The following is a 51,305-nucleotide window of genomic DNA, read 5'->3' as shown; positions in this document are numbered from 1 at the left end:
CATCAGTCATTTCTATTCCATAGTATAAAAGAATTCTATCCATTCCCAAAATATATATATATATATATATATTTATATTTAAATGCACAAAGTCAAAACGACAGAGATACGGCCAGAGCTTATCAATATTTTGCTAAAAATAAGAAAAAAAATACCCAGAGGGGGCGCGTAACAATTTTAACCTTTTCATGACAAAAGGATTATTCTCAATCTTTTTCTTTTTCTTGGGCGTTTATCGTCTCAAATACTAATTGAGATATTGGATTTTTTACAAAGTATGAGAAAATAAATTGTAAATATTAAAATTTAAAAATTAAATTTATTGAATATTTTCTTTTAAATATAATTATATGAAATTAAGTCTCAAATTCTAAAACATTGGATTTTTTATAAATAATAGTCACTTTCTAAAGAACCAAAAAAAAAAAAATTTTTTTTTTAGTTTACATTTAATGAATTGATTACATCAAATTTAAAGGAAGATAAGAAGATAACGCATGAATTACCAATTTCATTTTAGATATCATCTTAATCAGTGTTATTGGATATTGATCAACATTTTCTTTAAATTAATATTAGTATCATATTTTAATTATTATATATATAAATCAATAACATTCTTTAGAAAAAAAGAAAAAAAGAAAGAGGTTAAAAAGCTAATTTTTGATAGGAAAAAGGACAAAAATATGTTTTTTTTTGGAAGTAATGGACAAAAAAAATGGATAAGTTGCATAGTTATTAGATCCCGCAGATAAATAACTAGGGCTAATCACACCAACATTAATGAGCGCACCCCAGAATCTAATTATAAGAGCATGACAAATTTTTTTGTTATATTTGGCTATTATTAAATGTGTAAATAATATATTAATATTTATAAATTATTTTGATTTAATTTTGATAAAATTTAAATTTAAATCAATCATTATTGAATTAAATTTGAATTACTTAATTTTTAAAACGAGTCAAGTTTAAGTATTTTAACATTCAATTCAAGTAATTCATAAATTTATTTAGGTTTTTATATTATAATATATATTTTTATTATTTTTATTAAAAATTATTATTTTATTTATATATATTAATTTAAACTCAAATTTGAATTTAAATATAAATAATTAAATTTAAAATCGAGAATGTAAATCGAGCTTACTTTTTATTCAGTAAACGAATAAGTTTGAGTTAATCAATTTTTATTTTGAGTCGATCTTAAGTTTAAAAATTAAAATTCGATCAAGCTAAAACTAAATTTCAAACAATAAATTTTTAATCGAATTTGAACTTTTTATTGTATCAACTTAATTCGTTGGTACTTCAAATTATAGATATAATTTTTTAAAAAAAAAATTTTAATTTTATGATAAAAAAAGAAGAAGACTAAACTATGAGATGAGAAAGGACACAATTCTTTTAATGTGTAGCATACACTTTCGCACCTTAAAAACAAGAACATTATATAAGAAATACTCATTTTATATACAGTAACATTTAAGATTTCGATTGATAAATATTTTTATATTTTTAATTTTTAAATATTATTATTTTTATTATTATTATTTTTTAAGATATTTATGAAGAGGAATGATACAAAAATTCATATAAAAATCAAAGGTATCATATCTTAACAATCGAAGTGATTACATTTTATCCTCTCCTTTTTCTATCTAGTGGCTAAAAAGATTTTTTAAAAAAATATATGAATTTCTAATTTCGAATCGAGGCCTCTTATTTTGACAAGAAAAGGAAAAGTGATTACATCTTATTCTCAATATCCCATAATTATCCATTGTAGTCATTTTCCTTTCCAATTAAAACAAATATTCATGTTCATTTCGAAAAAAGAAAAAGAACTTGGGAAAACAAGGATAATGGTAAACATTTAATAATGATGGATTTATATGATAAAACGAGTTCAAAGATTTTTAAAAGGAAGCATTCCCCAATCCCAAGTCATATTCATGATTATGATAATTTAAAGTTAATATTTTTGAAGCATGCTCATTGTTATTCGTTAATATCATCACTCCATAATAGAAAAGGGTTCCGTTAACTGTGCTTGTATGTCAAGAAAAATGATTTGGTGGACAATAGTTAGATGTAGTTAGTAAATGAATATGACATGTTGGTTTATTCTTTAAGGTCGTTTGAAAAGTTTGATAGATAAATTTAAGGGAATAAAAAAATATGTTTATAAAATATTTTTTTCGTTTTGATATTACAAATAAAATTAAATATGAATGAATTTAATATATTCATAATTTATTTATTTAATTAACAAATTTTAAAATATTATTTTTGATTATTTATTAAATTTAATAAATAAATATAAATTAAATCTATTCATAAATTATTTATTAAATATTCTATTAATTTACTCTCCTAATTGCACATAAATTAATTTATTTTAAAATATTTTTTAAAAAATGGGGTGTGGTATACGTTTATGAGAGAGAGTATACATTCTTTTAGTACACTTTAGTCGATGTCATCAAGTATTAACCTCTTTCTTCATAAAAATTTTTTAAAAAAAAAATCCAAAATCGGTGCGTAAAAGATAAGTTTGGATCATTCTTTGCTGATAAGATGGGGCCCATAGATCTAGTTCTGGATAAGGACGAAATGGGCCCGCATTTTATATCTTCGGCCAATCCGTAGAATGCGGCGAACAGATAATATGGGCCCCGCAAGTGGTTCGAAATTTATAGCATTCTCCTCAGTCCTCAGTCCTCCTCCCGCAGGTCCCTATCCTTTCCATTTTCCTTTACTCTCACATGCTAACCACGTGAGAAGGCTACAATAATCACGATTTCCAACCTTGACAGGACGTGGACAGATAAGATAGTCCCACAGAATTTGGGTTCGAGGCGGGTCCCACTTTGTGTGTACGTCATTGTGAGGAAACGAGGGGGCGTTACACGTGTTTTCAAGTCCGTACGGACGGTTGGTGGTGGGAGCTGGCACGATGAAAATGGAGAAGAATTGATTTTTTTTCTCTTTTCCTTCCAAAGGAAAAAAAAAAAAAAAAACTGCTAATAAATTGTAATCTTCTTTCAATGGAAACAAGGCTCTATGCTTGATGGAATTACGGTTATACCACTGCTTGCTGCAGATGCTGTGCTTCGTTTCAAGTCTCTACACTGCATGTTTGGTTGAGAATAAAGTCTCCAAAATTGAAGCAAAAATATTGGTTGTTGCCTTTCGTGTTGAGTTCAGAAGAGTTGTTAACCTTTTTATTCTTTCCATTTTTTTTAAGGGAAAATCTTTTTTATATTAAATAAATTTTTTATTTAAAATTATAAAATATTAAATTTTAATAATTTAAATTCAAAATTCAACCTTCAATCAACAAATGACAAAAAATTGAACGCTTCAATCTCAAGAATTTTGATCCTCATATTTACGGTGGGGAAAAATAATTTTTATATTAAATAAATTTTTTATTTAAAATTATCAAATATTAAATTTTAATCATTTAAATTAAAAATTCAACGTTTAATCATCAAATGACATAAAATTAAATGCTTCAATCTCAAGAATTTTAATCCTCATATTTATGGTGGACATGGATTTTGGTCCTTCCATCAATAATCATCATTAAGTTGGTGATATAGAATGCTAAATGTGACTAATTTTATTGATACGGCAAGTTAATTAGATGACTTTTTTACTACTTCCCTTCATTTTTTTTTATCGATTTTATATATTATTCATTTTATGTTTTGCCAAAAATAATAAGTAGCTTGTCACATAAAAAAAAAGTTACATTGTCAATTTAACAATGATTATTAATGAAGATATCAAAATCCATATTTAATAAAAGTATTTGGACCAAAATCTTCTTAATAAAATAAAAGGATAAAAATTCATAATTTTGACAAATACAAAGATTAAATTTCTAGTTTAACCAAACATAATATCCTACTATAAAAATAAGAGTCATGCATTTTCCTTATCAAAATTTGTCCAAATATTAGTATTTTTTAACATGACATATAGTTATTGTAATAAATTCAAAAACGAACTATATCGATTTATGAATAAATCAATTAATTTAAAAAATAAAATATTATTAAAAAATTATTTTCACATCTGAAACAAAAGTTTACGAATAATATTTTTTATACTAAACTATATAATTAAAATGTTTTAGTTTCCATAAATTTATATTACTCGATTGTTAAAATATATCGTAGTTATTATGTAATTATATTGCCGAAATTTCAATGTAATTATATTTATAAGACTATAAGCTAACCCGTGGCTATTGTTATTTATACCACCTAATTTATATTTAAGGCTCTGTTTATTTTGTAAAGAATAAGTTTTAAAAAATGATTTTATAATTTAAGTGTTTATTTAGTAAAAAATTGATTAGTCAATGAAAAATAATTTATTAATTAATGAAAAATAAAATTATTTTTTTGAAAATTATTTTATGAATTTGAAAAGATAAAGATATTTTTAAAAAATTGATTATGAGTAAAATTATTTATGAATATTTTTTAGCATAATTTTACTTATAATTAATATTATATTAATAAAATAATATTAGATTAATAATATTATTATGTTAATAAATAAATAATATTATACTAATAAATAATATATTAATAACTATTATTATTTTAATTAATAAATATTATAATAATATATTAATAAATAATATAAAGAATAAAAAATGGTTTTATTTTAAGTATTTTTATATTAATATAATATTTTAATATTAAATAATATTATTAAAATATAATTATTTTTTAATATTAATAATTTTAATGCTAAATAATTTTAATATACTTTAATAATAAATAATTTTTAATATTTTAATAGTTATATTAATATTATTTTAAAAAAATTAAAAAATAACTAAATAACGAAAAATATTTTTCATTAGTTAATCCAAATAACAAAAATCTTTTTCAATTTAAAAAATATAAATATTTTTCAAATGTTATTTTTTAAAAATTATTTTTCTTAAAACAAACGGAGTCTAACATCCCCTAAGGCTTAAATTTCCATGAAATGAAAAGTTTTAAATTATAAACTCATGTGTGTATTATATTGAAACGAAACGAAATGAAATGAAGATATTATTTTTTATATATATATTTGATGCTGCAATAATATAAATTCTGATAATTAAAATTTAAAATTATATTAACAAATCACATTATTATTAACGAAAATAATTATTCATTTTTATGGATAAGGTTTTTTTATCTAAGTCTCAATTATTTAATAGTTATGAATATTTATTTATAATCTATGTCTATATTATAATTCATTTAAAGTACTTTTGAGTTGAAAAAAATTATTATTATTGTTCATTATATTTTTAATAATTTATAAATAAAATGTAATTTTATTAAAATATTTTAGTTAAATAAATTTATTTTATAAAAAAAAAAAAACAACTACTTTTGTGTTAATGAAAATTTCGGTTAATAAATATTTTATTAATTTTATTTATTTGTAAAATATACGATTACAAAAAAACAATGAGTATTTAGGTGAGATGCACGTCGTAAAAGAATATTAATTTTTATAAATAATCAAATAATCATATATGAATTATTAATTTAATAATCAGTATATTTCCTTTGTATTTTTTTATATCTTTTTTTTTTAATGTTCAAAAATTATATTTTCTTTTCTTTTACAAACACTTAAAACTCATTTTATATTTAAGAATTATCATTCAAGATTTTTTTCACATTTTGACATTAAAAATCGTGATACATTGATTTTATATAAAAATAAATTTTAATATTTATCAAATTCAAACTTTTTAAAAATTTCATTAAAAAAAACTAATAATTTGAGACAAGAATATATTTTTAAATAGAGTTCAAAATTTTCCATTTTCAAATAAAAAAGAAAGAGAAATTTTAACTAGTACCATATTTAAAGAAAAAAATTTTACAATTAAGGCATTATTTTTTAATGAATTTCGATGAAAATAATGCATTAAAAATAAAAAAATTTCTTAATAATATTTAACTAGTACTTATAAAGATCCATTAATAAGATAACAAAGTAATTAGAAATTTGAAAGTTGAACTCTTCAAAAAATATATATTATTTTAGAAATTTTATTCAGCTAAATAGATAAGAGGACAAAAGGAATGGGGTCAACAATAAGTTAAAAGCATTTTTAGAATATGAAAATAATTTGATCAAGTTTAATAAAAAGAAATTATATTAAGTTATTAAATAACTTAAAGTATAATTCCAAGATTAATAATATTATTCTAGATTTAAAGAGAATAAAATAAAAAAGATTGATCATATAGGTAGTCAATTGTCTTATACATAGAAGTCGATTGCCTTAAGACTTCCAAGAAAATCAGTCGACTGCCATTGACATGGAGTCAATTGCTTTTATAAATATAAGGTAAACATAGATTCTGTATAAAATAGCAGTCATTTAAACCTAGAACAATCAATTGCTATAGTTGAATATGAGTTGACTCAATTCCAAAGCCTAATGGAATCAACTGCTATTAATTGATAGTCTTTTGAAAAATAGTCTAAGATTATAGCAATCAACTACCTCATAGGAGATTGGAGTTGGAACCATACTGAAAATTGAAATGAGTTTACTCATAAGCCAAATGCAATTTGACTTTTTGAAAGGAGGAGTCGATTATCTTGTTTTAGACAACATTTTGAAAATTGAAAATACAAAAGGATAGTGACTACTTTTTGGTAGAGTAGATTACTTTGTGTGAAAAATTACAATTTTTTGAAATGTGAAAAATAATTTCTCTTGAAATGAAAAGTTTAATAAATTTAATGAACTAATTCGTCCTTAATAATTTGGAAAGACATCTTTTTTAATAAAAAGAAGTGATCTTTAATTGAAACAATAGAATTAAAGAATTATAACTTTATAATTATTGTGAGTTCATTTGAAAATAAATTCAAAAGTTATTTCTTTTTTATCTTTTTTCTCATTTCTATCAATATAAAGTTTTTTTTTTTTTTTTACATTGTTTGTTTCAAAAAACCTTGTTAAAGACAAGGTATTTCCATTTTCTCATTAAAGGATGTTTAGTGGTTTGGTTTTTTTTTTTTTTTTTTAATGTAAAATAAACTAAATAGAAGTTTCATTGTATCTTGGAGATTATTCAATAGAACCTTTTTTTCATACCGTTATTAGTAAAGGCAAAATAAGTCTTAAGGATAATGACATGAGCAGTATGCCTTGAAGTTATTTTCATTCGTATGACTAAAGTTTCATTTGCTCTATGTATTTTGCAAAAAAGAAGCTACAAGAAAATTACAAATTTTACAATAAAATGCACTTTTTTTTTTTTTTTTGTATTCTTAAGCCTTGTGTTTACTAACACAATATTTGGTAAATAACTACAAAACACAAGAGCCAAGATTTTTAAATTTGAAGTTGGGTAAGTTAATATCCTAATGCTTATCTAAAACCCAAATTAATGGCTATGAAACTGAATTGGTTGTTTTCTGGGGTCATGTTATGCTAAGTTAAAACTCTTTTTATTATTTTTATTTTTTTGACATTTTTAAGAAAATTAAATAACAAATTATAAATTTACTCATGCAGATAAAAAATTATTTAAAAACATAAATTAATTTTAATTAAAAAATATTATTGACTTTATTATAATAACTTATCATTTTTTTCATTTAAGAAAAAAAAAACCTTGTCATGTTTATTTAGTGGTTGATTTTTTAAAATTAACCTATGAAAGATAAAATGCATAAATATTGTGAAAATTCATATTTAACTTACGATGTATTGTCTATTTTAAGTCAAAAGTTTTATGATTTTGTTCATAAAAGGCTTCTCACAAGTATGAGTTTAACTCATTATTTGAATAGGTAAAATTAAGAAAAGAAAAAGAAAGAAAATGAATCCTAATAATTATTGTTTAGATAAATAGTAAAAAATAAAAAAAATGATTCATTATAATATATCTTTTCAACTGTAAACTTTTTTTTTTGTTTTATAAAATAACATACAATATAAAAGTATATTTCAAGTGCTTATATCTTTTATCCATTTTTCTTGGCACTCGTTTATGTTCTTGATTACATATTTGGTTAGTCGTAGGTTCAAAAATGTGATGACCAATCTAGAAGGGTAGCATGACAAATGTCACATTTCTTACATTGAATTATATTAGTTAAAGGTTAGCTGTAAACCAAGAGTGAGACCAACTTTTTTTAATGCTTTTGAGCTTTTCTATCCAATTGCATTTTATTTGCTGTTGTGTTGTCCTCTCGTTTCCACTATAACAAGCTATTTTATGTTTTTGAAAATTTAAAACTACTACTGATACTAGTAATAAGATAAATTAATAAGTTAAACTAGTAGTTTGTAAAAAAAAAAAAAAACCCATAAAACAACAAATAAATGGAGTTACAAAATTTGATCAACAAATGAATGAAAGAAGTAAAAGTAAAATGGCCATTGTCATTAATCTGCATTTTGTGCCATGTTGATTCACTCCTAAAACAAGGAAATAGAATGGTATAGGTTTTTAATGTTAATAAAAATATGGATATAATAGTCTTTTCATAAAAAAAAAAAATTCAACTTCCCTTTCCATAGTTTTTTTCTCCAAATTAAGGTATTAAAAAAGTTGGGTTTAAAAAGGAAATCAAAGGTTATTGGGTTTTCACCTATTTTCATTTCTTTAAATTAAAAATTTATCCAAACAAAGGGATGATTTTTTTTTGTTTCCTTTACTTTTTTTATTTTTTTTATTTTTCTTTTCCTCTCCTCAATCCAAACATACTGTAAGTCTCTACTTATATATTACAATAGATCCTCAGTATATCTTGCTATGGAATTGGGGTATCACAAACTCCTCCACTAAAGTTTGACATCCCCCATCAAACCCAACTCAAAGTACACAAGGAACCATGATCGGATGTTAGGATTCAAGAGGTGCCTCTCAAGGGGTATCATTTAGCTATCTTTCAATTAGTGACTGCTCTAATATCATTTGTGGAAACCTGCACTCAACTTACAATGTATTATCCATTTTGACCTTGAAGTCTCTAATTTTATTTCATAAAAGACATATCGTAAGTTTGAGTTTAGATCTCTATAATATATACCATAACGAGTTTTCATAAATAGTATAAGAGCAGTCACTAATTTGACAAGAGCTAAGTGTTACATCATAAAAATCACCTTTAAGATCTCAATATCTTATGTGATTTTGATTTTGAGCATTCTATAGTTCTGTATGTTTTGTGTTAGGCTTGATAAGAAGAGACTGTAAGGATATACTCTAGTATATAGTTAGAGATCCAAACTCATACTTGTGATATATTTTTATGGGATAAAACCATGAGATCTTCGTGTTAAAACTGATAATACTTTACAGATTGGGTGTATGTCTTCACAAATATTAAAGAAAAGAAGTAAATTTAATACAGATAAAATAGAATAAGAAGTAGTTCATTTCTTGATAGATTAAAAAATAATGATTAATATTATGAATGATCTTTATATTATAGTGAATGTTTAGTGTGATACTTAAATTCTAAAAATCTTTAGTATAATATATGAATTATGAATCTGTTAATTAATGTGAAACTTAAAAAATTATTTATCTGTCACGTATCATCATTTGAAATTAGCTATCTTAAGGATAAGTACCACATTATTTAATTGATTTATATTTCAAATACCATATTAGAGATTTTTAAAATTTAAATGTTACATTAAATATTCTATTATAAATTTGGAATCATTTATAACATTAACCTAATAAAACATTAGGTTTTGCTTTTATGAGTAAAGATTCATATGAATGACGTTGCTTTCTTTGGACATTGATTCTTGTAGCCTATAAGTTTAAGTAAAGATAAATGTTATTAATAGTTTTTAAATTATAGTGAAATATTTAATATAATATTTAAAGTTTGTAAATTTTTAATATAATACTTAAATTATAAATCTATTAACTAATATGATATTTAAAAAATTATTTATCTATCATATATTACTATTTAAAATTAATTATGTTAAAAATAATTATCATATTAATTAATAGATTTATAATTTAAATATTATATTAAAATTTTTTAAAATTTATCACATTAAATATTTTATAAGGATTATTCGTAACCCTTGAAATAGTATACAGATAATGAATATATATATATATATACACATATATATATACACTTAACGATAAGATCTTGGAAGCAAATCTTAGAAAAATCCTAATTAACAATGCACAAAGGATAATATATTTTACAATATTATAAAAAATTAATACTAAGGTGCCTTGCCTTGATCTTTCAACATTTGACCTAAGATTTTTCGATTAATTTAACATAAGAAATTAAGAATATCTGACAAAAGTAAAATGAATATTGGAATGGAGGATAATATTCTTTATTCAATACCTAAATTTATAGCTTTTTGTTAATCAACCTACCCCTAATTATCTCCGAGAATAAAAAACCAAAAATAGCCTTAATCAAAACGAGGATTATGTTCACTTCCTCAAATTATGGCTTAGCCTTAGTAGCCATTTTTTTAAAACCAAACCTCCATTTCTTTCATGCACAACACCGATTTATAACCGACAAAGAAAAAAAAAAGATATCTTATATTTATATAGTCATAAAATCACTCAAATAATTTCATAAATTAATTTTAAATTTTAAAATAATTTAAATGTTGACTCAAATGATAAGAAAATTTATTCATTTTTTGATTGTCTTAAGTTCGAATTAATTAAAAATTTATGAAAAAAATGATTTACATAAATTCATGAAGTTTAATATAAATAAATTTGAATTAATTCAAAAAAATAAATGTACTATTTAAGAGTAATTGTGAAATAACTATTTTTTTAAATTTAATAAAAAATTTTGTTATTCTAAATAAAAATATTTATAATTTTAACTAAATTTACCCCAATTTTTATTTTTATTTTATATTTTAACAATTTAGAATTATGTAAATTAAAATTAAAATAGAAGAGAAATAGCGGCACATAGAAAGGGTATTTATGTAAAAAGAAGAGCTTAATCCAAAAATAAGAACCATGGTTAACAAAGTAACCCAAGTAAAGAAGGGAAACTTTGATATTATCCTATTCGCAAGTGGCAATATAAAAAATATAATATGAACATACGATATATAGAATTTTTATGCAATTTCTCACTTTCTCATTCATTCTTGATTTTCTCTCTATTGAAAATCCAACCCACCCTCCATTTTCTTCCTTAGTCTTTCCTCTTGCCGTTCCTTCTCTTTCTACTTTATCGTCTTCAAGTTTAACGAACTTTTCGAATTCCGTTCAAACCAAAACCGTCTCTCATCGGCCGTAGATTTTTCAACCGCCGTGGTAAGCAGCTCCTTCCACAATTTTGACCGTTGCACCATCGTTTTGTTAACTCCATCTTTCTTCTGGATCTACTGTTGACTCGGCTTCGGTTTCTTCTAGTTTTCCTATCTCTTGTTTGGTCGCTTAGAAAATGTGAAAAAAAAAACCAAATCGATGTTTTTCTTTTTTTTTTTTAACACCGTTTATTTTAGTTATGTTAAACCGAGGAATCGGATAGTGTTGATGTGTTTTATGTTTATCATTTTCATAATAAGATAAAAAGAAATGCGATTAGTTACTAGAATGTTTATGTTCTGAGATTCTTGGCGTGTAACTTCCTCCATGAACAGTATTATTACTTTTTATTTTTGTAGTTGTTTTTTTAATTTATTAATTCGTTGAATTTTGTTGTACTTCGTTGTGACCTTAGATTTCGAATTTTTTGTTTTGAGTTCGTTTGTTTGGTTATGGAATTGGTACTATCGTTTAAAAAAAAATCAACATTTTTTATAGTAAAATACTGTGATCAAAGAAAGGCTTCGGATCTTGTTTGCTAAGAATAAGATTAACACTATGTTTGGTAGGACGGAAAATGAAAGGAGGCGGAAAAAGTGAGGAAAGAAAAAAAAGAAGGAAAGGAAAGATGATTATTTTTTCTTCTTAAAGAAAGATATTAAGGATAAAGTTGTAAATAAAATTGTTAATTTAAGTTGAATGAGTGTTTTTCTCTGTAGGTATTGAATTTGGAGAGAAAGTATCATTTTTTCTGATCTCGTCTTATTTTTCTCCCACCAGATGAAGGAAAAGGTTTCCTTCTTTCCTCTTTCATTCCTACCAAAAAGTGTAAGAGAACTACAATTTAATTATTCTTACGGTTTCTTTTGTACTAACTTTTGTCATTTCTTTTTGTTTTAGTCATGGTATTAACTGAACATTTTATATGAAAATGCAAAGGAATGATCTGTAAGAGAATGCTGATAAATATGCTGAAAAGTCAAAACTATGGAAGAAAAAAAATCTAGAAAGAATGATCTGTAAGAACGATCCTGGCCTGATATCTGTTTAAAGTCCAAGCAATTGGAAGAAATCAAGGTGTTTAATGCTCTGTAATGCTTGCTTGAGTTATTTGGTTTGATTAATGTGAATGTGCTTAATCGATTTCAATATTCCTTTTTCTGTGTGTAGGTCTGTAGACTTTTTAATCAAAACGGTTTCTTGTAGTGAGGGTTTTGTTTGTATGCCTTAGTAAGATAAAATCTTTCATGGCATCAAGATCATGTGCAAATTTTTTACATTTAGCCTATGGGGACCTACTTGATATTCCTCAGACACCAAGAGCTCTCCCTCGGGTAATGACTGTTCCTGGAATCATCTCTGACACAGATTGCAGTAGCAGTAATGATGGGGATTCAGATGTTACTTCATCTGGTTGTAGAGAACGCAAAATTATAGTGGCAAATATGTTACCTTTGCATGCTAAAAGAGATGCAGAAACTTCTAAATGGCTCTTCAGCTTGGATGAGGATTCACTTTTACTACAAATAAAGGATAGTTTTTCTCCTGAAACAGAGGTTATATTTGTGGGATCTCTCAAGGTCGACATGGATGCCAGTGAACAGGAAGAAGTTGCCCAAAAACTGTTAGAGGATTTTAATTGTGTTCCTACGTTTCTACCTCATGATTTGCAGAAGAAGTTTTATCTTGGCTTCTGTAAACAGCAGTTATGGCCTCTTTTTCACTACATGCTGCCCGTTTGTCCAGGCCATGGTGATAGGTTTGATCGTTTTCTGTGGCAGGCATATGTTTCTGCTAATAAAATATTTGCTGACAAGGTTATGGAAGTAATCAATCCAGATGATGATTATGTTTGGGTTCATGATTATCACCTGATGGTTCTTCCGACATTTTTGAGGAAACACTTTCATAGAATCAAGCTTGGGTTCTTCCTCCACAGCCCATTTCCTTCATCAGAAATATATCGAACATTGCCTGTTCGGGATGAAATTCTGAGGGGATTGCTGAATTGTGATCTAATTGGTTTTCATACATTTGATTATGCGCGACATTTCTTGTCTTGTTGCAGTAGAATGCTGGGTCTTGATTATGAATCCAAAAGAGGACACATTGGTCTTGATTACTTTGGCCGCACAGTGTTTATAAAAATTCTGCCTGTTGGAGTTCATATGGGTAGACTTGAATCAGTGTTGAATCTTCCTTCTACTGCTAACAAGGTTAAAGAGATTCAGAAACAGTTTGAAGGGAAAAAATTGATTCTTGGCATAGATGACATGGATATTTTTAAAGGCATCAGTCTAAAACTACTGGCTGTGGAACAACTCTTACATCAGCATCCAGGCTTGCTGGGTAAAATAGTCCTGGTTCAGATTGTGAATCCTGCTAGGGGCTCTGGGAAGGATGTCCAGGAAGCAAAGAAGGAGACTTATCTGACTGCTAAAAGGATCAATGAGGTTTATGGTTCACCCAATTATCAACCTGTTCTTTTGATTGACCGACCTGTTCCCCGTTATGAGAAATCTGCCTATTATGCACTAGCAGAATATTGCATAGTAAATGCTGTGAGGGATGGGATGAACTTGGTTCCTTACAAGTATATTGTTTGTAGGCAGGGGACTCCTTGCATGGATGTGGCACTGGGTATAAAGTCCGATTCTCCACGAACAAGCATGCTTGTTGTGTCTGAGTTCATTGGATGCTCACCATCTTTAAGTGGAGCGATTAGGGTAAATCCGTGGGATATTGATGCCGTGGCTGAGGCCTTAAATATAGCTATTACCATGCCTGAGTCTGAGAAGCAATTGCGACATGAGAAACACTATCGGTATGTCAGTACTCATGATGTGGCTTATTGGGCTCACAGCTTTGCACAGGACCTGAATAGATCATGCCAAGATCATTATAGTAAACGCTGCTGGGGCATTGGTTTGGGCCTTGGTTTCAGAGTTGTGTCTCTTTCTCCTAGTTTTAGGAGGCTGTCTATTGATCACATTGTTTCAGCATATAAACGAACAAATAGAAGAGCATTATTTCTGGACTATGATGGCACTGTTGTTCCTGAAGCTTCTATTATTAAAATTCCGAGCCCCGAAGTTGTCTCTATCCTTAAGACCCTTTGTGATGATCCTAAGAACACTGTGTTTATTGTTAGTGGGAGAGGGAGAACTTCACTCAGTGATTGGCTTGCTCCATGTGAGACGCTGGGAATAGCTGCTGAACATGGGTACTTCATAAGGTACGCTTATTAAAATGTCTTGAGTATTTAGCTAGTAATGAATCTAAATGCCCTAAAATAAACTGAGGTCATTGTCCTTTCTCCTCCTGCAGATGGAGTAAAGACTCTGAATGGGAAACCAGCCGTGTGGGTGCTGACCTTGAATGGAAAAAGATTGTGGAACCTGTTATGAGCCTGTATACAGAGGCAACAGATGGCTCCAGCATAGAGATCAAGGAAAGTGCTTTGGTGTGGCACCATCTAGATGCAGACCCTGACTTTGGATCATGCCAAGCCAAGGAATTGTTGGATCATCTGGAAAATGTTCTTGCAAATGAACCTGCAGTTGTTAAGAGAGGGCAGCATATTGTTGAAGTTAAGCCACAGGTATGAAAAAAGTGATTTTTCCCTCCTAAATGCTGGCACCCGTCCTTTTTCCCGTCACACATTTATGTTTGTTACGTTCAATCAAGCTTTCTCATCAATGGTCTTTATCATTCAGGGAGTAAGCAAAGGGCAGGTGGCAGAAAAGGTTCTATCGAGAATGCTCATTGGTGGGAAGCCACCTGATTTCGTGATGTGTGTTGGTGATGATAAATCAGATGAAGATATGTTTCAGAGCATATTAACATCAGTTTGCAATCCAGCCTTGCCTGTGGCCCCAGAAATCTTTGCATGCACTGTTGGGCGAAAGCCTAGCAAAGCTAAGTATTACCTCGATGATACAGCTGACGTTTTGAAATTGCTTCAAGGCCTTGCAAATGCTACTATTTCAAAGCCTAGGTGCCTTCCTCAGATCCAGGTTTCTTTTGAGAGTACCACTTGACGTAAACATGGTAGCTGGCACAAATTTACCAGTTGCACACATTGCTTCAAGGGAATCCCCTTGAGAAAACTCGATCATAACTTATCTAAAGCATTATTGGTGCTTGCCAGATACGGTTGTAATGTGATACCAGCTCTTGAAATGGTTCTTAGGGCTGGGAGCTGAATGGCAGATCCAGGGGGCCTGACAATACTTATTCTTGTATATGGTGATGTCAGTCATGCATTTGGAGGTGCCAGCAAAATTCTATGGGATAGGTTATCATCTGTTTATAGAGGTTTTAGTGATTTGAGGCACCGTTAACTTGTATAGATACATTGCTTCCCAATATAAAATGCCAATTTGATTTGAGTATCACCATCACTTGCTCCGCATTCACATGTCATGAGACAAAATGCTGTGTACGGGGTTGGCCATTTTCTTTTTTCATTGCTGAAAGTGAAAGCGGAAACGTAAAGAAGGAATGGGATGTTATGGCATGCACTTAATCCTCTTTTTTGGGCTTGTAATGAGCCTAGGCCCTGGAGGAGGCTAGAGCTTCAAATAGAGTACTTAAAAATGAAGGAGAAAGCGCCTTGGGCCTCTTTCTAAATGGTAAAGGTTCTTTTTATGTTGTATGAATGGAAAACAATGCCCGGTCATTTTGGGAATCATCGGGGAAGCAAAGAGAATCTTATAAAGGAGGAAAAAAAAAAAAGAGGGAAGGCTTGATCTTTATCTGTACCAATTGTTTTCTCTTTTCAATGTCAAGACAAACTAGAAGCAAAATGGAAGCTGTTACATCATCCATGGTTTGTTCCGTCTTTTAGTCTCTAGGCATGTTGGGTACAACCTTCATCCTACACCAAAAGACAGAAGCATGGGCCATGCCAATGTCAATGGCAAAAATTGTAGTACAAAATATACTTGCGGAACAAGAAGATGCTAACATGTCATTTGCAACTGGTATATATGAATGTACGACATGTGAGGATCATATGAATTTTGGTTTACAGTCTGCATTCAAAACACTTGAAAGATAAGCAATTAGTCCAATTTCAACTTGGTAGCTATCCTTATTTCACGTTGCATTATTAGAATCGACAATTTGCAGTGGGGGCAGAGTAGCAATTAGTAAGGTCCAGCATCCGCCTCCTCCCACCAACCTAACTTTCAACCCGTCATAACCCAGGCTGTCCTGGGCTCAACAGACAATGGGTTTGCTAGCTTGCTCATCCCCATTTTTGCTAGTTATTTCTCACTTTTTAGGTCAAAACTTTTAAAGTATACTTTTAAGGTTAGATTACCATGCTAGTTGAAAAAATTTTAGATTTAAAAATTTGCATTTAGAAAGTGTAGTTAAAAATTTTAAGAGTTTAGTATTATTAAAATGTCTAAAAAGAAATATGTATAAAATAATAAAATATTAAAAATATAAGGTAATAAAGTGATTTTTATTTAAAAGTGCTTTTTTTTTTTTTTTTTATCGCAAGAAGCATTCCTTAGTATTTTGTTTGTTTGAATTACAAAATTAGGCTTTTAAATTTAAAAAATTGATATATTTTTTTATTTTTTGGTATTGATTATTGACGTTGGATCAAAATCAGCTTTTCAATGCAAAAACTATTTTTAACAGCAACATTAAACTAATTCTTAATAGTATTTACTCTCATCTTATGTGTTATTTTATAAGATATAAAAAATAATTTTATAAATAACATCTAAAATATAAATTTATTTATTAATATAATGTTCACACCTAACATAATTAATTTCAAATAATAATACATGATAAATAAATAAATTTTAAAATATCATATTAATTAATAAATTTATAATTAAAATATCACATTAAATATTTTTAAAATTTAAATATAACATTAAATATTTTATTATAATTAAAAAACAAAAACATTATCCCAAATATAAATCAGTCAGGTGATTTGAGTGGAGCAATAGAAAGGATGCTGGTGGTGCTGCATCACAGGACCACCGACTAAAATTCTGCCCTGAAAATCATTAGGGCAAAGTATGTTTCTCTACTCTGAACCTCTCTACTCTGAACCACCCAATCGAAACCTGGCACATGCAGGGATAAGACCACATTTGACTAGCTAGCAGTTAAGTCTAGTATTCTTTTCCATTTGCTGCTGCATTATTGAAGGCTGAACTTACTGCTCAATGTAGCAAATGGTGATATGATGGACGCAAAAATAGTTCGGCTAGTTTAGAAATTAGGCAATGCTTCCATAAATAAACTTAATCAAAAATAGATAAACCAAACGCATATTGTTTCTCAAAACACGAAAAATAGCAATTGTAAAGGACATTTCTTTACTCAATTCCCTTAAAAAAAAGGTTGAGATAATAGGGAGAAGGTGGATGAAGGAAAATATTAGTGGAGGTAGATCATTTAGTTACTTTAAATATATTGTGATTATATGGTACAAAAAATATAAGAATGATATAATTTAAAATATATTTTATATTTAATATATTAATATAACTTATAATACAATACTTTTATATTTTATATATTTTAATATGAAATAAATAATATATATATATATATAAATTGCAATCGACGGTATGAAATAAGAAATTGCAAAAAAAAAAAAAAAAAAAGACAACAGGGAATTTACGTGGGGAATAAATGTAACGTTGTTGCCAAACCATGGCATTCAATGAAAAGAAGACTGTAGCATTTAAGCCTTTAAGATATAAGCACATCATATTAACTGTCTCTCTCTCTCTCTCTCACTGTCACAATGAGTCCCCGTTTAGCTCATTTGTTTTATTATTTTTTCTCATTGCATTTTCCTCCTTTTCTTGTCTCTTTCATTTTTCGCTTCCCCTTCACACCATCTATTCAAATAGACTCTCACCCTCTCAAAAAAACCAAGAAAAGAACCATCTTTTTTATTGTTTTTAAAAACTAGAAAAAAAATCATTGAAAAACACACTGTTTTACTCATAGTGTTCATTCACTTTCCTGCAGAAGACCCTCATTCCAATTACGGTTTTGGGTTTCTTCTCAATGTGTAAAGCTTGAATCTCTTTTCATATATAAGAGCTCTTTGTTGGACTTTTTTTATTTTTTTTATTTTTTTGAGTGAAGGTGGCAATGGGCAAAAATGTGTTGGTTTTGGGAATTGCTCTTTTGCTTCTTCTTCTTGGAGGTGTCTCTTCAGCTCCTACTACTTCTTCACCTGCAAGTAAGCTTCAAAACAAATAAAAAAAAGCTTGCATTTATTTTGATCTGCTTTTAAATTTAAGCTTAAAATCCTTGCTTTGATGACAAATGCATTTAATTTAATTTTTTTTCTTTTTGGTTTTTGCAGAGATCGTTAGTGCGTTTTTCTCTAATGCTTTGTTTGCTTTCATTAAATGGTTATGGTCCCTCAAAGCTACCACTAAAACAGGTTTAGATCTCTGACTATTAGAATTTAGAATTAGAACCCGCATTTCCTTCTTTCTCTTTTTTGGCTTTGGGATATCTGATGTGGTGGTCTCCATGGGATTTATGTGTCTATAGCAATTACTGGCCGTCCAATGATGAAGTTTGAGGGTGGATACACTCTGGAGACCGTGTTTGATGGAAGTAAGCTTGGGATTGAGCCTCACACTGTTGAGGTTTTGCCGAGTGGGGAGCTGCTGATATTGGACTCTGCTGGTAGCAACCTTTATCGGATTTCCGGTTCTTTATCTCTATGTAAGTGGGTTTCTTCTTTCTTGTAATATTATTCAAATGGTTGGCTTTGTTAATTTTGTTGCATTTGCCTTTAGTAATTCAAACTGTTTGCTTTGTTTGTCTAATACTTTGCTTTTGTAGTATGACCTTTGCTTACTGAATGTTCTAAGTCTTTTAATTAATTAAAAAAGGATTGAGGTATTTGCATCTGTTCGCAGTCGAGTCCTGTCACTCAACTTACCTAAAGCAGGACAGTCTACGTTTTTGCTGAGTTGGCATATCTTAGTCATTCCCTTCCATGTGTTGAGTGCAAGTTTTTATTTTCATGGCCTTTTTAGAGCTAGTTGTTTCATGTGTCAAGCATTTTAATGCAATTCAAATGCATTTCCACTTGATATATTTGAAAATTTTGCAAGCTAGATCCTGATAATATTCCGGTAGTAAAAATATTGATTAGTTAGAACCTAGGATTTTGCTGCAACTGAGATGGCAACAAATAGATCTATCACTAAGAGCATTTCCGTCATTTGGAGGATTATAACATTTTCTATCTGAACTTGGTAACTTGGTGATGCTGTAAACCAAGAATATCTTTTATCATAGACATTTGGTGAGCTAAATGGAACCTTAACTTTTGTACTCCTGCAGATTTTTATTCTTATTAGGTTTTTTTTATGCATTAACCATTCAATGCAAAATTTTAAAGCAAATTTTGCTGTACATTTTGTGACATCTCGACCATGTTACTCTTTTTTCACTCTTCTGCATGCTTATAACTATGTTAAGATTGATTACATGTAAAGCCATAGGTATTCGCTCATGTAATTCTACAGTCATGCTGTTGTCTTGATTTGTCCATGGGCAAATCTTTTCTTGTAATTATTTCATTTAAATTATGGGAGAACTGCAGATAGTAGACCAAGGCTGGTTGCTGGATCCCCTGAAGGATATCCTGGACATGTAGATGGCAAGCTGAGAGAGGCAAGGATGAACCATCCAAAAGGGCTAGCAGTAGATGACAGAGGGAACATTTATATTGCAGACACAATGAACATGGCGATCAGGAAGATAAGTGATGCAGGTAAGCAATGTAATTACTAAGTTTTTGGAAAGAGAAATTCTAGTTCACTTGTTATTTTGACTTAACTATTTTAGTTTTATGTCCTTTATGCTTCTTGCATCTTACCTCCATGTCCTTACTATTCTGTGTACTAAACATTTGTCATCATTTTTTCTTTTCTCAAAATTACTAATAGGATTACTCTTTGGCAAGCTTAGTGTTTGTCATCATTTTAAATTTTTGGATTGTCTTATCTTATAATGTTCAAAGGATGCTATCAATATTTACATTCAAAACAGCGATGGTTGTCAACTGTTGCTGATACAAGTGAAATCTTACTTCAGGTATTACAACAATTGCTGGTGGGAAATGGAGTCGGGGAGGGGGACATGTAGATGGACCAAGTGAAGATGCAAAGTTTTCTAATGATTTTGATGTAGTCTATGTTGGAAGCAGTTGCTCCCTTCTCGTGATAGATAGAGGAAACGGAGCTATCAGAGAGATTCAATTACATTTTGATGATTGTGCCTATCAGTATGGAAGTGGTTTTCCTCTTGGTAAACTAATCCACCAGAATTTGATCTTTATTATTTGTTGGTATTGGAGGTTTATGTATTATAATTGCTGTCATTGCAGGAATTGCTGTCCTTGTCACCGCTGGCTTCTTTGGTTACATGCTAGCTTTGCTACAACATAGAGTGGGCACCATTGTATCGTCCAAGAATGTGAGTATTCAGTGTTATTATTTATATGCAAATTCTTTACATATGATTCTTCTCTGGGATATTTTAACTTGACTTTTGCTTTGTCTGAGTCTTGTATGTAAAAATATTATCTCAGAAAGTGTTCCTCTATCCTAAGCTTTGTTCAATAACAGAAGAGAATAGATGCGTGAGATCAAAACTTGAACCAAGACGAGGACAGCAAACATCCTTTTTTTTCACTGGAAATTGCTTCATGATGGCTGTCTTGCTTTTGTAAAAACAGAAATTCTCAAATTCACCCTTATTTCATATTGCATAATTCACCACTGAAATGGCAATATTAGCTTTCACCTAGGCTTAAGGTTCCAAAATTTTCTATTTTTTAAAAAATGGGTTCCAAAATCTTCTAAAACAGTGAATTTTTTATGTTTGTTCTTATGCTCATGAAGGATCAGGATTCAGTTAAAGTGAATGGTGCTGTATCGAGTCCTTATCAGAAACCCCTGAAATCAGTCAGGCCACCTTTAATTCCAACCGAATATGAACAAGAGAAGCAAGAAGAAGGCTTCTTTGGATCCCTGGGGAAGCTTTTCTTCAATGGTGGTGTTTCTGCTTTGGAAATTTTGGGAGGAGTATTTCCTGGTTTTAGAAAGAAGCCACTAAGCTATGAATATCAGAGCCAGCACCGGCAACAACTGAAGCACTCAATGTCTTGGCCTGCACAAGAGAGCTTTGTGATAACAGATGAAGATGAGCCCCCATCACTTGACACCCGAACCCCCACTCCACGGAAAACGTACCCTTTCATGTCCAAAGATGCTGAAAAGATCCATCAGTTGCGTCAAAGCCGGGCCTTCTACAGTGGGTGGGCTGCTGATATGCAACAGCAGCAGCAGCATCTTTATCAATCATCCACCCCACATACTTACTACGAGCAAAGCCATGAGAAAATCAATGAGATCATTTTTGGGGCAGCTCAAGATCAAGATGGGAAGCATGAAGCTGTGATCATAAACCCCGTTGATTACGGAGACAACATGAATGATCATCACAGTATTCGCTTCCGGTCAAATTTGGTTTACAATCGTGGCTATTAAATACACAACAGAGATCTTGGAGTAATTACCTCATTCCAGCTTGATATTGGTCCTTAAAAATTTAGGATACAGTAGTTAAGATTCGTTGGCGGAGAAATGAGTCTGTGGTGTGGGGAGCATCGTTAGTGCTACTTGGGGTTCACTCTCAGCTGGCCTAAATTATGTAAGGCTACTGGTGTAAAATATCATGAAACCGTCTTTTCTCTGATTCATTCTAATATCACAGCATATCATTCTTCAGCTTCTTTTAAAAGTTCTCCAATTTTCTCTGAAATTTTTGTAGCGTAATTGAGTTCAGTCCATCAGAAAATCACAGCGTATCATGTTTGAAAATTTTTATTTTCTTTCAAGTTTGCAGTAAGAGTATCATCTAAACAAGGTTAGTAGACGATGCTCTTTCGCGACTGGCTGACTCACCACAACTTTTTGGCATATGACATGAGAAAATACCAAAATCTGCTAGAAGACCTCAATGCAATGATAGCAATATAAACCTTTTTCGAACTCAAATAATCCAAAAAACATATCAACCGAAACGAAATAAGAACATAGAACTTAGTCATTATTACAAATTCATATTATACCAAAAACATATCAACTGAAATAAAACCCATCTTCCACCCAAACTTGACAACAACATCCTCATCTAAAACAAAAGTAAATAAAAACAAAAACCCACCTCAATGCTGGCAGAACAAAAACATTTAGCAGCTAAAGAGCACAAACAAATTAATGGTCATCGAAGACAACAATGTTAATTAAAGGCACATAATAAAAAGGACCACATGGAAATATTACTAGGAACTTTTAGGATGCCCAAATCACTTTCCATACGATGCCGAAATATTGACAGGCGCAATTGGGACTGCCGGATTTGGGTATATCATATCATCATCATCTGTCTGCTCCTCTTGATGGACTTAGCCAGCGAGCCAGCCCACTTGGCCAAACATAGTCGATAATTTTCATCTTTGATTGCTTGAAAACAGTTTATATCCATTGCCAAAATCCGACGGACTGGGGTAGGGAGAGCTTAGATTGGGCCTAGTTGCCTTCGGGCTCCGCTCAAAAATTTAATACCAAATAGGTACTGAAGAAAAATGTTTTGATACTACTACCTGCGGGGGCATGGATTAACGCCCTCAGCACTGCCAAATGAAAATATGACTGCTCACGTTTTTTCGTTTCCCACTGCCTCCTGTTTCTTTCTTTTTTTTTTTTTTTTTTAACAAAGACATAGGAACCTGACTCAGCATTTTCATCGTCACTGTGAAAAAAAAGGAAAAAAAAGGAGAGCAGAGACTTAGTTTTCTCTCTCCCTCAGATCCAAATCTCTGTTTGGTTGTCCCTTTTAGATCTCCGAATTCCAACATTTGGATCTTGAATTGCAGATTCTTAGATTTGTGGAAGAAAATCGATTTAATTCCGAATAGCGCTAATTCTGTGATTGATTTAGTCGCAGCATTTGGTTTAGTTTTTCATTTCATTGGATCCGATTTGAGTTCTCTACAAAAGCTTCAACCCTGGACCCAATCATGAATCCTTTCTCGTCCGGTACTCGTCTACGGTGAGCCCCAATTCTTGCTGTCCACTTCTTCTTTTTCTTCTCCCCTTTCCCTTTAGTTTGGAAATCAGATCAAGCAAACTTGATTTTTTTTTATTTGAATGGATTGGTTTTATGATTAAATGAGCTAGGGTTTTGTTCAACTGGGGTTGTTTTGATTGCCGTGATTGAAATTTTGGGAATTCGGTTGTAGTTTGTGCAACTTAAAAGATGGTTGCCTCTAAATTTAGAGCTAAGTGGAGTTTGTTAGCATTTTTTTTTTTTTTGGTCTCATAATTTGGTTCTTCTAGTTTGCTTTTCATTTTCATTTTTATTCGCTTTAAATTAGTTGCAACTATGATGAAAATGTAGAAATGTATGAAGTTATAACCTACTCATTTAGTAAAATGGTTTGAGAGTAGCTTGATCTATTTTTTACATGAATATGGATAATATGAAATGATGCGCCAAATAGCATTGGTGCCGAAGGTTTTGGAGAGGAACCGAAACGCAGGTTTGGTACTGAAAGCCTTGCTTTCTCTACTATTTGCATTGTAGAAATGAAAGTTTTGCAGTATATTTTGGAACATTGATATTAATACATGAGTAACAAGTAGCAACAGTTTGAGAGAGTGATAATTTAAATATAGCATACAGTCCAAGGTAGTCATGTACGCAATTATCCTGTCCAATATGGTTACTGGAAGTACAATCAGAATAACCTGGCTATATGGCTGTACATGTAATTCTGGTGGTTATGCGATCAAACTGATTTGTAGACTTATGACACTTCTAGGAAAAAATTGTAAAGTTAAATTCCTTTTCTTTTTATTTTTCCTAGGGGAGACTGCTCGGTGTTTGTAGAAGGTGCCTATGTCTGTTGCAAGGGAACTGAATTGTTGTATTTGTCTCTCTATACATTTAACACGATTAAAAGAATTTGAGATATCAAAAGCAGCCAATTGTGAAGGACAACCTCCGTACCTTTTCATGGGAATAATGTGTTTGTTCTTTCGATTAGATAACTGGATTTCACCCATACTTTGTGGGTTTGAAGATTTGGATCTCCTTGTCTTTAGTTATTAGATAAGTTTATGTCTTGAGTTGCTTCTATGAAGTGATCAGTAGTAAGTGTTGCTTTTAAGGAACAAACTAGCAAGTAGAAAGGGATGGTCTCCTATCTCTTATGCATCTGTGAATATTTCATGTTCAGGAAATTGTTGATAAGAACTGTTTATATACATTGGAAAAAGGGTTCTCTAAGCTATATGTACTTTTTTAGGGAAAAAGAAAAAGGAACCATGGATCCCACATCCTATAGTATTAAAAGTTTCTTCTTAGTCAGGACCTAAGGCTGGTTACTAAGAATACTTTTTGTCCTTTCTTATCCTTTCTTAAATGATTTTCTATTAATGGTTATGAGTTCATTTTTGCTTAAACCTGCCTGAATCAATTTAACGAGTCACAGATCTCTTCTGCATTTTCTGTCCCAAGTAATATTGATGAATCTAACTGATTGACTTGACCTTAGTTTATATGCATATTAATTGAAAATGGTCAAACTTCTCCAATGCAGGGACATGATACGGGCTATACGTGCATGCAAAACTGCGGCAGAAGAACGTGCTGTTGTAAGGAAAGAGTGTGCTGCTATTCGTGCTGCAATTAATGAAAATGATCAAGATTATAGGCACCGTAACCTGGCAAAGCTCATGTTTATTCACATGCTTGGATATCCCACTCATTTTGGCCAAATGGAGTGCCTGAAGTTGATTGCATCTGCTGGATTTCCTGAGAAGAGGATTGGGTATCTTGGTCTTATGTTGCTTCTTGATGAAAGACAAGAAGTTCTGATGTTGGTCACAAATTCATTAAAGCAGTATCCTATGCGTAGACTTTTCTCAAGCTTAATTTTTCCCATTTTCTTTTCCCGTTTATCATTTCTTTCCTGGATGAATAATTTTGTCCCTGATAGGGTGGTATTGCAGGGGTAAAAATAAGAAAATGAAGAGATTTGCTTCTTTGCCGGAACCTTAACTTATATGCAGAGATCTCAATCATTCAAACCAGTATATTGTAGGACTTGCTCTTTGTGCTCTGGGAAATATTTGTTCTGCAGAAATGGCCCGTGATCTTGCTCCAGAAGTGGAGAGATTGCTGCAGTTTCGAGATCCCAATATCCGGAAAAAAGTAAGTTATCCTACTCTTTATTCAAGGGCCTGCTGGCCGCAGATTCTGATTTTGGTGAGATGTAAATGTAAAGGAGGAAAAGGGAGGCTGTTGGACTCCATAAATTTGAATTTCTTATGCATAAACGTTGCTGGGTGTACCACTTAAAAGATATCAACTTCTCCTTCCACCTTTCTTGTACAGGAGTTGGAAAGTTTTGGTTGTTTTGTTGAGCGCTTATAGTATTATGGTTTGTGTTGTTTATTTGTTTCCAATATTGCCTTTGTAATTTGGCAATACAATGGTTAATAACATCCATGTAAATCCACGATTAAGTATCAGATGCCATATGACTGAGACCTCAACTATATAGTATAATTATGTTCCTAATTCATGGATAGTGTGTTCAATGATATTCCACAACCTTCATACCACAGCGACTTTTATGAAATCTGAATAATTCTCTGCCCATTTATCTTAATCAGAAGAGCTTGCAGCATACAATCATTCAAGGGAAAAATGCCAACATATGGTAACCCTTGCGTCTGATGTCTTAGTGACTCCAAGAAATTCAATTTCAGTTGGCTTGTTTGATAGTTTGAGGGAAAGACATCTATTGACTATTGCCAGCCACTCTGTGAAGGCATTTTTATATGTGCTAAATTGGTTCATCTACAATTACTCTTTTTTCTATTGGACGATGGATTTGATTAAACAGGCTCCCTGCTTTTCTTTTTTCCCCCCTTTGTCAAGTGGTGTCTGGTTTTGAATTCTCATCATGCACATTATTTCATAATTTGAAGGTTTTCTATCATTTCTTCAGCGATCTGATTGCAATCTTTAGCTCCTCTTGACTCTATCTGTTGTTTGTAGGCAGCATTGTGCTCCATACGGATCATAAAGAAAGTTCCGGACCTGGCTGAAAACTTTATAAATCCTGCTGCTTCCTTACTTAAAGAAAAGCATCATGGAGTCCTAATAACAGGAGTTCAACTTTGTACGGATTTATGTAAAGTCAGTTCAGAAGCCCTTGAATATTTTAGAAAGGTAAATTGGTTATGGCTTTATAAGCATATAGCTATAGTATCAGGAAGAAAATCACTCTATTGAGCGTGTGAATTATTTGCTATACTCATTTGCCCCTGTGGAAAAAAAGCTATCATGAATAAAGTTTCTTGTAAATATTTAGTTCCTGCTTTGGTGTTTTTGGAGCTTCAAATTTGGGCTGAGCATTCTACTTTACCAGCAATCCTTTTGATCTGTTTCTGGCCAAAGAGTACTCACCATCAAAAGGATTGAAAAAAAGAATCAGGTTTACTGGTGTTTCATCCTAAACTGTTGGCTATATTTTGCATTAATTGGATGCTTGCAGTTAATTTGCGCCATTTGGTTTCTGTAGGACTTATGAACTTGTTTAGGCCTTTAGGATCATGTGAAAGCAGTGCCCTTTTCTGTATCATTTGAATATTGGGCTGAATCTTATTTGTAACTTTTAATGGGAAGAAACTTGTTAAAAATGGATGATGGGGCCAGCTTTCTAATTGTAATAATAGCTTGTTTTATAATCACTGCAGAAGTGTACTGAAGGATTGGTCAAAACTCTGAGGGATATTGCTAACAGTCCCTATGCTCCTGAGTATGACATTGCTGGCATTACAGATCCCTTCCTTCATATAAGATTGCTTAAGCTTCTGCGGATATTGGGCCAGGGAGATGCTGATGCTAGTGACTGTATGAATGACATACTTGCCCAGGTCAGTTATGAACTTGTGAAGTTTTTTTCTGTACCTATATCTTTCTTTTGTAATTCTTTCAAAGTCCTGAAAGAAGTACTGTGTATTCTATATATTTTTTATCTCATCAATTAGTAACTAAAGTAAGGTTTTAGTTTTGAATCTCTTTCTTTTGCTGTAAATTTCATTAGCATGCCCATCGCCAGTAGTTCTGAGGAAACTTTTGCAAAAGCAAAAAAAAATTTGCTTCATTGAGGAATGAGATTTATTCTTCCATTTTATGTTTTAAGATAGCATAGCATGATGAAAGAATACAAGTTCTGTCATAGAAAATAAACTGGATATTCCACCTAAATGTTGCTCCTGCTCATGAGAAAAACCTTAATAAAATTTCTTGGAACATGTTAATTGAAAAGATGGTATACTATATGGGTATATGGGATACTGAAAAGATGGTAGAAGCTAAAATTGTTGCAGAGAACTCCTTTCACAGTAGACAACATTTAATCTCTCAATGAGGTTAAGGTTTTATTTTTGTCTTGTTTTTCTTCATGCTCACACTTTTCCTTAGGTGGCAACGAAAACCGAGTCGAACAAAAATGCAGGAAATGCTATTCTTTATGAATGTGTTGAAACAATCATGAGCATTGAAGATAATGGTGGTTTACGTGTGCTTGCTATCAATATATTGGGAAGATTCTTGTCAAATCGTGACAACAATATCAGGTATTTTCATTCAAATCTTTTCTTGATTTCATGTCCCTTTCTACACTATTTCTATATTGCTCTACTGTATTATGAAAATGAACCTTGCATGTTTTGCAGATTCGTTGCATTAAACATGCTTATGAAGGCTATTACGGTGGATGCACAAGCAGTGCAGAGGCATAGGGCAACAATTTTGGAATGTGTAAAGGTACTGCCTGAGGACATTTAGTTTCATTTTTAATGATTTCAAAAGGTTTCTGTTTTAGTTCTTGCTCAAGAAGCACTCAAGGAGTTTTCTTTTGCTTTCCTTCTGTCCCCCCTGATTCTCTGGTTCTATTAGTTATTTTTTACTTTTAGTGAACCCATATGTGAGGGAATAAGATTCTTATTACTAGCTAAAGCAGTGAGGGTTAATTTTCTCTTTAGATATCACTTGATCTTTTATTTTTGTCCTTAAGGTTAAAGTCCCTTTTTCTTCATTTTTAGGGAATCCTCTAGTTGTCTAACCTGTGACTGTTATGATCTCTTTTTGGTTGGTTACTTTTCTTGCGTATTGATTGATATTTGAACTGATATTTAGGGATTCAATTTTTGGCTATATAGCAATTTCCAGCATTGCCCCTTGGGCTTGGATCAGGGTTAGGGTGGAGTAGGAATTGGGTAGAGATATTAAGTTTGAGCCTTGGTACTCTAGTCAATAGAAAAAGAGTTTCCAGCATTTTCTTAGTTGCTTTTGAAGTGGATTCTGATCTGGTTCTGAAGTGCCATTGTTGCCATCTTTTTCCAGGATTCAGATGCTTCAATTCGGAAAAGGGCACTTGAACTTGTCTACTTGCTAGTGAATGAAAACAATGTGAAGCCTTTGATGAAAGAGCTAATTGAATATTTAGAAGTAAGCGATCAAGAATTTAAGGGAGATCTTACTGCCAAGATTTGTTCCCTTGTTGAAAAGTAAGTTGGGCTATTTGTTAGTTACATGAGAAGTGCTACTTCTGCTTTCCTTGTGTATGCTGTATTATTTGTAATTGCCTTCTTAGCTCAGTATTTTCATATATCATGTGCTGTGCTTGGATATGTACATGCATACATGGATGTATGCGATGTATAATCCTTCCTCCAACCCCATTTTTAGGTAATTTTAAAAGGATTGGTTATATTCCTGGAGAAGGCAGTTATTTCAAGCAATTTATTTGATATAGTCAATTTTAATGGATTTATACGTTTATTAAATTTATAGAAGTTCATTTTATTGTTCTCTCTCTCTCTTTTTTTTTTTTGAATATTTTCTTCTGGTTTATTGGACAATTTTTTTCTTTGCAGCATTGTTTAGTCAATTAACAATCATTTTTATTGCCTCAGGTTTTCCCCAGATAAGATTTGGTACATTGATCAGATGCTCAAGGTTCTTTCTGAGGTATATGTTGTCATTCATAGCATTGTTGTAGGATTGGAGTAAAGATGCTTTATTTGTCGTAGTCCACTGAATTCATCCCTGTCCTTGTTTCTCTTTTGCTACTATATTCACTCTTGTTCAAATTGCATCCTTCAGCAGTGTTTGTTCCTGGTAGGTGTTGCAGAACATTACATTTTCTTAAAGCTTGTTTATCATATTATTTTTTTCACTGATGTGCTTATCATTTCAATCCTTGATTTCATCTAATGTTTTCCATGTGAGTCCATTAAGTAATGGTGTATAACATGTCAGTATCTTTACTCTTTTGATTAAAAAGCTTCTCTGTTGAACATTATGACCTTGTTGTGTATAAATCCTTGCAATAGAAAGAGAAATACATTCTTGCACTGTTTAAATGATAATTTATAAAAATAATTGGCAATATTTATACTTTTTTTTTTGGTGTAATGTTGGCCAAGTTATTCAAAGTTAGCTGTCAATCTGCATAAGTCCACCCACTTGAATTTTCAAGTTAAATCTAGTGGTTGAACATGTCTCTGCTATGACTTTTGCTGCTTGTGGCCTTTGAGTGGATGAACTATCAAAGGCTGAAAATGGGATATTCCTCCCACATTAGATAGTAGTAAATATAATTGATGAAACCATGTAAGACCTCAAGTTACTCACTTGTAGAACTTGAGTTTAAGCTTTTGACTGTTGAGAATTGGTGGTTTAGGCCTGAAAAATTGCTGGGTCATTGCAATCTTTATTAGCTCGTCTTGTAAGTCGGTGTCGGTGCTGGTATGATCTTGGTCCTTTTGGTTTTGCTTATGATTATTGAAGTGTGACCCAATGAGGATATCAGTGATTTCAGTGGGAGGATTGTGATGCCCTTTCTAAGCCAATTAGGATTTAGGAATATGATTGATGAAATCCATGTAAGATTTCAAGCCACCACTACTAGTAACTTGTTAAGGATTAGTGGTTTGGATCAGGAAAAGTAACTTGTTAAGGATTAGTGGTTTTTGGACCTGGAGTACAGTAGAAAAGCAAACACTTTGGAACCCTAAGAAAATTTAGTAGTTTAGTCAGTGATTTATGCATGTAGAAGCCATATGGAGTTGTTTTTTTTTTTTAAAAAACTAAATTATCGATGAAGATGGATGCTTGAAGAAGGCAAAAATGAATCGGTTTAAGGCAACAATTGGGAAGAGTAGGCATTATAATTTGCCGGAAACTGTGGGAACTCAGATGTATAGCCTGTAATGGTTCTTCTTACCCAGTACTATATTTTCATTTTATTATGTCAATCTTTTTACATTTTATTGATAAAACTGAAGTGTCAATGAAAAGTAACTGATTGAATGCTTGTTCTTTAAACCTTGCCTGGGGTGAGAATCTCCACAATCTGCTGGATCTACTCTCATATCTACTTGACAAAATTGTAGTTGGGAGAAAGGGAGCGAGGATGAACATTTTCCATTTTCGGGAACTGCCACATTTGTTATTTATCTTCTTGGTTCTTTCAATGTTTCTATTAATTATTTTGTTCCGAGAGTACTGATATTTATCCTTTGCTTAGTAGGCTGGAAATTTTGTAAAAGATGAAGTCTGGCATGCTCTTATCGTGGTCATAAGTAATGCTTCTGACCTCCATGGATATACAGTCAGGGCATTGTACAGAGCATTCCAAACATCAATAGAACAGGTATTCTTTGGTTTGTTTTGGATTTTATGTCTAAATTTGATACTCTTATCTTCTTAATTATTCAAATGCAAATTGATGTTTCATTAGGAAACCCTTGTTCGAGTGGCAGTTTGGTGTTTTGGTGAATATGGTGACATGTTGGTGAATAATGTCGGGATGCTTGATATTGAAGACTCAATAACTGTAAGTGCATCCTTATACATTGAATAGTTTGCATACACATACTGTAGTCAACTAGTCAGGTTGCACTTTACCATCAGAAAAAGAGGAAAACAGCAGAGTAATGGGCTGTGTTATATGAATGGCGAGTATGTATAGGGGAAGCTTCTAATTGAAGAAAGTTGATTAGATCCCTTTTCTGTGAAAATTTTCATAAATTTATGACTTCAGGACATATGGCATGTTTACTGTTAAATTGAATTTAAATAATTGACATGTAAACATGACCAGTAATTGTGTTGTTTGTGTAACTGGTAGTAAAGAACATGAAACTATTTTTTTTTTGGCTTCATCAAATAGTGAATTCTTACTTCCTGGTTGAAGTTTGTTTTATAACAATCAAATTCATTTTGATTAAGTAGGGATAAATCTATTTATAACATTCAAAACTATGACCTAACATGATTCTCCTTTTTAGTTTGTTGTTGTTGTTGTAGGGATAAGTCTATTTTTAACATAAAATTAATGAAAATAATCTAGACCATGTATGGCGTTTTTGGGCTTATGGATGATGTGATATTGCAGATGTAGAAATAGGCAAGGAACCATTCAATTCCCCTTTTGACAAGGCATTGCAATGTACCTTCTGATTTTATTCAAAACATCTTGTTTAAGTATTTTATGTTATTTCTGGTTGAAATATTTTGAGTTTTCTTGCAATCAGATGTAATAATGAGTGTCATCCAGTGGAGTTCTTTATTACTCCAGGTCTTTTTCCATGGAATTACCTAAATCCAATATGATTTTTAAACTAATGAGATTCTTAAACTGCTATATGCTAAGCTGAAAGTCCCCAATTGACCATTTCAGGATCCTGTTCTTTTGTCCAGTAGCAGCATTACCTAAATTGAATGCTTAGACCTATCACTTTGCATCTTACCATACTGTTTGGAAAGTTTTCAGTCAATTTTTATTTCCTAATCAGGTAACGGAATCTAATGCTGTGGATGCCATAGAGGTTGCTATTAAGCGTCATACGTCAGATCTCACTACTAAAGCGATGGCCTTGATTTCTCTGTTAAAGCTCTCTTCTCGTTTTCCTTCTTCTTCAGAGTATGTTAATGTTAATGTTACACGTTTCTACTGGCCTCTTAGCTTGGTCTAGGGGTTAAAAAGAATCTTTTATAAGCATAACACTTGATACAGTTACAAACTCTATCTAAACATGACCTAAATTGAATTTATTTCTTGACAAATTGATCCAAATATCCTAATTTTTTGTGAAATTCCTGTGTGAAGTAATCGAAGAATTTCTTCTTATTTGTTTATATGACATGAGAAAGATCAATTTTCATTAATTGGTATCTCCAGGAGGATCAAGGATATAATTGTCCAAAATAAAGGAAGCCTTGTGCTTGAGTTGCAGCAGCGATCTATTGAATTTAATTGTATTCTTCAGAAACATCAGAACATTAGGTATATGATTAAAAAGTTTTCTTTGTTTGACCTCATTACCTTTTAGAATGTTTCCAGCATCGCATCATAATTGTGAACTACAAAGCTGATGAATGAATTTGTACAGATCTGCACTGGTTGAAAGGATGCCAGTTTTGGATGAGGCAACTTTCAGCGGAAGGAGGGCTGGCTCCTTGCCTACAGCTGTTTCAACTTCTGCCGGGAGACCACATAATCTTCCAAATGGAATTGCTAAACCAGCTGCAGCTCCTATCGCAGATTTGCTTGACCTAAGTTCAGATGATGCCCCTGTACCTAGCTCTTCTGGTGGTGATTTTCTTCAGGATCTTCTTGGAGTTGATTTATCCCCAGCTTCTGCTCCTTCAGGTAAGTTGGGTTCATAATGGTATGCATCTTTAAGAAACATTTGAGGAGTGGTTCGTTTTTTCAAGCATGTGCTTATGTATTTCAGAGTTATCGCTGAAGTTAGCATTTTCTGTGTAATAAGTTTGTTCAAGACCCCAAATTTTAGTCTTTTATCCCTTTTATTTATCTTTTACTTGTAGAGAATTAATCATCTATATCTCATAATCATAGGGGACAATGGTTCAGGCAAACACCTGTTGATTAAAATTAGTGGTTTCTAAACTTGTGATGCAAACTAACTTTTTTTTTTTATAATTTTTCTGTAAAAGAACATAAAATAAATCTCTCTTAAATTTGATATCCTATACTTATAATCATGAAGTCCGAATTGGTTTTGAATGTATAATGGGTGTGATGCTGGTTCAATTGCATAATTACTTAATTTGACATTTTTGAGAGTGTAGCAATGTTAAAAGAGAACAAGTTTTTCCTATTCATTAGTTTTATGGTTATCCTTCTCCATAAGAGAACTTTGTATTGCATAGACATAAAAATCTTAGATGTTTCTTCACAGTTAAAAGTGAATCTGTTTCAGTTTCTGATCACTTGTTTCCTTTTGATTAAAAAAGCTTGATTTTATTCTCTGACTGTTAAGGCACAAGTGATCCCCCAAAAGCTGGTACAGATGTTCTGCTGGATCTTCTGTCAATTGGAACATCTCCTCCCGCAAAAAGCAGCTCATCTGCATCTGAGATATTATTCTCCAGTCAAGACAAGAAAGCACCACTTGCCAATTTAAATGGCCTCGCATCACTTTCCTCACTTTCTGCAAACACCACTTCTCCAGCAAGTGCTGCTCCAATGATGGATTTATTGGATGTGTTTGGCCCCGATCCTCAAAAGCATGGTAAGTTTTTACAGTTTCTTCTGCAGATGTTGTAGCATTGTAGTTGCCAAAGTAGTTATAGTTTTCTTTTCTGTGGGCAGAGGAAAATGGTCCAGCTTATCCATCGTTAGTTGCATATGAGAGCAGCTCCTTAAGGATGACATTCAACTTCTCAAAGCAACCAGGAAACCCACAAACAACATTGATCGAGGCTACTTTTATAAATCTGTCACCTAATGTTTATAATGAGTTTCTTTTCCAGGCGGCAGTTCCGAAGGTAACTCAAGATGGTTGTTTACTGAACATGCTCTTGCTGTACTTATAGTATAGAAATTTATAATTGGGTTATCAGTAACATCTGTTAGAGGTGGATTTTGCATTATCTATTTTTTCCTCTGTTGCTTTATTTATCATGGGTTTAGGTGAAAATAAAAAACTTTGCAGTTGCAACTTAAAGTGTGTCCTCACTTGTAGTTCTCTATTTGCCCGAAGAGCACTTTTCCCTTTATTTAGCCTTGTTTGTTGAATTCCTAAAATCTAGGCTTGATTAATTTCACAAAATTTATAATATTGTTATGTTCCTTAAAAATAGCCTTTAAACTTTGTAAATATTATGTAGAATTTCGAGTACTTCTTTGTTTAATATGTGTGATGCTGATATAATTTGCTGCTTTTAAAATTTGCAGTTTCTTCAGTTGCACTTGGATCCAGCTAGCAGCAATACTTTGCCTGCTAGCGGTAATGGGTCCATCACACAAAGTTTGAAAGTCACTAATAGCCAACATGGGAAGGTATGTGTACTGAGTTTTATTAGTCTTTATGTTACTCATTCTGAATCTCAGGGCTTAGCAAGAGAAAGCTTTAGCATATTATCTCATATCTAGTTGTTTTAATTGGTTAAAGTTGCTTTACAGAACTGATAATGGTACTCTCTGTCTTAATTGGCATATTGTGGCAGCGTCCTCCACTTACAGCTTTTTGTGATACTATTTTGTCGGTTTTTCATTTAAAATCATATTTTAACTTTTGATCATAGGGGCTTCAGCACTTACTAGACTCTACAGTTAACTTTTTTTTTTTTTTTTTTTGGTACAAAGGAGGCCAAGGCCTAAGGGGAATAGGGAAGGAGAATTTGCAAGTGCTGAGGATTGAACCTCAGCCTTGCAGGAATCCACCTCCTAAGAGAGGTGGTGAACCATTTAGGCTAAGCCCTGGGTTTGACTCTAGTGTTACTTGACTAAGTATGTTTTTGCACTACTTTTTAACAATGCTTTGGACTTCTTTATTTCATTCTTTGTTAGTATTTAGGTCAAATTATGAGATTTGCCCCTGTACTCACCTGAAAATGAGAATTTAGTCGTTGTATAATAATTTGAACAAATTTAGTCCCTATACTTTTCGTATTGTAAAATTTCAATCCAAAGTCTAACAAAGTTATAAAATTACTGTTAAGCTAACGTGGTAAGTTTTTAACCAATTGGATAGATGATGTGGCTTTATCTGGCCAAGTGGGTTGCCATGTCAGACTTGACATATTTTGGCAATTTTTCTCTTTTCTTTCTTTTTTTCTCTTTCTTTTGCTTCTTTATTTTCTCCCTCAAACCAGACCTTGGCCCCCAGCCTTCAAAACCCAAAATCCACCCGAGCCGACCCCAACCTAGAATTTGACTGTCACCCCTTTTGTGCTGCACTCTCAGATCCATGGCGGGGGCTGTATCCTTCCTCTCCCCCACTTTGTCCATCATTATCAAATTTTCACTAAAGCCACTTATATTTTCCCCTCTTTCCACTCCAGTCCCCTCCCCTCAATGCCTACTAAGTGTAAAAACTATTTGTGCCCCAAAATGCTCAAAACCCTCATTAAGCCTTTCCCTTATCCCTCTCCTACTAATCCCATAAGCCTCATAGAATCCCTGCCCGAAACTAAACCCCTTGATGTTGCCATTTTCGAGCCTTCCTCTGATGAAGTGCCAAACCAAGTTTTAGAAGAAACTAAGAATTTTGGGTTTCTAAGACATCTAGTGCTGCTAGAGAAAACAGTGGCAGTTTTGGTAAAATTCAGCTTATTCTGTCTTAAAATTTGGGTTTTATTTTGTGGGGATTTTTGTGTTTCAGACTTTAATCACTGTTTGGTTTGAGAGCATTTCACTTGCAATTGCTCAATCACAAATCAAGAATTATGTAGGGGTCCACCACTTATAAGTGTGGACTCCACATAATATTTCGGTGGATCCTACATAACTTTAAATGCTGATTGGTTAATTGTAGTACAATTATTGTAGGTGATATGCTTCCATTTGGGTGATGGGTAATGGCAATTCTCAAGGTAAAGATGTGAACTTGGATGGTTTTTAGAGGAATTATAGAAGTAAAAATGGGAAGTTTTCAAATAATGGAAAAGTTGGATTGAGTTCAGGAAATGTGTTTTATTGGCATTCTGAATCGGAAGAAAAAGTCAAAGAAATTAGAGCAATGGCTAGGAAAGCATGAAAAATGGAGCAAACAGAAATGAGGAGTGGTGATGAGGAAGTGATGTGGTTGACGAAAGTTTGAATTCTAAGGCGAGAATTGGGATTGAAAAGGAGATTGGTGCTAGATTGAATAAGTTGGAGAAGATATTGAATCCTAGCAGAGAGAACTTTCAAGGGTTGCATATGAGTTTTTTGGATAAGTTAAAAGGATGATGAGGATGCAAAAGAGATTAATAAAACATTGTTCACAAAGAAGTTTAAATTCAAAGAGCTTGAATTCAAGAAGTGGTGTGAAAGGTTTTCCTGGTTTAATGAAGGGTTGTGCATTGAGTGGGTTTTGGAGGCTAGGGGGTTGGCTCGGGTGAATTCTGGGTTTTGGAGGCTGAGGGTCGGGTTTGAGGAAGAAAGAAAGAAAAAGAACAAGCAAAAAGAGAAAAAAATTGCCAAAAAAATGTCGGATCTGAAGTGGTAGTTCATATGGCTAGATAAAGCCATGTCAGCTATCCACATGGCTAAAATTGCCATATCAGCAACTTAACGGTAATTTTGTAATTTTGTTAGACTTTAGATAGATTTTACAATCCGAAAAGTACAGGGACAACTTTGTTTAAATTATTATATAGGGACTAAATTCATTTTTTATGGAGGGGGGGGGGGGTTGCAGGGACCAATCTCATAATTTGACTTAGTATTTAACTTCCACAAGTATTTATTTTAGAGCTATCCTTTGTCTTGTTAAACGATGCTTGTATGTAGTTCCACTATAGCCAAGAATTGAAACTTATGTGCATTTTTTTTTCTCTTTTATGGGGAAGACAAGAGTGGCTTAGGCTGTAGGATGATTACCATTTATTTCCCTAGATTTTAGGTCTTACATTGTGCCTGAGAAGAGGAAATCAAAAATCTAGGAAAGACTTGTTTATAAATTCTATAATTCTGTTTTATGTCAGGAGCCTTGAATTATTCTTCTTCAAGTCTCTAACCACCTAGTTTTCTAATTTTTCTTTTTGGTAGCGAAAGAGCACTGTTTAGTGCTGGGACTTCTTCAAAAAATTGAAAGAAAGAAATCCAAAGAAAAGATAACGAGGTTGATAATATTCAATAAAATCTGATAATGAAACTAATAAAAGTATAAAACTATTGTCCACCTGGTTGGTTTTACGAGGAATCTTTAACAATTAATTTGTCCCTGCTAATGTTTGGAAAGAAATTCTTAATGTGGTATGCCACTGTAATTTACATTTTTAGGTTAATCAATCATTTTTTTTGCTGCTATCACTCTTCTGTTGGGTCTTTTACTGAGGCTTAGTTACTCTATATATCTATTTTACTTTCAGAAATCCTTGGTCATGCGCATAAGGATAGCTTATAAGATGAACAATAAAGATGTTTTGGAAGAAGGACAAATCAATAATTTTCCTTGCGATTTATGAGGTTGATTGATCCACAGAGATGTTGAAGATATTCACGTACCACCTTTTTTTCTTTTTTTTTTTCCCCTTTTTTTCCTCTTTTATCTCTGGAAAACTTCTTCTGACCATTTGTAATGATAGGTCAATATTTTGTTTCAATTCTTGTATCCTTGGGGGGCAGTATAATGTGTAGCAAATGGAATGAGATTTTGCTGGGGTTTGTGTTGTGTTGAATGGGTCACGCACACTATTCTTCACAAAAGTTCTCCTCTTAGGTGATTTTATGTATATTATATTTTACAGAATTGTGGGAATTGAATTTTGAATTAGGCACAATGAGAAATTTGTTATAATTTGGAATGCATACAAGGTCTGCTGTTCTTTCAATTTAAGCAAGGATTTATTTATGAACTCACATATTATTCAAGGGATGTAGTGCCTTTATATTTTTCTGGTAAAGCCAAATTATTTCTAATAAATTTTCATAACATGGCATTTACATAATTGAATGACTTTTTATTTTATTGTATTTTTAATTTGAGGGAAGAATGCAGTGAGCATTTCAAAGAAAATTAAATTCTAATAGCAATTGGAATTAGGAGTCCAATTCATCAACAGTCCATGTGCTATTGCCTATCGGGGCTGTTTTGTTTTAATAGCAATTTGCACATGGGGATGGGATGGTCTTGTCTCCCCAAAGCATGCACCAGAAGCGCATATGCCACCCCTAAGAACACTGACTTGAACTTCAAGTCTAAAATACTAGTGCCATACAGATATCAATTCAATTTTACTACTAATTTAAATCCATTTTTGTTAATAAATGAACATAGGAAAGCTTGGATTCTTCCACCAAAGCTCAGTAACCCATGCTTGTTTTCGGTCCTACGATATCTGTTTCTCTATGCAACCCTTGAACTTGAAAAAGACCGATGATAGCAGGCTTGAGCTTGGATTGCTATGTTTTGACATGTGTGCCTCTCTCTCACACATATGGAGTTGTTATTTTTATGATCTCTTAGCTTACAAAATCCCTTGTGCGTGCCAGTCAGTCATGCATCACTTTGTTTGACTTTTGGCTCACTTGCGGTCATCTTACTCCTGCTCCTGCACTTCACGACTTGTGCGCCGGTCTCGCATGGTTATGAAATGATGTATGGGGGACAAAACAATAATCACACACAAACAGTTTGGTCTTCTCAAATCATCACTAAAACTGTTCTGTTCTTGGTGTTATGTGTATGGAAGATAACTTCTTTTACAACGGAATGAATTTTCCCTGTTGTGTAAAAGTATCAGAATTAAAAATACTTTCAAGTTTAAATGATGCTTCAAGCATGTTACCATCTTACCATGTTATCCTTTACATGAGCATTTTAATTATGTATTAAGCTTGGGGATCAGGGCTTTAATTTGATTGAGAGAATACTCTTATGACCCCACAATCCACTGACTTATGTCTGATGTCAACTTCTACACAAAAGAGTCTTTCAAAGCACTTTTTAGGGATCCCACCACCCTCATCAGTCGTCAAACAAAGCACAAAAAGGTTCCTATTAGAAGATCAAAGAGAATTTATCGTAGCAAAAAAAAAAACAAGGAAAAAAAAAAAAGCACCTAGAGATGCTCATAGAACAGTGATTCTTATCTTTCCTTTTCTGTTTTATGCACTTTTGTGTATATTATTGCAGAGAGAGAGAGAGAGAGAGAGAGAGAGAGAGAGAGAGAGAGTAAATACTAGAAATCACTTTGTCAACATTTCCATATGTGCAGTTCACAGGCTGAAAACCAAGGTTTTAAAGATTAGGCATTATACTAGATAGACCAAGGACATTGCCACTTGTTTGTAACCCAAAAAGGGACATTGCCACTTGCCATAAAGTAATAATTTTTTTTTTGAACAATTTTAAAGGTAAGAACATCAAAGAAGCATATTTCAAAGAGGTTGCATAATAGTAAAGAATCAATTTCTTTGAAAGAAAAGAGATAGTAAAAGCTAAAAGGAAAAGCTTTAATAAATAGATTCATTGAATATTATAATATAGAATATAATGAAGTACAAAGGAACACTAAATACTTTCAAGTAAACTGAGTTCTGCTACAATGATTCATGGCAAACCAACAGTTACAGATGAAGAGCCTATAGTATCTGAAGAACTTGGGAATTTACCCTTCTTAGACCATTGCCAGATCTTGGAAACAGAAAAGCTTTCATCTTTACTTCTAATGTTAATTTTCTTTCCCTCTACATCCCCATCATTTGCTGAATTCCCATTTTGTCCAATTGTCCCTTTCACAAGCTTCATAGCATTAGCATTGCCTCCTCTACAGGGGCATAGAGCTACTTGTAAATCTGAATCAGCAACCACATATTGGTATGACCCCAGTGAGTAACATCTCCTTGCATCCAAATTACTACTACTCGTCTCTCCCTCTCCTCTTAATACACCTTCTCCTTCTACTTCTCTTCCATTATTCAAACTTCTAAATTTGCCTAGCCTGATAGAAAACACCCTCTTTCCAATGTCATTCTCTGCTGGTTTGGGGCCAAGCGACACCCCCGTTCCTCCATTGCTTGATAACATATTTTCTTGCCTAGGATATTCGAAGTCAAACACTGCGTTTTCAATTGGAAGCCCAGGTGTGAAAAGGGTCCCTCTACAGAGAGGGCAAGTAGAATTAGACATCAACCATGTGTCTATACAGTCTATGTGAAAAGCATGACTGCACATAGGAAGTAATCTCAATTTGTCTTGTTCCAAGAATTCACATAGACAAATTGCGCAATCAAACGGCTGTTTCAACCCCATTATTTCCTTATAAAGAAACACAGGCAGAGCATCTATAAAAGCTTGATCCACACCTGAATCGTGAAGATTGAAGAGTTGTTGCAACTGTCGTTGGAAAGCATCAGACCCTGACATTTCTGGGTATCTGTTGGATTCGGATACTGATGAGGGAGACCTATGCTTCATGAGAAATCTAACAAGCAAGTGAAGAAGGCCAGATATGAAAAATAAAACAGCGAGAATAACTATGATGAACAAAACAGCTGGGCTTATTTTACTACCTGAAGATGATGATGATGATGGAGGGTTTGGTTGCTTTTGGTAATCACTATTGTACGGCAATGAAGGAGAGGAAGAAGAAAGTAGAGAGTGAGGATGGTAACCCAAAGGACCGTTGTTTAGCTTGATTTGAGATTGTATCCAAGACATTTTAGGAAATAGGCATGCTAGAAACACCTGTTTCTGCAATCTTCTTGGATCAAACTAACTGTAGTCACCTATATGGAATCTCGGAAAGCCATATCCTCTTGCTTCCTTTTAGATTCATTAAACCCAACTCATAAACTAATATGAACAAGCAATGGGCACATTATTTCTTAAAACCACAACAACCCCAGCTCAGTTTTGCCAATAATGGGTGCCAAAAATCTAACCTTGACTAAGATTTACAATTAAGAGGATTGCTTAGGTAGAAGACTTGGTAATAAAAAAAAAAAAGAAACTACCTTGTAATTCGTGTAACAAGAACACAAGCAAACACTCTTCTATAACACTTTTAACTGAGTCAAAGGTTTAAGTTTACCTACCTCATAAACTGGAAAAATCTGCCATCATGGAACCCCGTATTAATAATAAGTGGATGCAGTGCATTTTGCATTAAGCCCCGTTTGGGAAAGCTTTGCATGTTGAGTGTACAGTAAAATTTTTATTTACAGTATTGTTATAGTGACTTGCTATAATAGTTTAGGTAGCAGGTCTTTATCTTTTATCTGTTACAGTGACTGCTACAAAAATTTTTGTCTAAAACAGTAACTGTTACAATACAACTGATCTTTGGCTTCGAACATCTTTATCTTTTTTTATTGATAGCTTAGATCAGCTAATTCCAACTTGAAATTTCTACAGGATATTTTGAGTTAAAAGTATCTTTTTGAATATTCTTCATCCAATTTTTGATATTCAGAAATATATCTTTTATAGAAATCATCAAGATTTTGAATATCGTATAATTTTAATTTTGAAATGAAAAATTGGGCTTCTTGGTTGGGATCCAAAGATTCTATACTCTCGCAAAATTCATTTTTTTAAATCTGGGTTAGATCTTTTAATAATTGAGATATGTTACCTGCTACAAGAAGTAAGCTTTTCTAAGTATTTCCTAGAATGGTTTTTTCCCATTTTTTGAGAAATTGAAGGACATCACCTTGCCATTTCCCGTAGAAGTAATTAAGGAATCTTTCTTTGTTCCACTGATCTTTGTAACCTGTGACAATGATAGACATGGATTGTGCCCAATCATTTATGATTTTTTCATAATCTTTGATAGGTACACGAGTTAGGTCTAAATAAGTGCCATATTGTGCAACTGTTCATTTGTTTAACGAATCGATTATAGGAACTTTTGGTTTGATTTGACTGGTTTGGCTAGATTCTGAAGTTTGTTTTATCTTATCCTTTTTTAGGTGAGCTTTATGTTAAGCTAATTCTCCAGGAGAATGTAAATAATCAAGAAAACAAAGAAAATCATCCATATTTGGGTTAGATATTTTTTATGTTTTTTTTTTCCTCTATCCTCTGGTTGAGAAATAGGGTTTTGAGGTTCTGGATCTGGTTGATCATCAGAACTAGAAGAATCATTTGATGTGGTTTCATCTGATGAAACTTATTCATTCTTTACTACTGGGTTAGTAGCTAAAATTTCAAAATTGTATTCTACCATGTCATTATTTGCTTCTTCACTACTTACATTGGTTGTGTAATAGTTTAGCATATAATGATAGTTATATTTTTGAAAAAGTCCTTTGTGTTCTTCATAAAGGGTTTCAATAGCTTGAAAATAGTCGATCTGTTGTTTCGAATATTTAGTTTTCTCCATTTTATACTTAAAATTTTTAATTAAATATTTATAAGAGTCAAAATCAAGTTTTTCTTGTTTCGCCTTTGCTGAGGAAGATGAAAGGTTGTCATCAGCCATCATAATATTACCATAATAAAGAGGTCCAAAGTCTGTAGATATATCTAGAGGAACATGTCTTTGGTCCTTCTTTTCTACAAGCAAATCTATTTTATCTACTATATTATCCATTTTTACAAACAACTTAGTGAAAAAAAAAAAGAAAAAAGATCAATTAAACCATTTACAACTCTACTAATAGACATATTATTAGATTCAAACTTAGGATCTATATGCAAACTATGATTATAAACTTGATATTTACAAATACAATTATTTTTTGAAGTTGATTCCATGTTTTTGGTGCTTAAGACCGGTGTGATTCTGTATAAGTTACCAAAGGTTAGTTAACAACAAGGCATACAAAGCTCAACAATTACTAGTAAATAATCACAGATTCACAGTATAAGCTTTGATACCATTTACAGGATGTGAAAAGGATCAAACATAAATAGTAAAAAACTAAAAGAAAATAGTTAATATACAAGGATTGGAGGATGGTCTGAAAGAGAGAGGAAGGTAAGTAAAGAAGAAAAAAGATAAGAATGATCGAAGAGCCTCCCCTCTGCTGATTACAATGAAGGCTTAAATAAACAAATACATGAATAGTAACTATGTACAGTTTGTTGCTACAGTGTACAGTAAAATTTTATCTACAGTACTGCTACAGTGACTTGCTATCATAATTTAGGTAGCAGATCTCTGTCTTTTATCTGCTACAGTGACTGCTATAAGATTTTTTTATCAAGAATAGTAACTGCTACAGTACAATTGATCTTTGGCTCCAAATATCTTTGTTTTTTTATGTTGGCAACTTGGATCAGCTAATTTCTGCTTAAAATTTCTACAAGATATTCTGAGTTAGAATTATCATTCCATTGCATTATCCAGATTTTAGAGTTCTACATCTTCTTCATCCAGAGTTTGGTGAGAATGTGGTGAGTTAGATTTAGATTAATCTCACATTTTCCATCTTTCTTGATATTGAAAGAGTATTTCTTGTGGATGATCTATATTTTTCACTAAGATAGGTTTTGAAAAAGTTCTAGTGCTTCTGGATCAATATCTTTGATTGGCATATCATATGGTCCATAATAAGTATGAACAATAATTCATCTTCCATCTATCCAGACTATGGCTTTGAGAAAACTTGTTCTGGTGGCTAAAATAAATATTGAGATTTCTCCATCATTTCTATTCTTATTTGGAATTGGTATTGAGCAGAATTGAGGAATTTGGTAACAATTTTGTTTAGATTTTTTGGGTTTTCTAGGCCATTTGTGGCTGGATTTAAAAGATGTTCAAAGAGGCATTTTTGAAAATTTCAGATTTGGTAAGGTTGAAAAAATCTTTCTCTTTTAAAGGTTCCAATAAAGCTGGTTACAGTAAAAATGATTACTGTTTTTTACAGTTTGATGGATATGGTATTTAATAAAGGTAGGAAAATCTTTGATCAAATAAAAAAAAAGTTTTGTACAAGGATTTGACTAACTAAATCGAATTCAATACTTGTTATATCGAAAGGTTCATGGTTGAGATGAAATTTGATTTTTGAAATTTGGTCTCCTGTAGTAGTATGAATATATAGAGTATAATAATATTCAAAAAAAAATTTTTGACTAATAGTTTTTCTGTAGTTTGTTGAATAAAAAGATTTATTTGTTGAAACAGTTCCTTTATTAGGAAGACTGTGATTTTTTCGAACAAAAAAAATTCTCTTAAGCTTGTTTAAATGAAGAGAATTATAATTTTCAAAATATTCACATAAACTTATGAAATTGTTTATTTCTTGGATACCGTATTGATTTTCTTCCAAAGCAAAGAAATTGATATCTTTCTGTTTTAGCATATTAGTTGAAAGAAGGCTTTAAAAAGCTGTTTCTTTAAACTTTTGAATTTCATTAGCTTGTTTGACTAGAAATTCAGCTAGTTTGGTCATCTTTTTTCGAAAGCTAGATTTGTTTTATGATAGATGAGATTTCCAAACATTGTTTAGTAAATTATAGACTCGTGGTTCAAGTCCAATATTTTAAAAATCTTTAATCTCTGGATTAGAGAGCTTTATTTTTTCTAGCAATTTTTTTACTGAAGAGACTATTTGAGAGTAACTCATCGGAGTCCATTCATTTGGATCTTGAGCTAATTGAGAGAATTTTGGTTGAATCCTCAAAGGAGATAGCATATATGGCGGTCTAAAATTTTGGGGTTGATAAAAAAAAAATCCTTGGTTAGGATCATTGTAAAAACCAAATCCTGGGATAGGATTTGTAAGAAAAGTAAGATCTTGGATAAGAAGAAGTAGAAGAAGAAGAAAAAGAGGATTTTTTTACCTATTTTCTTTTCTATGGTTCTCCATTCTCTTGGGTCATGGATAGGTTGTTTTCCTTAATTCATATGGTCTGCTTAGGTAATCTACAAGGAGGTTTTTGTTGTTGTTGATGAATTCTACCTGAAATTATATTGACAAAAAAAATTATATCACCTAATTTGTTTGAGATTTTCAGAGAGCTTTTTGTTTTGGAGGAAGTCTCGTACTGCTTGATTATCTGTTTTGATAACAAAGATCTTAAGGGCTAAATAGATGTGAAATTATTGTATACTATTTTTTATGGCTAGTAATTCTTTTTCATAAATAATATAATTTGTTTCGTTTGGTTTAAATTTTTTAGAATTATATCAACATATCAATTCATCCTTTTGATGAAAATTTTTTGCTTTAAGGACACATCCCCAATATTTTTCACTGGCATCTGTCTCTAATATCAATAAATCTCCCTGTTTAAAAAGATAAACTTTAAGAATATAAGTTAACTATGATTTGATTTGTTTAATAATATCAGAGTTTGTTGTTGTCCAGAAAAAATAATTGTCAAAAAAGACTTTCTTTTTTAGAAAATTTTTTGAAAAATTGTCTATCATAATTTAATAAACCTAAAAATTGTTGAAGTTGTTTAATATTATCCAGTTCTTTTGGAAACTCCTTGATCTTCGATATGATATGATTTTACAATGTTAATCCATTAGCAGATAGATTAAGACTAAGAAATTCAATTTATGTTTTTTCAAGTTCAACTTTTTTGAGACTTAAAATAATACAATGTAAAATAAATTCTTGAGCAATAATATTCAGGTGTTTTCTGTGCTTATCTAATGTAGAAGAAAAAAATAAGTATATCATCAATATAAATACAACAAAATTATTTATGTTTGGTGAAAATAGTGTCCATCCAATGCTGAAAAAATTATGGTGTATTACATAGATCAAAAGGCATAACAGTCCATTGGTAATGGCCTGTTAGTGCACTAAAAGTAGTTAAAGGTTTAGATTCAAGTTTAAGCATGATTTGCAAAAACCAGACTTACAATCAAATTTAAAAAAATATTTAGCATTTTTTGCTAAATTTATCAAGACATCTTTACGAGAAATAAAATAGCCATCAAAGACAAGATTTTGATTTAATCTCTTATAATTGATAACCATGTGGGGTTTACCTCGTTTTATCTTGGAATGGTTTCTTACCATGAATGTTGAGTTTGAATGTGGACTGGTAGTTGGTTCTATTAGACATTTTTTTAGTAATTCTGAGATTTGTATCTCGAATTCGTCTATATCTTGTTTGGTATAGATCATGGGCTTTACTCTTATGATCTCTTTTAGATTGTGAAGAGTAAGCTCACAATATCATGGACTTCTTTGCCAAAGCTTTAATGGTTGTTCACTGAAGGTTTCCTACAAAATCTTATAAAGCTAATGTTTTTCATTTATTGTTTTTATAGTATTTATTAGTCTTTTTGGTTGAAAGTTTTTGTCACAAATATGCTTATGTTCTTGTAATAAAGGAATTTCAATTGATGTTTTATCAATTGTAAGAGTGACATCAGTATTTCATATAGAAAATGGAACACAAATTCATAAAAAATTATTTTCTAATAATATATCTCCATGCATGTTAGGGAAACATAATATTTTTGGTATTATGAATCTAACATTATTGAGATAAATAGGAATATTTTTTGCTTTATAACCAATAATAATTTTCTTACCATTGATACCTACTATAATGATAGGATGTTCCATTGGTTGCCATTTGTTTATGGGTAAAGCATTATTACGATAGCTTGAGATTGTTGCTCCAATGTTGAACAATATATGTAGATTAAATGGTTTATAGTCTTGAAATCGAAAGTCACCTTTCACAAAAGTGTAATATCTATTTTTGTTAGACAATAATATTATGTTAGGTACAAATAATCTAAAATTATTTATAAAAGGTAGCATTTTTATCTCTTCTTGTCTAGGTGTTCTAGATGAAGAACTATGTGAATTTAAAGCAGAATTAACAGAATGATAATATGAGTGATTATCACCTGTATTTAGTTGGGATGGATTATCACCTGTAAAAATAAGAATTTGATTATTACTTATATGGCTTATACTATTAGCTCGTTGAAGATTTCCTATACTATTTGTACTATGAAATCCTAAAAAAGAACTTTTATGATGAGTATAAAAAGATTGATTACTAGTTATACTTTCAATATCATCATCTTTTTTATAGTCGAAAACATTTGATGGAGGTAAAACCAGATTTGGATTAAAACTGGTTGAAGCATTGAGATTTTTAAAATAAAAAATTTTCCTGATGAAAAAAATTTTAAACTTTGTACCTTCTATTTTTCAGAGGTATTTTCTGAAAGATCTTCGAGGCATCATCCTTTTAGGATAGATAAATCCTCAAGTTTAACCAATTTAGGTTTGATTTCTGAATCAAAATTATTTGGTTAAAAAAATTCGATAATATTTAAATCTATCTGTTTGATAGAAGTAGTTGTAGTATTAGTAAATTCATAAACTGTAGACCAGTTGATTGAAAGGTCATGCGATTTTTCTTCAATATTAGAATTTGTTATTTTGACACGAAGACATAAATATTTTTTAATATTTTCATCAAAAATAGAAATAAAATAGTTTGATTTTACTTTAAATAAGACAACATCAGCAACTAAATTGGATTGGATTCCTTCAATTATAGCATTAATAGGATTTTTAAAATGATTATCTATTAAAACAGCTATAATAGGAATATCTTTGCAAGACAAAAATAACGGTTTAATGGTAATTAAAATCATACCAATATGTATATATTTAACTTTAGGATATTTTCTTAGAAAATGGTTTATTTTTTGTTTTGTAAAAAGAGGTATTTTTATTGATTTTTGTTTAGAATCATTAGCAACAGTATCACCAGAAAGTTTTTCTATATGGCGTTTATACTAGGGTTGAATTTTTTTAAACCAACTTGTTTTGTAAATATCATATGGTTGGATGAGTTGTAATTCTTTGAGTTTTTCATCAGAAATATGATGAGTTTTTTGCATCACATTTTTTAGTTTAATCATACCTTTTCTCCTGTAGTTGTTGTACCTATAGAAGAAGTAACTAAGACATTGTCTTGATTAGGTTCAGTATTCAACATAAAAATATATTCAGATTTATCATCAAAGGAGCTATAATTAGTTTCAGAAAAAACTTCATAATATATTCATCATTTGATAATTCATCTATAAAAGAAATTTGAAGATAACATTTTTCAAGTTTTTTAATAATTTTTCTAGCACTTTTCCCTTTGTTAGGGCAGCTATCTGCATAATGACCTTTTTAATCACAAATAAAACATTTACAAGTTTGTGTAGAAGATTTTTTCTTCCTTTTAATAACAAATTTGCCTTTTTTAGGCTTAGTATATTTACCAAGTTTTTTTGGCTTTTATTTTTTCCAAAAATATTTGTGTTTTTGCTTAAAGCGAGTTTTTCTTCGAATAGGTTGTTTTTTGCAACCAAATTCTAAATCATTTTCTAAGATCTTAGTACACTGTTTGTAACTAAGTTTAGATTTTACCTGTTTGACAACTTTTTACTTGAGACAATGCTATGTAATTTGACTCTGCACGTAGTGTATTCTACAGCTAAGAGTATAATAAAGTTCTATACTGAGATTTACAGCATTAGTAGATTTAATTTTGATTTCTAAATAAGTATTGTAATTTTGAGAACAAAGCTCATCTTATGGTGATGGAAGTTTTAAGAAAAATTGTTGTAATTAAAATTTTGAATGTTTTTCATCCAATTTTTGACATTAAAAAATATATCTTTTATAGAAATCATCAAAATTTTGAATATTGCATAATTTTAATTTTGAAAGAAAAAATTTGGCTTTTTAGTTGGTATCTAAAGATTCTATAGTCCGACAAAATTTATTTTTTAAAATCTGGGTTAGATCTTTTAATAATTGAAGTATGTTACCTGCTGCAATAAGTGAGCTTATCTGAGTATTTCCCAAGTGGTTTTTTTTTTATTTTTTGAGAAATTGAAAGACATCACCCTACTGTGTGCCATAGAAGTAATTAAGAAATCTTTTTTTATTCAATTGATCTTTGTAACCTGTGACAACAATAAACATGAATTGTGCCTAGTCTTCTATGGTTTTTTTATAATCTTTGACAAGTACATGAGTTAGGTCTAAATAAGTGCCATCTTGTGCAACTGTTCATTTGTTTAACGAATCAATTATAGGGACTTCTGGTTTGATATGACTGATTTGGCCAGATTCTGAAGTTTGTTTTATCTCATCCTTTTTTAGATGAGGTTTATGTTATGCTAACTCTTTAGGAGAATGTAAATAATCAGGAAAACAAAGAAAATTATCCATATCTGGGTTAGATATTTTTGATGCTTTTTTTTTTCCCTCTATCCTCTGGTTGAGAAATAAAGTTTTGAGGTTCTAGATTAGTTGATCATTAGAACTAGAAGAATCATCTGATGTGGTTTCATCTAATGAAACTTGTTCATTCTTTACTACTAGGTTAGTAGCTAGAATTTCAAAATTATCTTTTACTATGTCATTATCTGCTTCTTTACTACTTACACTAGTTGTGTAATAGTTTAGCATATAATGATAATTATATTTTTGAAAAAATCCTTTATGTTCTTCATAAAAGGGTTTCAATAGCTTGAAGATAGTCGACCCGCTATTTTGGATCTTCGATTTTCTCTATGTTATACTTAAAGTTTTCAATTAAATATTTATAAGAGTCAAAATCAAGTTTTTCTTGTTTCACCTTTGCTGAGGAAGATAAAGAGTTGTCATCAGCCATCATAATATTGCCATAATAAAAATGTCCAAAGTCTGTAAATGTATTTGGAGGAACATGTCTTTGGTTTATTTTTTCTGCAAGCAAATCTATTTTATCTTCTATATTATCTATTTTTACAAACAACTTAATGAAAAAAGAAGAAAAAAGATCAATTAAACCATTTACAGCTCTACTAATAGACATATTATTCGATTCAAATTTAGGATCTATATGCAAACTATGATTATAAACTTGATTTTTACAAACACAATTTTTTTTTGAAGTTGATTTCATGTTTTTAGTGCTTAAGACCGGTGTGATTCTGTATGGGTTACCAAAGGCCAATCAACAATAAGGCATACAAAGCCCAACAATTACTAGCAAATAATCACAAAATTATAGTATGAGCTTTAAGACATGAAATAACAACAAAAAACAAGAGTAGATATAAAGACTTTGTTTATAAAAATAAAATGTACAAGATAGATCTAAGCCGAACTAGAAAATATTTCAAACATTTTACAAATCTAGAGCTCTGATACCATTTACAGGGTGCGAAAATGATTAAACATAAATAGTAGAAAACTAAAAGAAAATAGTTGATATACAAGGATTAGAGGATGGTCTGAAAGAGAGAGGAAGGTAAGTAAAAAACGGAAGGGATAAGAATGACCGAAGAGCCTCCTCTCTGTTGATTACAATGAATGCTTAAATAAACAAATACATGAACAGTAACTATGTATAGTTTGTTGCTATAGTATACAATAGAATTTTTATCTACAGTATTGTTACAGTAGTTTCAGTAGTAAGTCTCTGTTTTCTATCTGTTACAGTGACTGCTACAAGATTTGTCGAAAACAGTAATTATTATAGTACAGCTGGTCTTTGGCTCCAAATATTTTTGTCTTTTTATATCGGTAGCTTGGATCAGCTAATTCCTGCTTGGAATTTTTACAAGATATTCTGAGTTAGAATTATCCTTCCATTGCATTATCCAGGATTTGGAGCTTTACACCTTATTCATCCAAAGTTTGGTGAGAATGTGGCGAGTTAGATCTAGATTGAATCTATATTTTCCATCATTCTTGGTATTGGAAGCGTATTTCTTGTGGATGATTTATATTTTTCATCTAAGATAGGTTTTAAAGAAATTCCAGTGCTTTTAGATCACTACATCTGATTGGCATATCATATGGTCTGTAATATCAGTAGATCTCTCTGTTTAGATAGATAAACTTTAAGAATATAAGTTAGCTCTAATTTGATTTGTTTAAAATATTAGAGTCTGTTGTTG

At 31.4% G+C, this 51,305-nt stretch overlaps 3 protein-coding genes and 2 pseudogenes across 14 annotated transcripts; 4 read left to right on the top strand and 1 right to left on the bottom strand.

Annotated features, from left to right (window-relative positions):
* Positions 1-11,140: 11,140 nt before the first annotated feature.
* LOC111287014 (putative alpha,alpha-trehalose-phosphate synthase [UDP-forming] 9) lies at positions 11,141-15,739 on the top strand. Of its 12 annotated transcripts, none has more exons than XM_022877156.2 (6): positions 11,141-11,348; positions 12,123-12,170; positions 12,282-12,419; positions 12,513-14,577; positions 14,670-14,943; positions 15,059-15,739. In XM_022877156.2, exons 4-6 carry the CDS (start codon positions 12,590-12,592, stop codon positions 15,380-15,382), a joined length of 2,586 nt encoding a protein of 861 aa, XP_022732891.1. In that variant the 5' UTR covers positions 11,141-11,348; positions 12,123-12,170; positions 12,282-12,419; positions 12,513-12,589; the 3' UTR covers positions 15,383-15,739. The 12 variants fall into 12 exon arrangements, with proteins under 12 accessions (XP_022732891.1, XP_022732890.1, XP_022732886.1 ...); XM_022877155.2 differs by having other exon boundaries at positions 12,243-12,419; XM_022877151.2 differs by having other exon boundaries at positions 12,062-12,134; positions 12,243-12,419.
* A 2,453-nt stretch (positions 15,740-18,192) lies between these two features.
* LOC111287962 (uncharacterized) lies at positions 18,193-22,158 on the top strand. The gene is made up of 8 exons (XM_022878657.2): positions 18,193-18,402; positions 18,480-18,576; positions 18,703-18,783; positions 18,897-19,073; positions 19,963-20,133; positions 20,457-20,669; positions 20,749-20,837; positions 21,266-22,158. Exons 2-8 carry the CDS (start codon positions 18,486-18,488, stop codon positions 21,911-21,913), a joined length of 1,470 nt encoding a protein of 489 aa, XP_022734392.2. The 5' UTR covers positions 18,193-18,402; positions 18,480-18,485; the 3' UTR covers positions 21,914-22,158.
* A 1,021-nt stretch (positions 22,159-23,179) lies between these two features.
* LOC111288399 (AP-1 complex subunit gamma-2-like) lies at positions 23,180-38,303 on the top strand. Its single transcript, XM_022879280.2, has 18 exons — positions 23,180-23,480; positions 25,033-25,335; positions 25,505-25,646; positions 26,499-26,672; positions 27,200-27,379; positions 27,930-28,084; positions 28,184-28,274; positions 28,854-29,017; positions 29,426-29,480; positions 31,045-31,167; positions 31,255-31,350; positions 32,312-32,439; positions 32,698-32,802; positions 32,909-33,168; positions 33,803-34,054; positions 34,135-34,310; positions 34,720-34,824; positions 37,842-38,303. The coding sequence occupies exons 1-18, from the start codon at positions 23,449-23,451 to the stop codon at positions 37,935-37,937; spliced, it is 2,637 nt and encodes an 878-aa protein (XP_022735015.2). The 5' UTR covers positions 23,180-23,448; the 3' UTR covers positions 37,938-38,303.
* LOC149519327 (uncharacterized) lies at positions 36,320-36,999 on the top strand (annotated as a pseudogene).
* A 1,646-nt stretch (positions 38,304-39,949) lies between the features above and the next one.
* LOC111288177 (RING-H2 finger protein ATL46 pseudogene) lies at positions 39,950-41,180 on the bottom strand (annotated as a pseudogene).
* Positions 41,181-51,305: the final 10,125 nt, after the last annotated feature.

This window comes from Durio zibethinus, chromosome 4, assembly GCF_047325235.1.
Source record: "Durio zibethinus cultivar Kanyao isolate XHJ-2024 chromosome 4, ASM4732523v1, whole genome shotgun sequence".
Taxonomy (NCBI): domain Eukaryota; kingdom Viridiplantae; phylum Streptophyta; class Magnoliopsida; order Malvales; family Malvaceae; genus Durio; species Durio zibethinus.
The sequence above is the reverse complement of the archived record's forward strand: the minus strand, read 5'-3'. Positions and strand labels throughout refer to the sequence as shown.

Coding starts and splice junctions, on each gene's coding strand:
- LOC111287014 (XM_022877157.2), top strand. CDS start 12,590: ATGGCATCAAGATCATGTGCAAATTTTTTACATTTAGCCTATGGGGAC. Junction 14,578..14,669: donor GAACATGGGTACTTCATAAG/GTACGCTTATTA, acceptor CTCCTCCTGCAG/ATGGAGTAAAGACTCTGAAT. Junction 14,944..15,058: donor TTGTTGAAGTTAAGCCACAG/GTATGAAAAAAG, acceptor TTTATCATTCAG/GGAGTAAGCAAAGGGCAGGT.
- LOC111288399 (XM_022879280.2), top strand. CDS start 23,449: ATGAATCCTTTCTCGTCCGGTACTCGTCTACG. Junction 26,673..27,199: donor CCCTTGAATATTTTAGAAAG/GTAAATTGGTTA, acceptor TAATCACTGCAG/AAGTGTACTGAAGGATTGGT. Junction 34,055..34,134: donor CCCCGATCCTCAAAAGCATG/GTAAGTTTTTAC, acceptor TTCTGTGGGCAG/AGGAAAATGGTCCAGCTTAT.
- LOC111287962 (XM_022878657.2), top strand. CDS start 18,486: ATGGGCAAAAATGTGTTGGTTTTGGGAATTGCTCTTTTGCTTCTTCTT. Junction 18,784..18,896: donor CAAAGCTACCACTAAAACAG/GTTTAGATCTCT, acceptor ATGTGTCTATAG/CAATTACTGGCCGTCCAATG. Junction 20,670..20,748: donor TGGAAGTGGTTTTCCTCTTG/GTAAACTAATCC, acceptor CTGTCATTGCAG/GAATTGCTGTCCTTGTCACC.